Below are 58554 nucleotides of genomic sequence, written 5' to 3'. Positions count from 1 at the left end.
GGGAAAGTCTGCCTTTATCCAGGCTTCCTCTCTTACCTTCAGGGTCTGGGATTCCTGAGGGCCTGTCTTAGCTGTAAAGACTGAAGCAAAGAAGGCGTTCAGTAACTCCGCCTTCTCTGTATCCTCCGTCCCTAGGGTACCCACCTCATTCAACGGTGGGCCCACATTTTCCCTAGTCTTCCTTTTGCTGCTGATGTATTTGAAGAGCCCTTGTTGCTGTCCTTGACATCCCTTGCCAGATTTAATTCCGAGGGGACCTTAGCCTTCGTTGTCGCATCCGTGCATACCCTGACGACGTTCCTATATTCCTCCCAAGTGACCTGTCCCTTTTTCCACATTCCATAAACTTCCTTCTTCCGTTTGAGTTTTTCCAGAAACTCCTTGCTCGTCCGTGCAGGTCTCCTGCCCCCTTTGCTTACTCACAGGGATGCACTGATCCTGAGTTTGGAGGAAGTAGTGCTTGAATATTAACCAGCTCTCTTGGGCCCCTCTGCCTTCCAGAGCCCTAACCCATGGGTTCCCTTCGAGTAGGTCCCTGAAGGGGCCAAAGTTGGCTCTCCTGAAGTCCAGGGCAGTAATCCTGCTTATTGCCCTGCTTCCTCCACACAGGATTCTGAACTCCACCATCTCATGGTCACTGGAGCCAACGCTGCCCCCAGCCTTCCCATCCCCAACCAGTCCCTCTTGTAACTGGGTTAGACCTTGCTGCAGTTAAAGTATCACCATACAAACCAGAATACAAGATGTTTTGACAAATAGACTTACAAAACTATGCAGCTCAATCAGCTCAATCAACAATTGTTGTTTCAATGCGCTAGACAAAATTTAGGTTAAGGAATGCAGGTTTTCTTTTAAATGCTAGCATCCAAGAAGTTTCTTTTAAAAACATTAAGTTTACAGAAATTTTAATTTTTCCTTAAAATATCTTAGTGCTTATGAAAAACTGCTCCACTCAAGCAGAAGTGAACTAAAAAAGAAAGTCTAAGATGCATGTAAATAAATAAAAGGACTAAGGACTTTCTATCAAAACTGCCATTTTGATAGGTACAACCTGAGCCTTATGGCTGAGGGATTTCAACAGCATAGAGGTCAGTTGATTTTTCTGTGGTATTATTATTATTATTATTATTATTATTTTTCCCCCCAGTGGTGTTCCTGGAGGTTGGATGTTCTGTATTGATTTTGAGATGAGCTGAAAAGTTTATGAGAAATGTCTAAACCCCATTCTTCTTCTAATCTGTGTAAAAGATTAGAGGAAGAGAGAGCACAAGTCCGATCTTGCAATCAGCTTACGCCTGTGTTGGTCTCAACCAAACTATTTCATCCTCAGTTTTCCAGCAGATTACCCAGGAAGCTGCGTCAGCTCCTGTTCATGCAGACAGTCGTGTGCTTAAGAATTAAGTCACTCCATGTTTATTTTAGGTCTAAGTCACTACCTTTTGAGTACTCTGTTACTTAGCTCTCTTTTGTCATCTTCTAGTTATCTGATGTGTAAAAAATGGAGTGCAATAGATTGTGTGGTATTTCGAAGTTGAATGAACAGCTTTTTGAAGAGAGGTATTACAGTCCTGATTTCAGGGATAAAGTCACCCAAAAATCATAAAAATAGCGATGAGTCAATACAGAAGATATTTAGAGCCTTGTGTTAACTCTGATTTTAGCGGAGCAGAAGTAATTATACATTGGAATGTCATGGTAGCTCTGGCAATGAGGTAATATCAATTTTGTTTGAAATGGGTATGAATAGGAGGGTTTGTTCTCACTTGGTTGAAGTCTTCCCTTTCCTATTTGATGTGTTCACTTTGAAATTTTGTCACATTTTTTTATTACAGTTTTCTAGAAGTCTATTGAGTGTGTGCTGGAGTTGTGTTGTGGGTTTGTGTGTGTGTGTGACTGGAAAGTAAAGTGGGGGTTTTTTTATTCTTATCTTGCTGTCCTTTCCCAATAAACATTTTCCCACTAGGATCTGTTTTGTGAATTGAGAGAAGTTAGAATAGCAGATCCTGATTGCAAATGAGTGCCGTATTTTGGTGGTCCTGTTTTATATTGTTTATGACTTCCATGCCAGGATTTTTTTTTTTTCCAAAGGTCTTGACTGTGAGCATTGCAGCTGTCCCTGTGAGAGGAGAATTAATGATAGGGGAAGGCAAAAAGATGTAAATTCTGCAAAGACTTCTTTCTTTACCTACTGTGGGAGGCAGGTAATCCCTCACCGCTTTGGGTGGTGACAAGAAGTGATGCAGCAGCTCCTTCCCCTGTACAAGTCCCCAGGCAAGGGTTTAAATCCCTGCATTTTGCCGCGGTGTTTCATTTTCCAGTGCCAATGCTCGAGACCGTTCCCTTGTATCCTCTTGGATTATATTCTGCTACGTTGGCATCATCTCCTTTCGGCACTTTTGCTGGGGCCGCCCCAGCGGAGGTGAGGCGATGTGACCGTCTGTCCTTGTCACGACGGCAGCTGTCCCACGCTGCTCAGGAGCCAGCCTGGCCCACCGCTGGCAACAGTTTTCTCGAAGACTTTTTAAACTGAGACTTCTCTCTCTTTTTTTTTTTTTTTTTTTTTTTTTAAAATGTGCCTTTTCTATGGTGAGTGTGGAAACATCTGAAGCATGTGTGTGTGTTTATGTTGAACTTTCCAAGGAACTGAGGAATTGTCAACAAGCGGTCTCACTGAAGATGGCTCCTGTGAGCATGGGAGCTGCCTGCGGCGGGAGCTCGTGCTGTCCGATTGCGGCTAAATATGGAGATAATCTGAGAGGTGTTGGCACCTTTTTTTTTTAAACTGTGCTTGTTAAAATCGTGCAACAAAGTATGCACATGACTGTATTGATGATAGTGTGCCTGAAGCAGGGTGACTGACAGAATGGATTGCTTAAGGGGTACAAAATATATTAAGTGTGAAATGCATATGACAAATGCCGTGCTTATTTTTTTGCTTAGAATAAGAGTCAGAATTACTTTTTTCTTCTTGTTGAGGAAAGAAAGAGGTGCTGTCTTGGCCTGAGGATAACAAATGCTAAACTAAATGCTGCTGGCTGCAAACACTGGGATAACCTGGTTCCAGCAAGTCGGGTGTTGCCGTTCACAACGTGCTCGGCCAAGTATAGAAGGAGCTGCCCGTGGCCTGACCTGACAGGCTGAACGTGGTGGCAGCTCTCGGCAGTGTTTGTGATCCCCTCCTTGCCCAGAAAACCCAGGTGTGAGCAGGGAGCACCGGAGGTAAAGACCAGGACAACGAGGGTAGTTCTTGGCAAACTCCCGGCATTCCCACCGGGCCTCTCCTTGCAGCCAGCCCTTTGCCCGGGAGGCAGCAGACAGCTTTCGAAGTACAACCAAAATCTATTTCAAATAGCTTCTCTTGAGCTTCTCTTCTGACAGTGAGGGTATCACTGTCATCGAGGGTCCTGACTTCCTATAAAAAATGTAGATGCTTGTGCATGCATACAGTACATATGATATTGTTTAAAATACTTCTGTTTCAATTCTTGAAGTCTTTAAATTGCAATTTGAAAAAGTAACCTGACATGCCCAAAATATTTTCAATTGGAATTGCTCAGCTGGATGCAGGGTGCTTCTGTTTTCTAGCTGTGATTCTTGAGGAATGCTTATGTTTATAATTGTGTCCTTAAAGTTCCCCAACCAGCCCAGAGAAAGCATAGCACAACAGTTACAAGTAATGCGAGTAATCATGGATTCATTGGTCTAGTTTGTTTGCCTCTTGTTTTGTGGTGCTTTTATTTTTTGTAGAAGTCTGTTTCATTCCTCGGCCGTGTCACCCATGGAAGGATAGCTTGCAAAAGGATGAATCTCACTGGTGCGATCTGCTTAGGCCGTCTTAAAAAATATAAATGAAAGGGAGATCAAGATTAACTGGCTGTCATGTTCCTTAGCATCAGACCAATAAAACCTCCTGATCTGTTGCCTTTTTTGTTGTTATTAGTCCTAATAATACAAAGAACTTATTTAAATCGAGTTGTCACTGCAGAAGAACAAATGGCATAACTTTAATGCTATCGTGTAAAATCCCATTTGAGAGGACACCTTGCTATCTCTCTCTCTCGCTGTGAAAAAGCACCGGTTTTGGCAGAGAAGTTGAAGCCCAAGCAGCCTGGCTGCAAAAGGGCAACCAGTCCCCGGTGCTGGCGGCCAGGCCAGCGCTGCGAGAGCCGCAGCGATATCCATCAGCCTTTCTCACACTGTCCGCTACACATACAGAGGAGAGACGTGATCCTAACTTCAGCTCTTTCCGTCTGTGCGTCTGTTATTAAACTGGAGAGGTGACTGATGCTGCAGGAATAACTCGGATAAGTAAACCACCTGGTCCAAGCTGCATTTCATCCGCATTTGCTGCTTAATGGTCCGGTATGCCTGAAGGAGAAATGAAAAGCAGTGGGACGTGAAGAAGATGACAAGGGAGCGAATTTTTTAGCTATAATGGTAGACAGTCGCCGTTGTTCAGGGAATCTGAAGTTTAAAGGATGAGGTGAATATGATGGGTTAGGGTCCGGCTGCATCTGGAGTGATAGGAAGTTCATCTTTATGCTTTCCAGACTGGTTTGGGAAGGGAAACGTGTGCTGAAGTTGGCTTCTTCAGGGTTGTTGTGGAGCTGAGATATTGCAGCAAAATGTAACTCATTCAGAAAGTACATTAATTGATGTTTTTGTTAATCTTACTGATCACTAATCCTGTCATATATTTTCTTAAAACTTCCATAGGAGCTCACTAGTCATCTTAATTAGTATTCATTATTATCTCTGTGCTTTGCCAAGTATGTGTGCTTTCTTTTTTCTTTTTTCCAAAAACCTGCAGTAAATAAATATTAGATAAAGACTTTGAACTGTCTTAAAGAAAAAGTATTAAATTAAAGCAAAAGGAAGTTCACTAAACAAAATCAAGCAATTATTAACCAAGTAATAATTTCACTTTTGCTTTGGCTTTCCAAGAGCATCTTCTGTTGTTTTGAGCACCCAAAACAGATAATTGCTTCCTAAATTGTTTTGAGATCTTAACTTGATTCCTACATTTACAGCTCTTCTTTCTACCTGGAAAGAGAGATTCTGAATTTAGATAGGACCTAACAGAAAAGATGCCATAGAACATTTTCTTTTTCTTTTTTTTTTTCTTTATGTCTTTTATCCTCGGGATTTCCCAGAAGCTACAACTAGGATCCGTTGAGGGCAATCGCTCGGTGAAGCATGCTGCCTTCCCTACAGCTATTACAAGTATGAGGCACTATGAAAAAATAGAATAGCCTTATCAGCTATTGCCTCCACAGAGAGCCAGTGTGCTTTTAAGTCTTAAAGCAGCTGAACATGCCTTAATTATTGAAATTGATTGCAGGGATTGGTGGTACTAAAAACTGCAAACGGACAAAGAGCAATAGTAAATGTTGCCTCTCTGGGGGAAAGTGAGATGCAAGCAGCTGTGAAAGGATTGTGAAATGCTGTGACAATATAAAAAGGATTTGAGATGAAATATTACAGTAGGGTGTGCTTATTGGTGCTCTGATGTTTTGCTGTGTGTTTTTTAGTTGAGTAGGAACTTCAGTTTGTGTAATTTTGCCTGCATGTTGAAAGCTTTCTTTAAAAATAAACAAACAAACAAAAACACCCACAAAAAACCGCAGTGAAATACTGGAGGAAGAGAGAGAAGGATAAAGATGCTGGGACGCTCCTACAAAAAGCAGAGTAGAACGGATGCCCCTTTTAAAATAACAAAAGGATGAGAAAAGAAGAATTTAGCAGAATATTGTGTGCAAGGTTCTGTTCATTCAGCATTCCTACCTGGTTTTGGTTGCTTACTGGAAGTAGAAAAAACACCTAAAAATAATGAAGATCCCAAGGAAGTATGTGTAAAGCAGCAGCATGGATGAATCTATTTTAACAAGTACTTTGGAGCTGTGGAAACTTGCTTTTGAGTAGTTAGGGTGATGCTAACACTTGAAGTAATTCCAATATATTATAAAATACTTAATGTTGGGGCATTCCATGGCAGAGAATCTCTGTGAATCATCTCAGTCAGGCTTAAAATACTATTTGCCTTCTAAATGAATTGGGAACGGAGACTGGAATGTTAATTGTGACTTCAGGCTATCGTGTCCTATGCAGTGTCTAAATCAACAGTGCCTGAAAGTGAAGCCTCAGGTATATTTGAAGCTTCTATAATAATACAAATAAGCTAGCCTGTGGTCATCCTTTGAAGACAATAGGAGGTTTTTATGCCAATTAGGATTTACTTTTCTGGCTGTAATAGCTTGATGACAGTTCTTAAGTTTTGACAGTTTATCTTACTAGGACTGGCATGTTTTGCTTCATCAATATTTTACTATCGCGTTAGGAAAATATAGCACAATGTATATGCTTCATCCCATAAACTGCTCGTTCCGAGGCAAACTAGTGATCCCTTCATTTTATGTGTCAAATAAAAAAGCCCCACATCTATATTTAGATAACTTGCTCACAAGATATGGCAAGATATTCTTACTCAGTGGGCAGCACGGTGAGTTGGCAGTGATGGTGTTTCACATGACTGATAATGCAGAAGTTTCTCTTGGTAGTGCTGTGGGTAGGACAAAGAATCGTGATGAAGAGGGAACAAGATAGAGAGAGTTCACAGTATCCCCAAAATACAGATCAGAAGAGCTGCTTAAAAATAACCATTACTGCATGCTTGTGGTATTTTGGAAAAGGGGAATTGATATATGGTAGAAAAAAATCTGTGTTTTTTAAAGATTTACTACTATTTCCAAACTCATTTAAAGGCTACAAGGGATTTCACTTTGTCCAAAGATAATTTTAAGTGAACTGTATATACCCTTATGTTATAGATGACTTCAGAGGTAAAAGTACAGAAAGAGTAATCAGTAAATAAAACACTGCTGTTTTGACAGAAAAGCCAGGGTATTTATGGTGAAAGCTGAAGGCATAAGGTACAAGGAGAGCCACGTGTTCTCCAGCACGTGGCTGATAAAGGCAGATCAACACAGTGACTTTGTCACCATCTTCTCTAAGAAGAGGACACAACCGCAGATACCACCATCTGCTTACGGCTACAGTATTGCATCCTACCCCGGAACGGGCGCCTTGTTTGCTTCTGGAAAATGGCTGGGTGTGAACTGACTTTTGATCATTAATCATCTAATCAACCACTGTGCCTTTTCTTTAAAAAACAAAGAAGGAAGAACAAAAAAAAATAAATCTGAAAAACCCACCAAAAAAACCTCAACAAAACGTATCGGGTGGAAGAACCTGAGGGCTGTGGTAGGCTGTGAGCTGAGCAAATACAGGATAAAGATGTATAGGGATTACCCTGAGGTGCTTTGGCTGGTGGGGCAAGATTTAGTAGGTGCTTCTCTCAGCTGTCATAGTTACCTTTACACAAATAGTAGGTGCACATGCACCACAAAGGCAAGACAAGGAGCTTACTGCTTACTACAGCTAATAAGTTGTGATTCACAGGAAGGAAAAAAATGCATACGGTCAGTGGTTGTCATTTGTGGACACTTACTAAACATCAGTAGTTAATTATTAAAAGTTTTTAATATTTTTTTTACTGAAACTTTCTATTAGATAAGCGGATTAATCTTTCATTTAGAATATTCTTCACCCAACACAGGCCAGCTAATTTGATCTTCATCCTTCAGTGGTGACGGGGTTATATTTGTGCAAGCAGAATACAGCCTCACCTAGCAATATGCTTGGTTTTGACTTCCAAAAGGGCAGGATTTCTGAAACTTTTAAGTGTTGGCACAGCTGCTGTGTAAAGTTTAAATGGAAAATGATAGGAAAATCTAGGAATTGGCATCCTGTAGAATATGCTTAGGCAAAAGAACTGTGATTTCACAAGTGTGAAAATAATATATTCTTGATGGGAAGGAATCTTAGTTAAAGGAAATTAAAGCAGCAATTAAAACAAATATGAAGGATCAGGAAAAGGGCAATAAAATGTCCATTAACAAAAGTAAAATTTAATAAATAAGGGACTTAAAAAGTGAATTCCAGTGTGGTTAGAGATAAAGTGCTTAGTACATTTTGCAATAGGGAAAAAAATGTCCCAGATCAGATGTGGATGGTAAAACTGTGAATAATATAGTAAAGGAAGGAATGGCAGTGGTTATTTCTGTTGCAGGTTTTGACTTAAAGAGGAGGATATGTCTACCTCATGTAATGCTACAGATGTAATAAAGATGTTTGTCATCTGTAGAATAAAAGGTTATGAGATAACATCTGCTGAAATAAACGTTCTCAGGCCAAGAGGTCGTTTGACTGTGAATTAGATAGACTAGACAAGGAGTCTTCTGAATTGCTGACCTTAACAAATAACTGCCGAAGTCTCAGCGTCCTGCTAGCGTGGTTCCAGGGAAAGCTCCAGTGAAAAGCTGCTTTTTTTGCCTTCCTGAAGCTCGTGGAGGCTCCTTGGGAACCATCACCCATGCCCTGTTGTCATCAGCACCCATCTCTGGGGCCACCCTCTTCCCGCAGGGAGCTGGTCATTTCCAAACTGAAATAAATGGGTGCCTCTGCACCCTGGGTGCTGCAGTCTTGGCTCAGGGTCTCGTTTGAACTCGATGATGAGCTTGCAATCTCCTTCCTCCCTCCACCCCCTTCGGTTCTGGGAGACAGTAACTGCTTGGGTGTTTCCCGAGTCCTTCCTGTGTTGTCTTAATAGAACCAAGCTATTTTAATCTTTTCTATGTTGTCTTGGCTGACCAAGGTCTGTCCACAGGCCAACTTATCTTGTCTTCATCTCTAAATATATTTCTATTTGTGATCAGCATTTGTGCGTTGTTTTGTTTGGTGGGGTTTTTTTTTGTTTGTTTTAACTCTACCTTGAGCATTGAATAATCAACAGCTTGCTGTGCCTGCTGGAGCATCCTCACACAGCTGGTATTCCTTACTTCTGCTTATTCAGGTTACTGGCAGCCACCTCCCGTGGGATCCACGCTGACAGGTTTTCTTTCTGGTAACTATCACAATTGGGGGCGGTGAGTCTGAAGAGTTGCCCTCCATCCCTGCTTTCTTGTGATTCAGAGTTAGGAAAAGAAAAGCTCAGTTGTAACCACCTCTTGTGTAGGGAAGCAGAGGGCAGCCGTATGCAGACGTCTGTAGCCCCGACAGATGTTGGCTGCTCAAAATCAGGTGTTGATCAGCACAGTGAGATCTCTGCTGGCTGGGGACAAGGGTTTCTGGATTTGCTGTTTGTTTTGTAGGGTAGCTAATTGCTTTTGGCTCATATCACAGTAAGCCTGTGGCATCCCAGCATCTTTTTGCAGGCCTTGAACATAGATGATGTGAATTTAGACACAGCTTTAGCGTAACTGGCAATTATCAGATATTTTTAAGGATTAAAAGTGGGAGCCCAGGGATTTGCTGTGTTTCTGTGTAACTATACCAAACCTTCAGGCTCTGTCTCCTTTCGTCTCTGTTTTCTTCTTTATTTTTCCCTACCCCTTTTTTTATTTTCTTCTAGAATTGCATTTCAGATCTTTACTGAAGTTGTCAAAGCTAGTTAGAGAAGGAAGGTTGTGTGCCTGTCTCATGCAATTTCTGTATTGCAACTGCAGCTGAAGCTAATGAAAAGAGACCTGTATAATCATTGTACAGCAGCAGAACAAGGTTATATTTTATAGCTTTGACAGCTACCTGGAAGGTGTCTGTCTGGGGGGGATGGGAGTTTTTAATCACAAAAGATTCTGCTTTCTTGGTTTTAAGAAGAATTATTGGATCGAACTCTTATAATATTGCCATCCCTGATGCAGATGTTTAGCACATACATTGAGAAACAACCCTGTATGTATACATGCATCTAAAATTTCAGACAGAAAGCTCCAGTCTGAGTACCGTATCTGGAACAAGTCCTGATGCTGTGAAATAGAGGAGAGCAAAACAGCTATGATCTTTTTTTATGCTTCTGGCACAGAGTACAAATGTTGCACTATGCATGCACATAGCAGTAAGGGAACAGATTTATCAAACTTTGCTGTCAGGCAAACTCTGATGAACAAGAATAACATAAATACTCCAAAGGTACAGTGGCTTTTGCTCACTGTCAGCAAGCATTGTATCAGTACCACCATAGATAAAACATTGCAGAGTTAAGAGTCCACAGTGAAAAAGCCTACAACTGTCGTCACCTTCAGACTACCCGCTACGGTTTTCAGTGTTTCTGATACCAAGTAAACCGTTTATTTTGGGATAAAACAGAAAGCTTTTTACATAAATAGCATATGGTATGTTTATTGACTTATACATATTTTAATTTTAGGTCCTTAGAAGAACACCATGATCATCCTAACGTGGTAATTGGAGATCTTCAGTCAGATGAAGAAGATATCATGAACAGTTCTGATGAAGATGATGACACAAATTCTGATTCCAGCAAAGGGGAGCCTGATCCTCAAGAAGATAAACAGGTATCTTTCTTTTTATCTTCTGAAGCTGTTCCTCACTCTTGCAGTATTTTGTAAGTTGTAATCTGTTGGGATATTTTCAAATAAAAGGCATTGAGTCAACATAACTTTATATATTTCTTTTCATCATTCTTATTGCTTAGTGTTTGGGTTTTTTTTCTAAAATTTTAATTTAGTATGTGTACCTTAGCCTGATATTAAAAGGTCAAGTTTAGAAATATCCCACTACAAAGCGTGTGTTGCCTGGCATGTTTGTTCTTAACTTTCACTGAATTGTGGATCTGTAGACCTGCCTACAATGCCCCTCTAACAGAGCTACATGCACAGATGTATGTTCAGAGATCTTCAGTTTTGAGGCTTGTAAATGCCTTTTAACGAGGCTGTCTATGCCTCACAGATCCTAGAGTGCACAGTGTCTCTTGTGCACTGAACATTTAAAATCAACCTTTGATTTGTCAGCTTTGGTGAAGCCCAAGGAAAGGGGCCAGGTGAAGGTTGCGCGATCTGACAAGGTCCTTCTGAAAAATCTCTCGGAAGCTGTAGTTTTGCCTGGGTGTTCCTATTTCGAGGGTCTTGGCCATGCAGCAAAGGCCATGTCCCAGTAACCATTTCTGTGCAGACAGCTTTCTTGCGTTTGCAGGTTCTGCATGCTAACCTGCCAAATTGCTGCTTGGCACGCAGGGGACAGATAATTGAACCTGTTTTGAATTCTTCCTTTTCAATGGCATGAAACACAAAGGGCTCAACCTGCCTTTGGCATTTATAAGTTCCTTAATTCACTGTTTTGGTGCTGAGGAGAGACTGTTGGTGTACATGCGAGGGACCTGTCGTCGTAGGGTTGCAGAGCCACCTCTGTGGCCCTTGGAGAAGAGTGAGCCACGCTTGACTGTTGGGGTTGAGGTCTGACCTTCTGCTAGCTTCTGCAAGTGCCAGCGTGGAATGATTCACCTATTTTAATTTTATTTCTTCTTCAAATGAGGAGTGGGAAGACAGCGCTAACTACTCAGAATTAAATGAAATTCTCAGGGTCCTATCCCTCTCCTTGGGGATACCCACTTCCTCACTTCTCAGCCCTGGATGCCCTGACACCAGCTGGGCCGTAGGCCAGAGCCTCTCCTCAGCTCTGTTTCCTTCGATAATAGTTATATTTGCTTCCTTTCCTTAAAAATGAATAATAATTAAAAAAAAAAAAGGCAGTGAGACTTTTTAGTACTGGAAGAGAAGACTTGATGATGATGTGTCAGACCTGAATGTCATTTAACCAGATCTTCTGGGAGGAATAAATTGGGGGCGGGAAAGAGAGTGGAGGGAAAAGCTTGTTCCTGTGAAACTACGCAGGACTCTACCTGTGTAGAAGCTAATGTACCTTGAGTACCTCTGGAAATGCCCTCAACCTTCCAAAATGGGGTTTTACAGGAAAGCATCCCCATTATGAGGCTGCTTGGGCAGGTTTCAGGGAGTAATTTGGCGCTCGTTGTGAAGCATCTGCTCATCGCCTCGCTTCAGCCGCCTGCGGCACGTGGGGCCGGCAGCTGGGGATTAACAACCATCTTCCTCACAGGGAGGGCACCTGCGGGGGAGAATGAGGCTGTCTCTGCACCGGTCATCAGCTGGGCTTGGTCTTATTTTTCCTTATCGCAAGCATCTAGCTGTTTTCCTGCTTTTGATCCGTTAGAGGAGTTACGAGGTTCCTTCCCAACGCCATGCCCGAGAGCCCAATTTGTATCCCTTTGGTTCTCCCATTAGAGACTCTCTTAGGCCCGGAGTTGTCTTTGGCTGAGCAAAAGCAAAGTGGCCTTTTCAGTGCCAGCTGGGATGTGAAAAGTCTTTCAAATGGGGTTGAAAACAGACTGTGATATTTCATTTTGTTTAGCGGTAGCATCTTGTTCTCAAAATACTAATTTTCATCTCATTTGCAAGTGTCGCATCTACCGTGATGGCAGACATAATGGAGTTACTTGTGAGCTCAGGCTGGTAGGGAGCGTGTCAGCTGTGCTTTCTAAGAAGGCGTGGAGGCCTGAGGATGGGTGTTACAATCTCACCTGAATCCAATTGACCCTCACTGGGTAGATCTAAGTGTTTCTTGGAAATAAGTTTAATTTTAGAAGTAAAATCCCAGCTCTGTGTGAAGATGTCTATGTAGTATATAAAATAACGTATTTTGCATTTGCGATGTAACACCAAATTATGAAATGTAGAAATTAATTTTAATGTAGTAATTCAGCCCTGCGTCAATTAAATTCAAATGAAAAAAATAATTTAGATTTATTTTTTATTTTGAATATGACAATATCATTAAAACCAACCTATGAATATCATTGGTTCCTTGGTTTGGTTTCCAGCACTTCAGACTTGTTTATAGGTTCAGAGAAGAACTAAAACTCCAGACAAACCTTATAACATTAGCGCTTACGAACCAAAGGTTCGTGTATATATAATGCCACAGATATTTGCTTTTCTAGATAAAAACTGTTCAAAGCCTATATTATACTACCCTACCCAACACAGCCTCCCCAGGACTTCCATCACACTTGGGTTGTGTATCCTGGGATGTGTTAGTGCTCCTCATCCACGGTCTTTCTTTGCAGCCCATTAAAATGAAAACCTGAATATCTAATAGATGTGGTGACAGCTGGCAGCAGAGAAGCATATGGCAAACCACGAGAGCTGTTATGGAGAAAGGTGTTTTATCTGAGGGAAATTGTACGTGGGAGTTACACTGTGTAGAAAACATAGTTGCATCCTGACACCTACCCCCTGTTGCTTTGTTATACCTGTTCCTTCTATCTGATGTTGAACAGTAGCACTGATTTTTTTGGTAGCCAACATTGTCTCCACAGTGTTTGAGGTAGATGACAAGGGCTCACACTTGTACATCTTTGCAGTACAGCTGCTGGGTATTCCAGCAGCTCCTTTAGTAGATCATCAGAAGCTGACTTTCCAGTGTGGGGGTTGTTTTTTTCCTCATTTCATCATCTTTTTCAGTAAAGAAAATGTGTATGTCTTTTAAGATGTTCCTGAAACCTATTTGAGTTTACTGCAAATATTACTGTTGCTGTATTAATCAGGAAAAAAAAAAGAAAGAAATATTATCTGTACTTTACTACTTTTGCTAAACTATCATTGTCACTTGCTAGGACTACATTTATTATGGGCTTCAGTGCTTCCTGTAATAACTAAATAGAAAAGCTGACAGTGTTATAAAAACTACTCTTAGTTAATTTTGTTGTTTCCAGCTACAAGCTGAATTGATTTTCCCACAGATCCTGAAAAACCGGAAGATTTCAAAGCAGTATAAAATGTTTATATCAGAAATAACTACTGAATTGATTTTCCCACAGATCCTGAAAAGCCGGAAGATTTCAAAGCAGTATAAAACGTTTTTATCAGAAATAACTGTTGAATAATTACATTGGATTTGAGGAACTACTAGCTGGAAATGATCTTTACAACAGCTTTAGTAGGTGCATAGTATAACATATAATTTTATTTGCAGAGTAAGGCAGCTGGAAAGAAAACAAAGGTTTACCATATTGCCAAGGAGATCATGAGCTCAGAGAAAGTGTAAGTGTCAATGTTAAACTTAACAGCTACTCAATTTATTCTGGTTGGGCAATTAAGAAGTAACTATTTGCTTTTTCTTGTTTTTCTGATAGGTTTGTGGATGTGCTAAAGCTCTTACACATTGTAAGTACCCAAAAAGAAGAAGTTTCCTTTCTGTTTGTTTAATTTCTTAAACTTCTATGTTTAGGCTTTGTTGTAGTGAATGTGACTTTTTTTCTGCTGTGTCCTACATATTCAAAATATAAAAATTTATCTAACTAAGCAGAACTTAAAATTTTCAGATTTTATCTAATGGATGAATATTTTGGTGCTTCCTTCAGCACCTCCTTAATTAATGTATGCAGTCTTCCAGCCGAGTGGGGATATTGCTTGAATATTGAAAATGGAATATATATCCATTTATGTTAATCAGCATCATATTTATAAGCCAGTTTGTACCATAGCAACCAAAATAAAATCTTTGGTTAGAATAACTTTTAAAGAAGCAGGGGGAGGCAGGAACAATTTACCTTTTTATCTACCATTTCTAAATACATATTCTTTAGGTAATCTAACTAATTAGCTCTAATGGTGCCTCTGTCACCATGGCAGCATATTTTGGGGGCTGCAATTCTTTGACAGATGCTTGCCTTCTGATAACAGCTGTGATTGTGCTACGTGCAATGTGTTGTCCACAGCAAGAGTTAAGTATTTAATCCATGCTCGTGCAGACTAGTCATCTGTTAAACGTGCTGTGTTGAAGGTGATAATACTAAATTAATGAAGAGTTTAGCTTTCTCTAGCTCCGTTTTATGTGTTTTCTGTCGATTTCGAAGTGATGCGTGTTTGTACCATTTCGTCACTCTAAGTGCAAGCATAGTGATTTTTTTCCTTGGGCTAGAGAAGTGGTTATATTGCAAACAGATGCATTGGTCTATCTCTGTCTCTTAAGAAGCATGTTCTGTGAAACTGGGAACAAAGGCTCTTATAGATGAACGTATACAGTCCTGTAATACAGAGATCTTTCAGGAAACAAAAAGACATGGCACACCACGTGCTGATTCCTCTTTTGCCTTCCGTTTTAGTAACTGATTTTCATACTCTGTTCAAGCTTGGTTTTTTAAAAGCTGGGTCAGGCAGTTGCGGCCAATAAATAATTTATATTCGACATGGTTTTTAGTATAGAACTCAAGCTTAAATTCTGGTTAGAGGAAGAGAGTTGTCTTAGTGAGTATAGACAAGTTTTAAGCGATGTGATTTTTAATTATTGTATTTTTCAGGCATATAACTTGTATCTTAAAGGTGCCTTCACTTTTCAGCATGCTAGTTCTTCAGGTAATATGCACAGTACTGGAAGAAAAGGCTGTTGGTGAGGAGGATGCAGGCAAACAGAGGAAGAATGTGGGAGAGGAAACAGAGTAGGAAGTTTAGGAAGTTTCTGGGATAAACTTAAGGTTGGCCGCACAGTGTAGATGTGCAATGCTGTAAGATGTGTTTTCCTTTGTTATAACAGGTAACTCGCAACTCTACTAATGACAGTATGCTGGGTTCTAGCTGCCAAATAAAAACCATTAGAAATGTTTTTGTTGGCTAGCAGTAACAAGCGATGTATTCAGCCTGGTCTAACAGAGAGGATGCTAGGCTAGGAGTCGAGGAAATACTTTGTCCTTAACTTGTCCATTGGTCCGCAGCAGGAAGCTTGATGAGCGTCCTTGTCAGAGGGGGCACCAGTTTTGAGGCTCTGTGTGTGTGCGTTCTTCACTAAATAAAAATTGCCATAGCTGAGAAAAGTTGCAGAAACACATTTTTTTTATTTCCACAGAGCAGTATGTCTGAGGGTTTGTGTATGTTCATCACAGACATGGTTAAATCCGTTTATTTAATCATGTATTTCTTGATAAAACTATCCTTTTGATTTCACGTGCACTGAGCCACTTTGGCTTACTAGCTTCAGCCTCAGGATTACTAACTGCAAGTCCAGCTACCTCTGACAGATTTCTGGAATTAAAACTTAGATTCTCCCCTAGGCTGGGGTGTTTTACCCATAGCAAAGATTTGGCTGGTCATGGGAGGCTCTGTTACACCTTCTGAACCATCTATTAGTGGTTTTCCAAAGAGTAAATACTTGAAACTTCGTGACTAATTTCATTAGCGATGATGTGAAATTAATAGTATTCTCCCCAGTCTTACCAGTGCTGGCGAATGCAGCTCATGGCTCTTAGTACAACCAGGGAACAGGATTGTTGATGTAAGAAAAAGGTTTTTACATTGCTACTGCTTAGAGCATTTGAAGTGGAGTCTAAAGCAGTTGAGAAGGTGGGAATGTGATTGCAAACTGGTTACAAGTACCACTGAATTATTTTTTTTTTAGCATTTTTTCTTTTATATTGACAAAGTCAAGTTAGGCGTAGCAACCCTTCCAAGATACCAGGGTGCCAGCCTGTTTGGGCGCTGTCGCGCTTTGTAAGTACACCTGATTGCTTCTGTTGAAGACAGACTACAAAAGTTCTCTAGAAAATTATAAACACTTGGCGACACTTCTATAATACAAAATAAGCTGGTCGTAACAGAGATAAGGGACTTAACTGGCTTTGCACACTGATACCCTCTCAGAAGTACTCCGTGAATGGGGTTGCTTGAGGGAATAATCAAACATTAGATGTAGTCTTGAATTCTCTGTCTTTCTGTAACTATGGTGATGCTCTTTTAGAGGACAAGATTCCAGTACAAAGCTGTTAGAAACTCCTGAAAACAAAGGGGCTTAAACCAGCTCCTCTGTATGCATCTTGGTGAGATGGTTCATGCATGGCCTCCAGAGGGTAAACAAGGGTTGGGGAGATGCAAGAAGTGCTGTGTCTTCCCTAAGGGCCCCTACAGGAAAAAAAAGGAACAGTGAACTGGATGTAAAACATAAGTGACTTAAGAGAAACAAGCTTGTCACCGCTGTCTGAGATGCTCTGTGCTCAAAAAACACCTGGTGTTCTGGAAAAGGAGTGAGGCAGGATTGGTGCCATTTGTACTTCTTTGTTGCGGGATTCTTTGGAAATGGTTTGCTTGGCACAAGTGAGAGGACCTCCTCAGCAGCCCCCGGGTGCTGTAAGGGTAAGCTGCCTGGCTTATTTGCTGCATTTCTTTTGTCCATTTTTGTTCTGAATTTTGTTCTTTTGCCAAAACCCACCACTCTTTTTGTTCTCCCATCCTTTCTGATTTCATTTTCCCCCTGCTGCTACGGTATGGGCAGTGAGGCTTCTGGTCGAGCAGAGGAACATGCTTTTTGGGATGGCTGCTTCCACTGCAAGGCTTAGTGTATAACTTTGTGCTGTGTGAGCAAAGAAAAGCTTAGGCCTGTGGGCTTTTGCCTGAGCCTTTAGATCTGCGCTTCTGACTTAGACCCCTGTTCTGTCCTTATTAGGACTCTGAGAGCAAGTAGGAGGATGTCAGGAGGTACCTCTTAACTTTTCTGCAGCCACAAGATCAGCCTCTTATTGGAGAAGGCAGATAAGAGGTCAAACATCTTTCTCTCTTTCTATTGTGCGTCCTTCCAGAGACACTTACAAGAGTGAGAAATTCCACTTTAATGTTTCCATTTTCAGAAGACAATTGCAAAATTATATATATGTTTGTGTGTGTATATATATAAACACCATATATATATATATAGTGTTATATTTGTCTAAAAACATAGACCTTTTGTATATTGTAGCCAGATATTATGAAAAATAATTCATAGTAAATTTGAAAAAAGAATGTAATGTGCATATTGAGAAAAGGAGCGTTTGGAGTAAAGGAAGTCCTAACCTCTGATCCTGGCTCACAACTGTCACCTACTGTTTGGCTGGGAAAAATTCTCTTCATGTCCAATTCCTTTTTTCTCCAACTGTAAAACTTCAATATTTGACCAGTCTGAGGTGAATATGTTGATAAATTTTTAGTCTATGCAGTGCTTTAGAATTGCTGATTGAGGCATTTGACAATGAATTGCAGCTGTAGTCATCTTATGAAGAAGGCTCATGAAATAGTTTTGGTTTGGAAGGAAACGTTGTACTACTACCCGGCCTGTTCCTTGGAATAACATTCTGGGAATATGCCAGAGTCCAATCATTGATTATTGTGAAAGATTAACTATCTTATATTGTTAAAGACTTATAAATGATTTTACTACTTGAGAGAAAAGGTGTGGAACTACTTGGCAGCTTTCCAGAAGCAATCTCATATGTTTGAAAAATGTCATGATCCACACTTACTCATAGTCTTCGTTAACTATCATTGCTATAGTTTAACTTAACATTTTATGGTTAAGAGTCTAACTGTAGTTAAGACTGCCTATTTGTACTTTAAATAATGTAGTTGTGCAATCTTCTGTAGCCGTATTCCTGGCAGTCGTGTTTACAGTTTGTCACATACAGCAGCCTGGCTGTTCCCCAGAGCATGAAACTTCCTCCCCTTCCCTCCTCCCCCTCGTAGGATGTGTGTGTGTGTGTTCCTTGAAAAGCGTCCAAGCACAAACATATTTTTTTTCCTTAAATTAAGCTGATATTTGAGCTATCTGCAGGTGTATTTAGCTGGGAGTTGTACCTCAGCGGAAGGGATTACAGCTTATTTTTGCTTTGCTGATGGTATGTTCTAGGAGAACAGATCCAAGATGAATATTGGTTGAAGCCTTAGGAGTAAAATATGTGACCTCGTTTAGATCATGTCGTTCTTTCTCTTCCAGCTAAATTTACAAGAAGTTTTAATTTCACCCAATTGAAATTCTCTTCATTCAGCTATTCGATACCGGAAGGTGCACTTCACCCAGTCAGCAGCTGAGCAAGGGTTTAGTCTGGGCTTGGTGCCTATTTGGGTTTACAACTAAACTTGCTCCTTTGCTCCTTAGACTGACGCGGGCAGATCGCTTTGCTACGCGCTGGGAATCCTCCGGTGGAAAGAACTGAGAGGGATCGTGAGTCAGGGCCTTTGCAGAGGGGAAGCGCGTGGGCTGCTCGCAGATGATTCACAACGGGGTCAGAGTTATGTCAGGTGTCACGGCCCTTGCCTTATTTAAGGGAGCTGCATTGAAGGAGAGGTGGGAGGGAACAAAAGCAGCGATGGTGGTACCCTCCTCAAATATGGTCTGAAAACTGCACAGCTCTAGCGGGAGTGTATACTAATAGGATAAATAAAATTCCCTAAACATTTTCAAGTTGAGAATGTTTTATCAGGCACTACTTCACCAATAATATGTACTTGGAAGCCTTTAAAACTGCCTAAACTAGATTTTCATATGGACAGGTACCCAGTGGGATGCTGTCTTAGTCTAGAATAAACTAAGACTGTTTCTGGTTTGGGAAGAATACGCTTTCCAGGGACGGTGATGAGTGCTGTCCTCTTAAAGTAGCTGCATGAAGACAATTGCCTTTGCCTAAGCAGTAAAAAGTGGTATCAGAAGATTATTATTGGACTAGAATATAATGTAGAACTAGAAACTGTAAGCCAGCATTTTAGAAAGTGTACAATAACCTCCCCTCTTCTGAAAGGAAAAATTATCCTGGTAAGAAGCTGGGATGATTCAGTGTAACTAGTGTAATCTTTTCTGTCACGCAGCATGTGAAACTTTTGTCTAGAGTTGCAAATGGTGTTTTTCAGTGAAATAAGCACGTTAATTCCAAAGCATGGCAAGTTTGGTTTGTTGTTTTTTTTTTTTAATAAGATTGTAATATTTAAAAGGCTCATTTATAATTAGAAAATCTCTCTTTAAAACTCACTGTAATGGACTGCTGCATGTCTTCAAACAGAATAATTTCTAGGACAACCTAGGTGCCTGTCTTTGAACAGACTGATGAAAGCAGTTCTCTTCAGCAGTGTTATATAGTACTATATGCTAAATACGTTTGTAATATGAATCACTTCTGGCAGGTATATGTAGATATCAGAGCAATATGTGTAGTATTTGCAGCAGCAATTCTGGTTTTATTTAGCAGTGAACAGATTTAGTTTTAGAAGGAATTGGGTTCTGGTGTGTTAAATGACTATTACTGCAATTTCTAATTTCTGAGTCGTTCACCTACTTGTATAAAAAATTGTCCTTATCTGAATATGTTTGACCCTTTGGAGTGAAATTTCGGGGTTTACTTTTGAAGTTAACGTATTCTACATTTGGTGATGAAAGCAGACCTATTCTATGTTTTGTCCTTTTGGATAAGAGATCACTTTTTCAGAAGGGCAGTACCTTCAAGGGTAAACACTGTTAACTCCAACCTTGTTAGGTTTGTTTGACTTTTTCCTGCCCCAACTCCTCAGGCATGTGCTGTCTGCCTTCACCTCTGAAGTTTATCTCAAGATGAACTTGGCATAACAGTTACTTCACACCCACTGCCAGGTTAAAAATAAATCTTAATAGGATTACAGTGACAAATGCATTGTACTGCTTCTGTGGTGAAGACTTGATAATTTTTTTTTAAAAAAAAAAGGCGTTGGAGATTATAGCTCTTTTGTTGTTTAGCAGGCTGGCTTGCATCGTTCGAAAGCTTCACGTTATCTTTTTCCCCTGCGTTTCCTCTCTGCAGGGCTTCCTCCGTTTACTCAGTTGTGGAGAGGGAGATGGAGCGGGTGATGAAACAAAGTTTTGGTTGGCTGTTTTAATGATAGAACCTTGCCTGGTGTGATCCAGAGCCTGATGAAGCTGATGGACTTTGGATCAGGCTAGTTGAAAAACCAAATCTGTATTTGGAAAACATCCTGCAGACTCTTTGAATGCTATATCTAGAAGTTAAATAAATGCTCTTAACTACAGATGACATTCCTGTCTTATCTACTGGTGCTTAAACCTGCCTCCTGGCTCTCCTTTTATTGTTTGGTCAGGGAAAAGCCTGGGTTGTTGATTACGCCACAGACAACACTGCTTTTCTTTTCATCCTGCAAGTAGCCTTATAACATTCAGACAAAATTCTTGTTTCATCCCATGGCAAAGTACATACAGTATATTGTGCGTGCATGTGATTTGGGGGGTGGGGGCGAATATTATCATAATATGATGATGCATTTTGCATGAAGCTCTCCAGAATGCCTCATTTGAGCTTTTGCCATTGTAATTCCATGTATCATTTCAGTGTTAAGCAATGCCCTAGGGTCAGGGAAACCCATAAGATGCAGCTGGTAGTTAACCTATGTGTCACTAGTCTGCACAGAGGATGTAAAACAGAACATTTCCATATGAATAACGCCATCTGTTTTTTAACTCCCTTGCATTTAGTTCTCAGCCTTCCCCCGTCACAGCCATCGCCCTGTATCTCCTTTCAGTTTCTTGTCATAACTCTGCCGAGTCACAACCTTCATGACCCAGAGGGTCACAAACCAAGCAAGCGTGTCTGGAGCGCAGGCTGCCCAGAGCTGATGTCATGAGGAGAGAGGGCAGGGGAAAGTTGAGAGACCCTAAATGGTGCCAGATGCTGGACTGATGCCATAACTAGTAAGACCTGTAGTAATAGTCCTGGGGAGAGGGAAACAGGGGGCTTAATCTTTTTTTTTTTTCTCTCCCCCACCCCAACCTCGAGGACCCTACAAATTTTCAAAGGCAGGTGTGGACCCTATGCACATTTAAAATATAACTCATGGTTGTACTTAGGAACATGTTGTTGGTCACTTTTTTCAGGATATCTATAGATTGTGGACATGCTGTCAGGTTTCAGTAGACCACAAACTCAGAAAGAGCTATTACGGATTGTCTTTTTTCCACTGTTGCTTGAATTCAAGTGAGACGCGGTAATACAGCGCACCACTTAATTTGGATTTTCTTTTTTGTCAGTTTGGACAGTGTTGTTGTTCAAGTGAAATGCTGAATTGCTAACTTTTTTGAAAATTTTGTTTGCATGTGATCAGGGAAAATACCTCATGTAATGGATACTGAGTTTCAGCTGACTTGTGTGGGGCCAAGATTTTAATTCTGATTAGTTTAATGAGGATCGATAAGCCTCAGCTCTGTCCTATTGGGAGCTGCTTATAGCATAAAAATGCTATAAGAAGATCCTTCATGTGTAAGTGGGGTTTTCCTCCTCCCTGTAAATGTTTTGAAGGTACCAGTGTTGGTTTTGATCATTGTTAACATTTGGAAACTCATGTTTCCCATATGTTGTTACAATATCTTTTTGTTAGATGTTAATTTTCCTGTATATAGAAGGGCTGCTACATATAGTAATTTTTTATGACCCTACATTTTTTTTCCAAGAGGCACGTCTTCCAAAAGGGCATTAGCAGATGACTTAGGAAAATTACTAAAACTTAAAAATAAGATATTATGATAGTGTTAGCTGACTCAACATTTTTGCTTTTTGACCCAAATATTAGCAAGAAGATACCGAAGGCTGCCAACACCCTTGCTTTTTTATTCCCGCCCCTTAGTTTCCTCATATGTAGTACCAGCACATTTCTTAAGGGCATGTTATAAAAATAATGAACAACTTCTATATTATGCATACAGGAGCAAGAAAGTAAAGCTCCAGCATCAAACCAAAGGGATTAAGGCAGTCCCAGGGGAGTAAGTTGAAGCTGCAGAGAAACATAACCCAGATGGTACCCGCCTTGCCTTTGGTAATAGGGAACAGCGCCTGGAATGTCTGCAGAGAGAAGGCCCTTTTCTGTCTTGGTGCTTTGAAGGCTGTTCGCTCATGGGAAGGGGGGTTTCTGTCCTCTTTGTACTCCGGCAGGATTTCCGGGACGCTGTGGCACATGCCTCTAGGCAGCTTGGAAAGCCAGTGATTGAGGACAGAATCCTGAATCAGATCCTGTACTACCTACCTCAGCTGTACGAACTCAATCGGGACCTCCTGAGGGAACTGGAAGAGCGATTATCTCACTGGTGACTATCAATAAAGGGATACTGCTCCTTTGATGTTGTTGAAATTTATCTGTGGGGCTTACATGACTCCATGTGCCACGGTTTGACTCTTGCTTGTGTTTCACATGCCTTCTTAAATGACGGAATTGACTTTGAAAGTGCAGGAGACAATTTTCCATTTAGATGTACATTTTGCCATTTAGATGTATCCAGAAAGGTCCAGAAGGCATGTCAATACGTGTTTTTAGCAATCATACTTTTTTTTCTTTAAAATTTCATTTTTAATTGAAAGTTCTGGTCCCTGCATGGGCATGATAAGTGGACTGATTTCATTAGAGGAAAAGGAGGCTGTCCTGAAGACCCGTTTGAATTTTAAAGGTAGTTGAGGTCTACTAACCGGACACAGCACTGATTGACAGCCACAATCCCATTGAAGCCCATTCTCTGTTACACTGGTGGGTGGACCTAAATCAGCTATACAAAACCTAACGACAAATGCACTGAAATGGGTAAAACCTGTAATGCCATGCTTGCTATTAAGGGCTGGAGACTGCATCTTGAAGTTTGAAGACCTGTCTCCTCTCAAATCCAGTTTATACTAAAGCATGCAAACGGTTCAAGAGCATTTTAAACAGACTGTGTATTAAGTGGTTGTCATCTGATACTAAACTAGTGTGTCGAGGTGTACCTGGTAAGGTTCTTCAGAGTGGGTACTGAGATAGATACCTCTCTGCTGAACTGTAAGCTTTTTGTTCAGAACATAAACTAGCACATCTTACTGTGGAAAAAGAGAGATGTTTTGCTGTAGGGTTAAGATGTACACTCTTTTTAGCTCTTTCTAATTGCTCTCTTTTTTGTTTCTAGGCTCGAACATCAAAGAATTGCTGATATATTTGTTAAAAAGGGTCCCTACTTAAAGATGTATTCAACTTACATCAAAGAATTTGATAAAAATGTTGCACTATTAGATGAACAGTGTAAGAAGAATGCAGGTTTTGCTTCAGTAGTCAAAGATTTTGAGGTACTGTAGTCTTTTGTAAGATACATCCTATTCCGTGGCTTTTCAGCAGTTGTGATCCTCCATAAGGCTTTAGAGACTCTCCTCTGATTTTAGTTGGGTTTTTTTTGTTTGATTTGATTTTTTGTTTTGTTGTTGGGTTTTTTTGCTACAGTCTTGGCTTGAGACTTAGTTGAGTGGAAGTGAAAAGAAGTAAATTCAGATTTGGTGAAGTAACTAGTGATTTTGGCTACCACTGTGAGATATGATAAAGGACCTTGATTTTCAGAAAATGCAGCACTTGCTACAGATTATATCAAAGACACATTAACAAAACCTCTATCTGCTTTTTTTTAGTTTTGTCTCCTGGTCGTACTCTGCACTCATTAACTGTCCTATTTTAACCAGGTTGATTTCTCTACCACATCATAGGGCAGTAGCTTACTCATGGAAATGCTGTTTCCAGAGCTCCCTTCCAACCTCAACCCTTCTGTGATTCTGTGATTTCAGTTGGAAACATAAAAAAAATGAATTTTCTTATCTGCGTATTTCTAGCAGTTTCAAACCCAGCACATGCAGCAATCAAATGAAAGCTGATTCATGTCCCTAAGAGCATTGCCAGATTTTTGCATGACTCCCTTAAATCAGAGAAGAGATGCAAGCTCCCTAAGTGTGTGATCCACACAAACTGTGAATTGACCTCCTATTACGTGGGCTTTCCTTTGGGTAACCCCTGCTCTCTTTGTGGGCGAGTGGTTCGAAAAGCGACTTACAGTGGGCAAAGGGAGAGCTTGAGCCAGCAAAGACAGGCAGAAGATATAAGAGGCCTTTTTAAGGACTTGGTGTTTCAGATGCATGTTATTTTGCATGCAAACTCAAGAAAATGAACATTTTTGAAGCATAGATCTTTAATTCTCTGTTGTCTTTAGAAGTGTGGATTAATTAAAACTTGTGCAGTGAGCACTGCTGTCTTCTCTGCCTTTCTGCCTAATGGACGCTGACAGCGATTACAAAGGAGCGTGTCGCCCTTGCCACCGGTGTTTCCTTTATTTCTGGGAAGCTCCACCTCTCTTCCTCATAAGCAAAAGCACCTGTTTTGAATCCACAGAGTATGAGTGCTTACCACTGTCTTTTAAGGCACGATTAATTTTGCATGCAGCCTTCCGCACGGCAATGCTTGCTCCGTCTTGTGGTGTTGAATGCTGGTAGTCGCACCTTTTTAAGATAACGCTTATCCAACATAATTGGCAGTGGTTTGTAGGTATGTTTTCTTTTGCTGGAACCCTTGAGTACCACACAACCGTTACTTATTTTGGGTGTTTCTTTCAGATGAGCCCCCGCTGTGCTAGTCTGGCCCTCAAGCACTATCTGCTCAAGCCGGTTCAGAGGATTCCCCAGTACAGGCTCCTGCTGACAGGTACGGTCAAGCTCTTTTGCCGGCTTAAGAAGCCAGTCTTCACGCATCCCAGGAAACTTGTTTGCAGGCAGTTCTATTCACCTGTAGAATGTGTTGATCTGCCGTCAGATATGTTGAAGCTTTTTTAAAAACATGGCATGGGTTTAGAGGCTTTCCTTGTGAATATTGTTTGCAATAAGATACATGAGCGAGGTGCTAATATTCCCAACCCTGTTCTGTGTTCTCTGATGGCACGTTCAGCCGTACTTGGAAAATGTGAAACCTGTGGTGGATTTTGTTTCTGTGGTAATACAAGGCCATAATTTCCTTAGAGGGTTGGAATGCTCCTGTTTTGCTTTGGGGTTTGGTTTTTTTTTTTCTTTTTTTCCAGTTTTTTGGTTTGGTGGGGTTTTTTTTTAAACAAATGAAAAGGGTAGTGTGGAAAGTTGGAGCTGGGAGAAGGAAGTGAAAGATGTCTGTGCAACTGTGAAGTTCTGCAAGTAGCTTCTCCATTTCTCCCCCACCCAGGTATTTTGTCTGTAAAATCCATTCTCTTTTAAAGGCAAAACACGTTTTTAGTGTAAGTCTAGCAGTGAGCGCTTAAGACTTTGTTACAGGGGCATTGTGGGCTGAAGAGCTGGCTTGGGACTAGGAAATCTGGGCTCTAGACCCTGCTCTGGCACTGGCATGTCTGGGTGACCACGGGCAAGTCCTCTCCATGATGCAGTGCTTTTTTTTCTGTAGAAGGAGGGCAATGATAGAGGCCTCCTTTGTGAAGTATTTCGAGATGTGTTTGTTGTAAGAGGGGGATGGCTCCTGTAAGGATTTGGAAATACTTAAGGCATTGTTTTTGAAAGCCGTTGCTTCTTGATGAGCAATTTAAAAATAGCCTATGTTTATGTAGTAACTGCAAAATAAAATGCTCTGTGACCTTTTTTTTTGGCTCTGTAGCAGCTTGTTGGCATTTCCCCAGCAAGTACTTAGACTAGTGATGCTGTGGGAGATACGGATGTAAGTGTTATAGAGCAGTTACCAAGTTATTAACGTTGACTTTTCATTTTAATCATCTCATTAAAGTCACAGGTGTTGAAAAAAGGGTGAAAACCCCTTATTAAACAGAGTACTTTGTAGAGTAAATCTTAGCGACTCTTAATTGATAAAATCAAAGCATAAAACGGCATTTGGGGAGTTCCTTTATTTTAAAAGGATTCTGACTTAGGGCACAGTATAGGCTTGTTATACACTCCAAAATGAACAGAGCATTGGATAACTTCAAAGGTTTTAATTAACAAGGTTGAACAGCGGATCAGGATGGAGTAAATGCCAGTGTCAATATACCTAGCGAAGCAAGAGATGTCAGGGGTGAACGGCACTGAAACAAAACTCAGATGTTGAAGGGGAATTCCTTGTGATCATTAACTGTCCTTGTGGCTGGGACAGGCTGGTTTAGACCTGAAAAAAAAACTCTTCTCTGGTGACAGGGGTTGCTGTGGGTGTCCCCAGTCTGCAGACCTTACTGTGGCTGCCCAGCTTTAAATACACCTGCAAACGCTACCGACAGGAACGGAATTGCAAGGCTGGCCGCTGATTCAGAAAAGTAATTTTCTCTTGTTCTATGGGAGCAATAAAAGTGGTCGGACTAAGAATTTTATTATGCTGGGGAGGGTTATTGTGGATCTGCTTCATTTTCAGTCAGTTCAATCTATCGTGCATTTCTGTTGTCTTGAGAGTCTCCCTCGTCCGTATCTCTGTGGATGACCCATCTGCTCTGGTACCGTCCAGCAGCTCTGTGTCATGTTGAGCAATCTCTACATAAATTTGTGCTGCAAAACCTTTGGAGGACATGCAAAATATTTGGATCTATGTGTTGCAGGGGGTGAGATGCAGCAGCTGCCCAGGGTGAAGACGGGGGGGATCGGTGGGCAAGGGAGGAGGGGGCAGCGGATGAGAGCAGAGGAGCGAAAATAATCCAGGAAACGAAGCTGCTGGGCCCAAGTCAGCAGGGATTCCTTCCTATTTAGATGTTCTGTGTCAGTGGGACAGCTTTGTACTGGTAACCTGCTGCTACACGGTCACATCACAAGCTTGTTGCTGTGCTTTGAAGTGGGGTTACTTTTGCACTAACAAAAGTGGGGAGCAGGTGGACTCATAAATCAGCCAAGGAGAGGCACAGCTCAGCTGCGTTTCTGTTTAATTATACAGCTTCTCCAGTCCAGCAAGTGAACTTCCACTTCTTCACATACTGGCCTCAGGCTCTATACAGCAAATATTAGATGGGTTTTTGGGGAGGTTAATTAGAGGCTTCTGATTTCTAATGGAAATGAAAGAGAGGTGATTCTCTCCTCCCAAAAACCTCTGATTTGAGTAGATGACTTGAGACTGTACAATACGAACAGGCTATTTACTGTCAGAGGATAAGCCTTACTCCTCTTTTTCTCAACATAAGGTTTGCAGAGAGAGAAGATTTTATTATCCTTAACTGGGGTGTAGTGAGAAGAGGCTGAGTGGGATGAAGAATAAGCCTTTGAGCACGCTCCTCCTTTGCAGGTCGGAAATAGTTGTCGGACTTGAGGCCAATTATGTGTTGGGGAACGATTGCTTTGAGTTTAACTTAATTAGATTAGACAATCGGAGACAAAAAGTAGTTAATGAAGCAGAAGAGAATTTTTAGCAGGAGAAGAAGTGATAGTCGCTGCCCGCCAGCAAGAAGGAAGAGAGAATTGCTGCCTGCTGTCAGGTAGAAGCAGGGCATAAGGAAATTGTGTTTGTCACAGAAACAGTACTTGTGTGCTTTTGTGTTGATTTTTGTTGTGTTTTGGGGTATCCAGCAGAGTTATGACTTTTGATTTCTAAGTCTGCCATTCTGAAGGTATGCCTAAGGTCTTCGTAGTCTGAAGAACTAAAGTACATTTCAGAGGGGAAAAATTTTGGCAAAGACAGTAGATACCATTCCACCTTAACATTTGAGTTCTGTATTTATTTGATCTAGGAATATTTTTGCAAAATTTTTACTGTAATGTTATTCATGTCTGTGAAATCCGCTTGTTTGTGTAGTTTAAGCCAGTACCTCCAGAAAGTTGTTGCAAGCACAAAATTTCCAGTGTGCATTCACAGAAGAGACTAAAAATATCTGTTCTGATGCTTCTCTGAAGTGGAGTTTTTAGCTATGAACTGAGGTCCAGTAACCAGATAAACATAGAGAGTATTAAGATAAAAATTATGTATTTCTCGCTTTCAGGATTTTACAGTCGCAGGTTTTGTTGGCTGCTTCAGCCTTGTAATGCAAAAGCTGCCTTCCTTTTTAAATACAGAATTTTAAATGAATGCAGTTACGTTAAAATCTCTAATTTTCCCTCTTCTATTCACTGATGATATGATTTAAAATGCTAGAATATACCCATCCAAAAAATGTTTTTGGTGGGTAGTAAAGTGGTGTTGTTTTGGGGAACATGTCATAAAGCACGAATATGCCAAGAAACAGTTAGTTCCCACATTGGGTCTGTGGTTTTAAGTTTCCAGTGTAACTACTTTGGATGCCTCCATGTAGTAGGGACAGTTTCTTAGAGTGCCAGCAGTACGTTTGCAGATGAGTAAATTTATACCCCCCTCACCTCTCGTTCCCAGCCGGTGGAGGTGAGAGTGTGCTTGGCAGCTTTAAGAAGCTGGTATTTCTCTATAAGCTATAAGGACTCCTCCTTTATACTGGGAGGTTCCCACTGGACTCCTCTGTGCTGGCACTGACGAAGATCCAAGTTGTAATTGTAAAGCTTTAACTTGTTTGCTTTATGGCGGAGTCCCAGGAGCGCTTTGCCTGGGCAGTATGGCACAGCTCCGGCTGGAGAGAGCACCCGTCAGCAGGCAGGGCAGGGGCTGTATGTGGGATAGAGGTTCCTCTAGGTTAAACCTTTCAAAATGCCTCCTGCTGATTTATTATTTTTTTTCTCTCACACCAGCTTCTTAACAGCATAACCCAAGGTGTGAAGCAAGATGAACTTTGTTTTTAATGGAATATATGCCCACCTAAATGTTGCACTGGAATGTCTGGTAGCTACTACAGCGCAAGACCTTGAGGGATGTGAAGGATGCAATATTTATGGAGTGTAGCTGGAGAGGTTTTGGTGCTATGTCAGGCTTGTCTTAAAAGATCACACGTTGACCAGCGTCTGATAATGATCAGAGGAGACTTGGAGGAGAGCAGAAAGCTGTGGGTGTTCCCGTGGCCCGGCCAGCCAGACCTCCCAGCGCTCCCTCCCCGCTTCCCTGCAGGAGAGCCCAGCCAGTTCCTCTTCCTTCGCCCCCAACCTGCTCTTCATGCTTCTCGCTTGGGTCCTCCCTTAGGTCTTTGCCAGAAAATAAAACGTCAGTGCCAAATATTTTAATTCCTGTAGGTCTGTTTTTCTCAAAGCTTTCATTAACTGTAACAATAGTTCTCACTCTTCATAGCATTTCTACTGCAGAAACATGTTTCACAATTCCTTTTTTTTTCTTTTCTTTTTCTTTTCTTTTCTTTTTTTTTTTTTTGCATAAGGAACAGATTACAATACACTGAGCGGTCTCTGAGGGGCATGCATGAAGCAAGACATCTTGTGAAGGCAGGAACAATTGGCTCCTGATCCTTCTTGAGTAAAAGGATGAATTTGGGTAGGGCAAGCATATGGGAGTTGAATTATTTCACTCCTATGTGAAACTTGTACAACTGCGAAGCTAAAATTGAACGCTTGCTAGATCACATACGATCAGTTTTTAGCAGATCTACCGGAATCTTTAATACCTCATTTAAACAGCAAATCTAAATTAGTATTTGTTGATATTATCAATCTAACATGTCTATTTCTTTGAAAGTTTCTGACTTGGTTTCTTTCAATTTTAAGCAGTTTGAAGTTGTAGCTTGTAGAGAATAGACGGTTGACTTTTTGCTGAAGATATATATTAATCTTTGACAGGATATTGTACTTTTTGGTGAACTAGACACTCGACCAGGGACTGTAAACTCGAAGGGCATGTTTTCTTGTATAGTCATACATTTGGAGTTAATTTTAGCTGAGTAAAATAGATTTGAAAACTACCAAGACTTTAATGGATTGAGGGTGCCATCTCGTGGTTGAGGAACTAAAATTGTAATTGAAAACCAGAAATGCTTATTTGAACATTGGGGGGGGAAGGGGTACAATACTTTTATTGTTGAAAAATATTAATCATAATCAGATCTTCAGCAATGGGATACTTTTTTTTCTGAACTCCTATAGACAAGTTACGTGCTCAGGTAGATATCTATAATCTTCAAAATTTTTTGCATCAGCTTAAATGTAAGTGATTGCAAGTATGTACTTGTTTTTCACTTGCTTGTTTTGTTCTGGAATAATACAGACATCATGTCATTTGTCTTTGGCGAAGACCACTGCTTCAATAACCTTCTTGTCCCTGAGCAAGATGTCATGATATACTTTCATTATGGAAATGTTAGTTTTTCTTTTGTTACTACTTTCACAGATTTAAAAGATTAAGTAGTAAATTTTGTGGCAGAGGTCGACCTGAAAAGCAGATTTCCAAGAAAAAGGTGGGTTTTACTACTTTCTGGTGCTGTTCATTACTTTAACAAAACTATATATATTTTTTTCTTTATACAGATTATTTAAAGAATCTTTTAGAAGAATCTGCAGACTATAGGGATACTCAAGGTAAATATGTCTTTAGATTAAAGACATAACAGCTTAAGTACATATGATAAAGTTTCGAAATTTTAAATGTATGCAAAATGCTAAGCCAGTCATAGAAATGTTTTCTATTCAGTTCTAAGTTTCTCAGCGCAGACAGTTGAACGATTGCAAACTTGTGTTTCAGACCAGTTTGGAGCCAACAGTGGTATCAGCTCACCCTTGAGCTGAAACCAAGAGATAGAGAGTGACGTTCCACAGGCAGCTCAAGCAGATATTTTGGGCGCTGCCATTGAAAGAGACAGTCCTTGCATCTGTAGACCTTCCATGATAGGCAGTCTGGTCTTCCAGCTGCTCTCCCCCAGCGATGAGCCTTTCTGGCCTCCTCCTCCTCTCTCTCTTTGTGCCAGGACAAGTGGGAGTGAACAAGATCAAGGAGCTGCTCTGGGTTATAGTTAACCTGAGGAGTTCTCCACTTTGACTTGTCACAAGCTGCACAAACACAAGTGACTTCCACAAGTTTGCCTGCTTGGGGGGGGAAAGCAGGTAAGAAGAAATGAGACGGAATAGTTGGGGATGGAAGAGGACCGGACTACATATTTCATAGTAGTTTGGGATTAGGCTGGTTTAACTTGAGCGTAGCAATGCAATGCACATTCAGACTGTTTCCTTCTTCCATGCGTGTGCCTCGACAGTACTAAAAATGCTCCCAGTTGATGTTCCCATTTCATTTGCGTGAGCCCCTGTCATTTATTTCAGTCTCTTTAGTGACATTTGTGCAAGCCCGTTATCTTTAGGAAACATTTGTGCAGATGTAGTTGATTGGACTGCAATAAATGAGTGCCTTCAATGCACTGAGCAGAGTTTGCTTTCTTACAGCTTTGTCTGCTGGTACAGTACCATGAAATTTATGAGTAAATATCTTTCTTGGGACATTTAGACATATTTGAGTATATTGAAAATATAAGCCAAAAATATTTTCAATTGTGACTGCTTAAGAAATAGAATAAGTTTGTCTTGCACTTCTTACGGCTGTGAACAAACTAGTGCTTGCACTGCACATTAAATAATTGACCACTTGAAAAGTGAGCAACTTAATATCTCTATTTCACTTTACATTTTCTTGTGATTTCTCCAGCTTCTGTGTTTTCTGTAGTTGTACCTTCCACTATTTTTCTCTCCTTTCATACATCAAAGATAAAAGCAGAACCTTAGTTGTAACCGTAACAATGTTAACTTTATGCATTTGACATGTTTAATAGTCTCTCTTTGAAACTGGGTAAGAAAAGAAAATCTATTCTTTACTCACCAAGATCTTTCTTGTGATAATTAAGCTTAACTTAGAACTGACTTTGCTTAGTTGTTAAATTCTGTTGTGGGGGTGGGGGGAGACTAGGTTTGGTTATGGTTAGTATTCTTGGGGGAAAAAAACAAATAACACAATTCTTCCGGGTGACCTTCATTTGAATACATTACTCCAGCTAAGTGGTATAAGAATTGGAATGCTCTTCCCTGCCAAAACCCACTTTGTTTATGGACTTTGACCCTACAGATTATTTTATGTTGTTGTTTAGATTTGTTTAGTCTTGGCTCTATAAGTAGTCCTGAGATCCTGGAACTTTCCCTTTAATAACCAGCAATTTTTTTCTAACATTCTTCAGTCTTTCTTGAAGTCAACGAGTAAAATTTTATGTTTTTAATAGATATAATAGCTGATAGATGAAGGAAGGTATAACAAAAAATTCAGGTACTCATTCCTGTCTTGATGAATTTAGCCAAATTTCCCTTCACTTTCTTTCAAGCAAATGGGAGCTGGGGAGTGTTTTGGCTGGAGCAGCTCCAACATTTCCTAGTAGGAGACCACCAGCTATTTTTCAGCAGGCTCAGTTGACATCATGACATCTATATCTGAACTTAAATTTTGATCGAATGCTTGATATGTGCTATGCCTTTTAACTGTTTGACTCCTGTGCTTGCATTGCCTTGGTTCATGAAAATCTTGAACAAAAATTCTCCTTAGATTGACTTAGGAGGAGGTTTTTGTTTGCACCTCAGTTTGGGCTTCATGACCTTCTGAACCTTTCAGTTCAGATAGCTGTATCTTTTAACATGCTTGCTTTCTGAATGTGAACTGGACAATAAGGGAAGTATATGCATTCTGCAGTGCTGATACCCTAATGATTATCTGGAAAAAACCCCCAAGGCTTTGGTTTTACCTGGTTTGGTAGGCTTCTCTGTGGACTTTTAAGGAAATGGAGTTCCTTTATTTCAAGTGCCTGACTGCATTTCAGTTACTCAGAAGGTGCTAAATGCTTTAGAGACTACCATTTTATCAGAGCAATTGTTCTAGCTTTCAATTAAATGAGTCTGTCTTTTTTTTTTTTTCCCTACTTAAGTAAATTACAGTTTTTTGGATAAGATCCTTGGATGGGTTCTGTCTCATGTACATTCACTGTTCAGTAATTTACATAATCCTTTTATATAACCTCTTTTTGGAGTTACACTATTGCATATATTACAGCCAAGTTGCTAGTTATTAAATATCAGTACTTAGTAAAATCCCTCATCTTTGGTAACTCTTCTCTTTCAGAGATTTTGGGTTTTTTTTCTTCTAGTATTAGAAGTTTGAAATTTAGAAATTTGAACTTTATTCTATTATCTTGAGGTGTGCAGCAAAACTAAAGGCAGAATAAAGAAATCACAAAGATTTGGATAATTTTTCTATTTTCTAACAGACTGGCACTGGAGGCAGTTGTGTAAAATGGAAAAAACTTAATCTCTGCATAGTCTCAGTTAAAATGTTGTTCACTTTTCTGTTGTAAGTAGAGACACTGAAATTAAAGTAAATCTTTATGTGAGAAACTAGAATTTAATTTTGCTTGTGGACTGTTTTGATTAGCTGTAAGAACTGATTGACACTGTTGGTTGAAGCAATGACTTGCTAGGACATATTCATTAAACTGTGATCCAAAGCCTCTGGGATCTCCAGGAGGTGCTCCTGAATGCAGTGACCATACAGTCAGGGCCTTGAATCTTGGCACGATGTGGAAGGGCAATATTGTACCTGTGCTTTACATCATACCAATGCTAACTTGTCTGTATAACCAAAGCATCATTTCTTCATCCTTCAGATGCTCTAGCTGTTGTCATAGAAGTTGCAAACCATGCCAATGACATCATGAAGCAGGGAGTAAGTATTTTGACTTATGAAGCTAGTTGATTAAAGTTTTTGTGTCCTTTTTTTTAAAAAAAAAAAAATCATCATGGGTGCAAGGGCAATGACTTACCTTTTGCTTTTTCTCCTTGTAGGATAACTTTCAGAAACTCATGCAGATTCAGTACAGTTTAAACGGACACCATGAGATTGTACAGCCAGGACGGGTAGGTCCTCCAGGTGGCATTCAGCAGATTCCAGTAAAAGTGCAGCACAGGTGATACACAAGCAAAGTACTGAAGCTGAAGAAAAATGGTCCATTGCTTAATTATTCAGTTCTAACAGTCAAATGAATACTGCCTCTCCATATGTGTGGGGTTTTTTTAGACACTTATCTGACGAAAACTTACGATTTTTAGAATATGATTCCTTGCCAGATCTTGCAGGCAGGTTTTTTCCTCAAGTTTAACCTTGTATTTGTCATGGTTTCAAGCGCAGCTTGGAAAACTGTAATGCAGCCATTCACACTCACTTCTAGAGAAACCTAAGAACAAACAGCCTTTCTCAGAAAGGGAACCTTGAATCCCAAAACTTCTGCAGCATTTCAAGTGTAGTAGTAGTAGTAGTAATAATGATGATGATGATGATGAAGAAAAAGTCAGCTCATTTGTATAACTTGTGCCCTGAAAAGCTAGGCTTTGAATTGCTTGTTTTAATTTGCTAGGTCTTTCTGAAAGAGGGAACACTGATGAAACTGTCTCGGAAGGTCATGCAGCCACGAATGTTTTTTCTGGTAAGATGCTGGGTATGTTGCTGTGTGCCTAACACTCATGTAATTTTAAGTGGTTGAAACATTACACCACAAACATAAGTAACTAATAACTTCAGGTAGTGGAGAGAATGACCAGTTGTTGTGGCTCTAGTTGCTCAGTTCTAATTTAGAGAGATCGTCTGTTGCATATGCGCTAATTTTAATAGAAAACTGTTTCTCACTAAAATGTACTGTTTTGAACAATGCTCATCTAAATTTGAGCGCTTTTATGAGAAGACATTATCTGTGGTAGTGCGAAAACAAAAACAGTTACTCCATCCCACTTAACCATACCAGATCTTAAAACCTACAACTCCACCGCTGTCATTGCACCTTTCCCTCCTTCCATCCCTCCTCCTCCTCTCCCCTTCCCCTGCACGAAGCACTGGGCTGGAAGTGAAGTGCTGGGTTCTCTTCCTGTCTCTGCTACTGTTTTGTTGTGCAATTTCTGAGCATCTCTGAAGTTTCTGTTTCCACTTGAACCTTTTGTTTATCTTGTCTATTTAGATAGTAAATCAACTGTTGCTGTGTGTAATTTGTGGATTATTGGTCCACAGTCCTGGCTGAAATCTGTCTTTTAGTTACTGTAGTATGAATAAATATTTCCCTAGGCAGCCATGGAGTATGTATTCTAAGCTTGCAAGTGCCTGATGTATGCTCTGGAGGTGACTTTGTAGTGTATAAAGCACTGAGATAACTGCAAATGACATCAGTTCAGGTAATACTCTCAAAAATCTGGTGCTATCTTGAGCTGGACTTCCCAAATCAGATGTTGCTAATTTGAGCGTCTTGAATTTTTTTTGTTTTGTTTTTGGCTTTTTTAGATATAAAAGTGCAGATTCTAGTGTTTATACTTTTAGACACTTCAGCAGTGATTTTTCCACTGATCATGATGTGAAGATTTAGTAAGGCTCATGAAAAATTTAGTTATTTTGCAAAGAACCTCACAGCAAAAGCTTAGGAGACAGTTCAGTTTTCTGGTCTGTGTTTATGTGCAGTAAATGAAGTTTGGATCCATGTGTTGAACAACACAGGAAAAAAAAATAAAAATCCTAATAGCTGTTCAGTAAGTGCACTGAATGAAGCCAAGTCTGGTAGAACAGGAAATAAACAGTAGATGCACATTTAAACGGGTAAAATTCACATGGTACGTATGGTAAGTTTGTCCTTATAATCAAAAATTGCTTATCTTAATTCTGCTACCTCCGATTTTCTGGAATGTTTTGCTTTGAATGGGTAATTCTAATATCCTTTTAAAGTAGTTTGTTATACGGTATAGCTGTGCACAGGAGAAACATTTTTGTCCTTTTTGACAGCCTGTTCTTTGACATCCGTGCACTGTTTACTCATGTGCCAAATGTATATTTACACAAGGAGGATATAAATAGACACCTATTGTTATCTAAATTCATACTTGAAATTGTTTCTTGGGTTTTAAGTGGAATAATAGGAAGTAGAAGATGCCCTTCTGGACAGTTGATCTCAGTGCTGTATGAGTTCTATACTTCCAGTAAAATGCATCTGAAATTATCTGTCTCTAAACAGTCTTTAGTTATTAAAAAGCACCGCTTCTATATTGCAGTTCAATGATGCCCTGTTGTATACTACTCCGGTTCAGTCAGGGATGTATAAACTCAACAACATGCTGTCGTTGGCTGGAATGAAGGTGAGTCACGTGTTAAAATGAATCTTTCTCCAAATCTATTTAAACTCAGGCCTTCAAATTTTCAAAATGCAACTGTTTATTGTTGGAAAGACATAAACTATGTTTAAGTTGGAAAGATGCTTATGTCCCAGAGGAATCCTACAGGCTTAATGTTTCTTGCATAATACGGCCTGTGGGATTGCTCTCTAGGTTTCCCTAAAAAACTCTTTTGCCACTGGGTCACTTCACCTGCATTTCATCCAGTATTGTCGTGCTCTGAAATAGTCTCCCTACTTATTTTTTGTATTGTATTTTGTTTAGGCTGCCTCAGTTTTGCCTTGTAGCTGCTTTATATTTCCCACACCCAGAGATTAGGCATCTCTGCCTGATAAGCTTCTGGTGGATCAAATCTCTGTGGTTTATAGAGATCTGCTAACTGTGAGGGAAGATAGGGCTTTTGTTTCTGAGCTTTTGTGAAAGCCCTGAGCCCCTCTGGGTAGTGATAAGGGACATGCATGCCATATATTGACATAGCCTCTGACCTCTGATGTGACAGTGGGAACAAGGAACCCTCGCCTCGGGAATCAAGTGCTTATCTCTGGTCCATGTCAGAGACAAGCACCAAGCCCAGCTGCTGTGCAGATCTGGCACCCACGTCCAAGCTTTTGCAGGCAGACCTGCAAAATCTCCTCTGCCAGCTGATGTCTTGTGGTGGCTCAGAACCACTCTTAACATTTAAACCTCCTGATGCTCAAAACGTGGTAGCTCAGAAGGATCAGCAGGGCAGTCCAGCCCTTAGAGGTACGGGGCAGATGCCCACTCCAGGGTACACCAGTTGGCTCCATCTTGCCCTGCAGCAAGATGAAGCCTTTTTATGCCCAGTTGCAGGAGGTGCTTAGAGAGCCTAGGTGTGTTGAAGCACAGCGAGAGGTATCTGACAGCTCTTAAGCTTCATTCCCCAGTACGTCTCCAGTGTTTGTATGGGGCCACAGTGAAATAAAGCGGTGGGCTGCATGTAATCTTAGTGTAGCTGGGCCCTCTGGACTGGTGTATGATCTTCTGCTTTTGAGATTTTTCTCTCCAATGTACCTCCTCTGCAATGAAAATGTAAGGGATTTTACGGTAAGTAAAACTAAAGCAACTATAAAAGTACCATTTCAGTTTAATGTCAAGTTTTCTCTCTCAACTGAAGGTTAAGAAGCCAACCCAGGAAGCATATCAGAATGAACTGAACATTGAAAGCGTTGAGAGATCCTTCATTCTTTCAGCAAGGTCAGTCTCACAAATGAATACTGGTTTAAAAACCATGTGATTTCAAACAGCCCACGTAAGCTTTTTATAGCTTATTTTGCACTTATGTAATGAAAAGTTACCCTTGGCTAGAGTAATTACAGAATAGAGGGGATGGCAGATGGGTTTCGGGAAATAAGATAGGCTTTGTTCTAATTTACTTTTGTTCACATTCAAAATCTGATTTTGAAAATTGGAGTTTATTTTTAAATGGTCCAGCAGAAAGGAAGCCTGGTCACATGTAATAGGTTTCACAGATACCACATGAATTTGTAGTCTCTAACACAGCTCACCCTGGCTTGTAAGGAAGACTGCCCATTGTGAAGTGATGGATGGAAGCACAAAAGCTGTAGTAAATGTGGCTGGTATTTGAGCAATTTGGGCTCAAGGCTGCAGTTGGTAGGGATTGTGCTGTCCTCGAGACAGTTAACTGTTAATCAGAATGAATAAAACTCCTCCTTGGTTCTTCCTTTTCAGCTTAGCTACACCTTCAGAAACTTTAAATTGAAATACTATCCTCTCGCTGCCTTTCTTTGAGAGGAACAAGAATTAAAATTGTTTCAATTCCATTAATTTTAGGCTTTGCTTTTGAGTATTTTTTTTCTCTTCCAAAGTTACCAATATGCTCTGTCAGTGCATTAACAGGATGGGATAGGAAGCATGACAATAAATCTTGATATTGTTATTGGTAACTGATATCAATTGGAAGAAGTTATCCTGGTCTTCTAGCTCAAATAACAGTGTAATTGAAACAAGAAATGGATCTTGGTGAACCTGAAATTATGGAAACGGCAGCAATTACTGATGTGATGCTTGTCTTTACCAGAAAACCAGATTCTCCGTGTAGCAGCCAAAGGATAGATGGCCACTAAACCAGAGCAGCTCTGGTCTGCCTTCATCGAGATGCCTTTAGCAAAGACCTGGTTTTGTGGATTGTTGTTTTCACTCAGTTTGAGTTGAAATTTTATATGTTCTGACATTTGTGACAGCACTGAAACCAATGAAGACAGACATGTTTTCTCTTTTGTTTAGCTGAGCAAGGGCAGACTGCTTCTTTTTGTGTGACCTTGTAAATACCAACACGAGGATATCTGCACAAAGACAGCAGTGTCTCTAGCTGAGGGCTAGACCAAGGTTAACCTTGTCAAAGTAGCCAAGGGAAGTAGCTCAATTGTCTGAGCAGCAGTTATTTATAACAGACTTGAAAGGAATATTCTTGTATTTTTTTCCAACAACTTTAAATGTTTCTTATGGTTCTTTTGCACATTGGGGAAAAAAGATGCATTTCGCTGGTTAGGGTACGATTCTGCTCCAGTATAATATGAGCAAGTCCGTGCTGCTTAGGTGTCTTGGTGAGTGGGTGTTGTGCAGATACACGAAGACATTTATGGGATTGCAGTAGGCAATGTGGATTTATCTCTGCTTGACTTGAAGCAGCATTTCATTTTTAATTCAGTCGTTTTAAAGAATCATAACAATCATTGGAACTTGTGAAAAGATTATCATCTTGAAATACGGCCTACCTATTTTCCACAAAACACGATAGACTTGTCTTTTTGAGGAACTGATTAAGTGGTAGATTAAAAGCAACTCCTGTGAAATACATGCTGGTCCGTAGGGGAAAACTCCTATATATAACATTCTCATCAAATTGGGCACAGTTTGTGACGTGCTTTTGCCTTGACCTTGAAATTACTGGAATTAACCTCACATTGCCAACTAAAGCTGCTCTGATATGCTCTTTCTTTTTTAGTATTGTTGATCTTGCATCTTTGGAGAGCATTCAGCTCTGTTATTTTTATACTTGCTGGAAGCTATGTGTGTGCAGGAGCCGCAAGTTACACAACAGTGACAGAGAGAGGTTGCATTTGCTTGTGATGAGGGAGGTGCTGGGGGCCCCAGGTGTAAATGACTGTTTTCAGGCTGTTATCTGTCTGTCAGCGAGACCTGGGCCTGTTGTGGTATAGGAGGGAAATAGGTGACAAACTACCAGCAACAGGTGCTTGCATATATTTTTTCCCCAATTAATTGTATTGTTCCTATTGATAAATATCCTAGATGCAAAGAGAATCAGTTATCTTGTCAATACAGACTTGATCTTCTTTTTGATGATACCTCGTTTTAACAGCTGCTTGACTCCTATGTGGTAAAAATCTCAATTACAAAACTGTTCAAATTAATCTTACAGACATTGGAGACAAATTTAGTTTCTGTGTTTTTTCAAATAATAAGCATTATGTGGAGTGTACACCAAAGAAGAGATTCTGAAATGATCCTGGGGGCAGAGATGGAGAGGGGAACAATGAAGCTGGTGAAAAATTGCTAGTAATAAAAAGTGAGCCAGTTAACAGAAGTATAGATTAATGCCCAGACAAGAGTCTCTGTCACTTCAGGTTTAGTTTCATTGACTGCATTAGCTTTCTGCTTTATCTAGTCTGGGTTGAGGTTTCAGTTTCCCTGGGATATCTGTCGGAATGTGTATTGTTTTACACGGTACAATGCAGCATTGTCCTAGAAACCTTGTAGTCAGAGAAACAAGTTAGCGCATCTGCACCATACAGCGCTGTACAGAAGTAAAGCTTTGGTCCTGAAAACAATAGTCATGCCAGCCTGACGTGGTCTGAGGCCAGCTGGCCTCCTCAGTGAGGCTAGCGAAGGGCTACCCCTACCCCAGGCAGACATAGCTGCATCGCCTCCCCTAAGGTAAGGATAGCTCATGCAAGGCTTAGCTTAGCTAGGAGAGGTGCCCTAAGGCTCTGATCCTGGAACCAAGAGAGGTTTACTTCTCTTGGGACCACCCGGCTGCTGAGCTCCTTTGGGCAGCTTGCGACGGCTGCCCCTAGGACAGACACATTTGCCAGGAATAACAATTGCTGCGGCTCTCTGCAGCCCATTTCAAGTTTTCTACTGTTTTGTTAAACCTTAAATAAATAAAAAAATTAATAATTTTAGAAAACCCTGCAATGTTAGTAAACAAAATTACTTTTGGAAGGATGCAACAAACCCTGGACCTGCGGCGAGGGCTGTGCAGCTGTCGGGGAGGGCTGGGAGTGACAGCAGAAGAAACACTGCCTATTTTGCTGCAGCAAACCATTACATCAATTCAGTTGCCGATGACACCGCCTTTGCTCTTAACTTCTGCGGGATCGTAAACAACCCGAAAAGGCAGCGCTAGCAAACTGACCAAATGCGAGCTCCCTAGTGAAATATTAGGGCGTACGCCCTGGAGATCATTGTGCAAGCAGCCTCATACGTAGCAATCCCCACATGATCGGGGGATGCTTCATCTCCAAAAACTGGGCCAACTCTAAATTTTATTATTTAATACAGTTATAGGAACCTAATTAAATGTAACCAGATTTTGAAAAAGCCGAAGGAGTTGATTAGAGTTATGACTGTTATGTAGCTAATGCAGACCAGTTGTTCTTTCTGGATGTGGAAGCAAAGGTAAATAAACTGAACAAAATGTTCCACTCAGAGTGTGAGATATTGGGACAGACAATAATACATTGCTTTGTCCTTGCTTCTACCTTATTTCCTCTCCTTTTGTTCTGATTTTGTTGCTGTGTGCACTAGATCGGTTTTTTTCCCCTCGTGCCTCACAGGCTTCCCCCATGTTTACCTTCCCAGATTTGTCCTCTCTGATTCTGTATAGTACTCGGTTTCATCCAGTTCAAAGCCCTGGCTCAAAGTATTTTCCTTAAAGGTTCAAAGATGATCAAAGCTTCCAAATTCACCTACAAAAGCCATTAAACAATAACTGGTGTTGCACACATAATTTGTGTAAATCATTTGCTTTCCTCTTCCCTAACTTTCCTTTTTATATATTCATCATGTTCAATCCCTTGGTTTAAACAAATTAATTTATTTGATAGTATTTAAGAAGTGGGAAATAAAAAAAAAAAGTGTTGGTAGTAGATACAGGTTTAAATTTTAGATGCCCTTTTTAAGCTGGCATGGCATCTTAAACAAGTGGTCTAGCAATTCCTCTGTCACAAAACCGCTTCTTCCTCCCTCAGAGCACCCTCCATGGTGCTGGCACAAGTCGTCGTTCAGCTGCGTGATGAACCCTGCCGGTAAATGGATCCCGAGGAAGGGCAGGTCGATGGCTTGCTTTAATACGGATTTGTTTCCCAGTCCAGCTCGCTGCACTTAAAACCCACCGTGTAGCCGTGCGTGTCCTGGCACAAGGGTGAAAATAAGAGTTAGTGGCTGAGAAGGAGGTCGGTAGGCTGCCCTTTGCGGCCGCAGCAGCATGGATTTATATTATATGAAAGCAGTGGTGTGCCCGCGGCCAGAGGACGGACGTGCTTTGGCATTGCACGTAATCCAGTATAGCTGCAGGCTCCGGCTGTGCCAGGAGCTCCGTGTTCTCCCTGCTCCCAGCGCCACTTCAGCCTGATGCTTTCCTTGCACTTGAGTAGTGATCCACCAGCTGTGGGATAAAGAGATACAGTAAGCTTATCTGTTTATCTCTTTGGGTTAGCTAAAATTGAGGGGAAAAAAGAGTTATTTCAAAGCAACGTGACCTGCTAGGAACAAACAGTCAGGAGCACGAGGCTGGGGAAGAGCCAGCCCTTTTTTTTTTTTTTTTTACAGAAGCTCAAGATATAACAAACTGCACCCTGAGACACAAGGAAGGGAGGTATAAAAAAAAAAAAAAGGCTTGCTGAAATTTCAGAGTCCCTCTCAAGAGGCAGGGCCCATGCCTTTGTTGTGGGAACACCATTTACACCAGTGTTACTCAAGCTGTTCCAGGGGGAAGGGGGAAGCAATGATGTACAAGTCTTGAAATGATCATAGGCTGCTTTGGAAGGAGGAAAGGGAGGGAGGGAATCAACATTATAACAACAGACACACAAATCATCTTTAGTATTAATCAACACAAATAACTGACACAATGCAGACAGTTAAAAAGAAATAATGCCAGTTTCAGTAGGAACTGGAGATAGTCTATAAAACTGAAATTGCAAGAGAGTTAAGTCAATGTGTAATAAAGCTAATGGAATTCTAATCAACACTTGCTTCTTAGCTTTAAATGTTAATAATAATAAATTGATTTTTGTTTTACTCCCAACAGTTCTGCTACAGAAAGAGATGAGTGGTTAGAAGCTATCTCCAAGTCAATTGAAGAATATACAAAAAAGAGAATCACATTTAATCCTAGCAAAAGTCTTGAAGAGGTATATCACACCATTGTTGTTGGTTTGTTCCCTTTTTGAATATAAAGTTTCTTTGCAGGTGTTTAGAGAAACAAGAGACATTCCGTGATGAATGATAGAACAGGATGGTAAATAAGTGAAGAGATGATAGAACAGAATGATATTTCATACTGTTATCTACTTCATAAATTTAAAATTCTTTCCTTCCAAAAAACCCAAACCAGCTTTCTCAGTTCTCTCCATAATCTTGCGAACAGAAAGATGAAATGAAAAGATTTTAAAATATAGCAGCTATTGATATAAATAGGCTGGTAAAGCTTGAAAGTCACACAGCCTTTTTGAACTAATTAAATGCAGCTCTATCTTCAGACTTGCATTATAACGGTCACTGATGAAATAGTAGATAACATTTAAGACCTTGACAATTTATCGGAGAAGGCTTTCCAACATAATTAGAGTTAACCTATAATCACTGATAAATATTAATCTTATTTCTCATCACTGAGTGTAATGGTATTCTGCCTCTGTTCTCTCAGGCAGATCCAGAGAAGGAGGAGGAAGATAGTCCGCTGGGATCAAAGGCTCCGATCTGGATCCCTGATACAAGAGCCACGATGTGTATGATCTGTACGAGTGAATTCACCTTGACGTGGAGAAGGCATCACTGCAGGGCATGCGGAAAGGTTGGGCAATTTTGTGATTACCTTTTCAGTTAGTCATTCCGGTTCCTTGTGTGACAAATACAGATGGAGCCTGATTGCACCGAAACAACCCTTTTAAGGGAACACTGTACTATGACACAGTTATATGGATTAAAAAACAATGGGTTGGCTTGGGTTTTTTTGAGTAAGGTGTTATGACAGACCAGTATTCAACCTTTTAACCTGTTACATGTTTCTTATTTTGCATTTTGGAGTACTATTTATGGTTGTCTTCTGCTTCTGCAATTACTTAGTACAAAGAAGAATGTTAGCTGAAATGAGAAAAATATCTTCCTTACTAATTTTTGTAAGATAAATGATTTTGGTTTTAATTGAGTACCAAACTTACTTTATATGTAACACTTATGAACGGTATATCTAATAAACCTTTATTTTTCTTGGTTTAGTCAAGTGAGGATACAGAATTCAATGAAGTTGAGACATCTGTGTTGTGGAGAAATTGTCAAGAGAGCAATGACTATTTTTAGTTATTTCTTTAAAAGCTTATGATTTAAACAACTCGGTAACACAGTAGGCTTATTCTGCTTTTCATGGATTGTTAACATTGGCTTAATGACTTGTGTAATTCAGTGATTTTCTTCTCTTTAAAATTTTATCCTGTAGAGGAGGAAAGAGCAGCATGTTGAACACAAGGACATGGTTTAAGATCTTGGCTTTTCCCTATATTCAGTGTACAATAGTGCCAATTTTGGGTTCTGTTATGGGATTAACAGTACTGAAGTGAACATTTGTGAGCATTTGGTGATTTACAGGTGCACATCCTGTACAATAGTGCTTTTATTTGTTTCCAGATTGTCTGTCAAGCTTGTTCATCAAATAAACATGGTTTAGACTATATGAAAAACCAGCCAGCAAGAGTATGTGATCATTGCTTCAGGGAGCTACAGAAACAAGGTAAAGAAAATCTGCACAGACTGTCTGTCCTGGTTTTGTGGCCCTTATTACCATGGTATGTCTGTGCCTCATCTTTACTGCTGGGTCAAGTTACTGCTTAATTCTGCTAGTGCTTGAAAAGCCATAGGCATTGAATCATTTAGGTTGGAAACGACCTTTAAGATCATCGAGTCCAACCGTTAATCAAGCACTGCCAAGCCCACGACTAAACCATGTCCCTAAGCACCACATCTACACGTCTTTTAAATAACTCCAGGGATGAGGACTCCACCACTTCCCTGGGCAGCCTGTGCCAGTGCCTGACAACCCTTTCAGTTAATAAGTTTTTGCCTCACATCCAATCAAAAGGCATCTGAGGTTAAAAAAGCCCAAACAAGTTTCTGTGGAGAAAGTTAGGAGGTGAATTTGGAATACATTGGCTCTTCTTCCAGAAACATGCATGCATTTGCCCTACGATAATGACACATAGCTTATGCTGCTTTCTTTTTGAGATAACTAGTGCTACATTGCTTTTCATTAATCACAGGGTACAAGTGTACATTAAAGTTCTTGCAGCTTATATCATGACTTCCCAGTGGGCTCGCGTGTACTTTTACTCCCTGTAACTTGTATGCCTGTAAACTCCATTTTTGCCAGCTAAGCTGCTGAGATAGCTGAAGTTCTGGGGCTCTATAAAGAGACAGGCCTTCATCTCACTGAAGCTGAGTCTCTTCAGCCTCAAGCCTCGGTTCATCTGGAATTCAAGAAGTTGGCATATCTGCACCTCAGTTCTGAGGGCAAACTCTTAACGGTTGCCTACCATACCCTGGCAACATGGATTTCAATGTAAAGCACTATCGCTACAGCTATTTTCATTGAAACAGTTTCAGAGAACGTCATACTACTGATGCGTGGTGGTGATAACATTTGCTTAGAGAGGAGGTCCAGGGTCAGTTTCCTTCTCATCCGGAGAGAACTCAAATCCATCTTTTTGAAGGAGCTTCATAGCATTATGCAGAAATAGATGTAAAATCAATGAGGGCACCTCCCAGTGAGGTGGGAATCCAGTCCCATCTCACAAGACTTGCTCTAAATTTTGTCCAAAGACTAGTATAAAATACACAAATGAGCCATAAGTGGGGACTGAAACAGTTTGCTGCCCTTCTTGCTGGCAGAGGTTCCAGTTCGACACAAGCTCTCTAGGGTATCAGGAAATCACTGATGCCCCAGTGAAACAACCAAGCTATGGCTTCCAGCATGCTGGGAGTGGCATTTGCCATGGGGATGTAGAAAGCAGCATCCACAACCCTGGAAGTGGTGGTGGGAGCCTGGGATGATGGGGAAGGCGGTTTGCCTGGACCACCTGCAGGTCTCTGCCTTGGGCACCAGAGGCTGCTACGCTGCAGGCAATTGTGGGTGCTTTTAGCTGGGCAAAGAGCTGCAGAGCAGGGGGAGAGCTGGCAATCCAATTACTCTTCTGCTCTGCTCATTATTTCAGAGCCTCACCATGGTCAGGGACAACTCTAGAAAAGGAGTTAATGAAGCTTAGGGCAGCCCTGGGCTGGAAAATAGTGGTGGGTGTTGCTAGAAAAGAGGGTTTGAAAGGAGTGAAGTCTTGCAGAAGTCTTCCGAAAGAGATGAAGGAACTGCCTGCGGCAGTGGAGGAAGACAGCACGTGCTCTGGAGATGGGAATCTCCAGAAGTGCATGTGTGACGGGATGATGCTGGAAGAGGAGCCCTACAGCATCCATACTGACAAAAGCTGAGAAGATAACAGATGTATAGAATTCAAGGACAGAGTTGAGGAACAGGGGTAAAGCACAGACTGAACTGCAGAGGACGAGTCTAAAAATTTGGTGTGGTTTTTAAGACTTAAGTTTCACCCTGCTTATGGGCAAAGGTAGTTCAACATCAAGAAAACAGACTTTGAAAACGAACAAGACCAGTGAGTTTAGTTTTAAATTTCTTCCCGTTTTTTTTAGTCTGATTGTGATTTGGGGGATTCTAACTCATGATGTTGATGATAATACTGACAAGTTAATTCAACACTGAATTTAATGTGATTAGGTGTTACTATTGGAACACTGTAATCAGAATAAAAATGTCAGCTGCTTTTAAGAAAAAAACTCCAAGAATCATTGCCTGTCTTAGTCCTCTGTGACATGTAAGCAATATATTCATCCTATGCATTTTAGATAACCTGTGCACTCCTAAGAGCGGATCTCCAGTCAACCATAAATCCCCATCAAGTGCCTTGTCTACAGTATTACATAGTATTCCCTCTGGAAGAAAGCAGAAAAAAATTCCTGCAGCCCTCAAAGAAGTAAGTGCTTTATTGGTCAAAAGCAATGCCTTGTTGGTATTATATCATCAATATTAACAGTGGAAAAAAAAAAAAATCTGTATTTTAGCCATCTCCTCTGAAACCAAAAGTTGAAATTTGCCTGTAACAGTGGTTTGGGCCTCAGTTTTATATAGGCAGGGACCTGAATTATGAAGCTGTGTGTAAACTGCATAGACACCTGAAACTGTGACTCAGAGAGTCGGAATTGTAATTTCTTTCTTGCTTCCCTGCGTTTCAATGAATTGTGATTGACCTCTGCACCAGCAGTCAATGAGAAGACTCCTACGCTAACTCAGCTCTTGGCTTATGATTAGAAAAGGTAGAGCTAAACTCTGCCTACCTACACTGGAGGTCTTGGGAATGAGAGGAAGTCACTTTTCTTGTTACATAGGAATGTGTGTTCTCCAGCTGTACGTGGTCCTCTGCGTTTCAGCTCTCTCTCGTCCTGTTGCATCCAATTTAAGTTCCAACCCTTAGTGACCACAGAAACCTCTCTTCCAGACCAGATAGATGGTGGCAGGCAAAATCGTTTTTCTTTCAGCCATCTGAGTTAATTAGCAACATTAACTTGAGAACAGGTAAAACTTCAAGTCTTTGACAGGACAGGAGTCCGGAGATCTGTTTTAAAAAAGAGCTGTACTGCAAAAACCTGGACAGATGCATACATACTCTTGGGGTCAGTTGGTTGTTTTGGTGTGTTTTTTTTTCTCTTCAGGTTTCAGCAAATACAGAAGACTCTACAATGAGTGGCTATCTACACAGATCGAAGGGCAGTAAGAAGCCATGGAAACACCTATGGTTTGTTATAAAAAATAAGGTGCTATACACATATGCTGCTAGTGAGGTAAGAGACTACATATTAGAAATCAAATATCCATTGATGATACTGCCTTTGTAACAAAGTTGTTTATTTTTATGATCTAGAAACGAGCTATAAAATTAGATCACCTTACATTAATTGATCTGATTGCGATGTAGTGTTTTGAAAAGACCCAGTGAGCTTGGTACCATAATACGCTGATAGAGCTACGCTGTTTCTGATTCCAGACCTAGCTTTGAGTACCTCTGCACTGCACACCCTTGCACAGTTGTAGGTATGTTCTGAGTCAGTTGAATACATGGGGGTCTCTTTGAATGCATCACACTGGACTAGTGGCATAGCCCACTTATAAAAGCATCTTGAAGTATCTTGTTCTGCAGCTCCATAAGGTATTTTGAATGCTTGGAAAATGAGCAAACTAAATCTCTTTACTTCTCCTCAAACTGTCGTCTTCAGCCTGGAGTTGTTACTTAGTACACAGTGCTCCGGTAGAAAAAAAGAAATGCATCTTATCTAATGGCATTTGCTTTTTTATTTAGAATGTGTAGTCCTATTGCAGTGTGGAATAATCTCTAACCAATATATATAAACTCTGCACATCCCAGCATGTGCCAAGGATGTAGTTTTATTGCATCTTACAATGTTTTGCAACATATATGGAGGTATTGTAGCACTGGAAGATCTTGGGTTTTGCCTTTTTTTATTGTATGTTTTAGTTTGCTAATAGCTTTCAAGAGCAAAATATCCAAAGCATCTGCTTCAAGGTATTGCTATGCCTCACTTTCTTTCAAAACGCAAGGCCCAGCCTATCCTGATGGTGTAAAGAATTCCACTTCTTCACCCCCCCGCCAGCCCCACTCTAGTTATTTCCTGGTTTGTGCTCAGATTTGTTCCTGGGTTGTTCCAGCTGTAGTGCCAACCTTTATTTTACAGCTTCTGAATTATGATCAGAACCTGTGATGTTATTTCCACCACAACATTGGCAATAATAAAAAACAAAAACAAAAAAACCAAGTAGTTCTAAAAGTATCTTCAATAATGATGTACAAAACAATTACTATTGCAAAGATTTGAAAAATATTTTGGAGCATTGTGTCTCTTCTGGCAGTTGCAAAGGAGACTTCAGCAACTGTAAAGAAAGGCATATATTAGTCTATGACAGTCACCTTAAATTTTCTTTTGTTTGGCTTTCTCAGAGATATCAGCCTTCCAGAGTAGCTTCAGTTTGCAACTTGCAATCACAAAATTAACTCTTTCCTATTTTCTTTAAACGAAGGAATATCTCTCCTTATTTTTCATCTTGATGAGCCATTGCAGGAGAGGGAGTCTCAAGGGAAGGTCCAGTGTGGCCTTAGCCAGGAAACCCCACATTAGTTCCAAGTGATACAAAGATTAGTGGTAAAAAGACCATTTCTTAGTGGTACAGAGACCTAAGATAGTAAACCAGATTGCTAAGCCTTACTTGACTGTTTTCCAATGCCAAGAAATGCTGCTTTCACAGGATGCTCTTGTTTCAATGTAGAGGCAATTACCAAAGTCTTCACCTGACCTGTCAGCGTTTATGTACGTTCTTTGTTTATTTGTTCTATCCAGAAGCATTGCAGGACCCTGCCTAGTTACAAAACGCTCTTTTGGAATTTGCACAGGATGAAAATACTTTTTTTTTTCTTTCCCTTTCGAAAATGCTGTGCGTTGTATTTATTAATTAAAAGACAAGAGTATAAAAAAAGGAAGTAATTGAGATGAATGAGGAAGAGAAAAGGTTGCCCTTTTAGCCAGGTTTTGAAATGAAATGAAGAGAAAGTAAAAAGGTACCGCTTCTCTTGCTGCTCTTTCCTAGCCAACCACTTGTGAACACTCAGCAACTTTTTTCCCTATCCTGGTAATTTTCAGCAACAGAAAGCAAAATAAGTTGAGCCATCAAAAGGATCTGGAGCGTGACTCCAGTGCTGGAGAACATAAGTTACATCCATCGCTTCTCCTTTTAGCATACTCAGTGCAGCTAATAGCATCTCATATCCCTTTTAAGTGGGAACTCCCTACTGAGGTGGTTGGAGAGAGCGCTGGGCCAGGTGGACCTTTGGTCTGCTGCCAGGTGCTGGTCAACCTTTTGATATAAGGAGTCCTTACCAGGCAGAACGATGAGATTTATACAGTGAAAGACAAGGCAGATGTTATCAGGGAATTAAAAAGAGGAACAGCAATGTTGAAGTCGACAAGGTTTTGTTATTTCCTGTCCTGAGTCACGCATGGAGGTTATAAAAAGCGGCGTTTTGTGCATGACTATTTGTAACAACTCATTTGTTGTATAATCAGTTGCAATGGTGTGGTGCATGACTAAAGTCTAAATGCATTCCTTAGTAGGTCTTACAAGCTCTAATTTTGTCTTGTGTGCTTTTTTTCCCTGTAAAATAGGATGTGGCAGCGTTAGAGAGCCAGCCTTTACTTGGATTCACAGTCAGTGAAGTAAAAGATGAAAACTCAGAGTCTCGAGTGTTCCATCTATTGCACAAAAACACTTTATTTTACATATTCAAAGCAGATGATCCCCATTCAGCTCAAAAGTAAGAAACTAATTCATTTCTATTACCTTTTTTTCTAGAAAATGTTTCAGAAGTCATGAATGTTAATATTCACAGATTAAGCATATGTAGAAAAGATGTGTATTATATAATATGTAAATAAAGCTTTTAAATTACTTAAACACAAGGTCCTGGTTTCATTAGGACTTCTGAAATGCTTTAAATGAAGAAGCAGACTGTCCTCTGCAAAAGAGTGAATGTATGAGAATGGAAAAGTCTAAGATAAAATAAGGAATCTTTCTTTTTCCTGGCCCGTTCCTCTATCGCTGGTCTCAAGTGAAAAATCGAATGTTACCTTTGGAGAAATCCAGAAAATGTGTTTGAAGAATTAACTGATGTGTCCCTTTTTTTATTTCTAACTGTAAATTTTAGTTATATTTAATGAATATATGGCAGCGACAAATAAAGCAAACCCTAAAAAGTAAGGGACAGAAGTTTGAAGTGTGTGTGCAGATGTGCAAGAGCACCTAGGCACGCTTAATATGTTCAGACTAAAAGCCTGAATTCAAACGACACTCACACAAGCTGTTTCATTTCAAGTCCTGCAGACGTGTCCGAGTTTGGAGTCATCTTTATCAATTTCTGTATTGTGTGTGTTTTATATAAAATAACCTAGAAGCTTGGTCATTAATCAGTAGAAAACATTTGCTATATGAATCACGGAGTAAACTAGAAATGCACGTGGAAGCAATACATTTAAGTTATATTGCCTATAAGCCTAGCTTATCTGACTTGGTTCACTGCAGTTTTCCCAAAAGAATTTTACATTAATCAAATAGATTTCATGCGCTAGCTAGTCCATTATTAATACTTAAGCATTCAAATGGCTGCAGGTATAGTTTTGTGCAGATAGAGAGAGTCTAAAAAACAAGGTACCCAGGACAACTGAAAATTTTGAACAGTTGAGAACATGCTTAATGACACTTCTCTACACAAAAATCTGGAAGTCTTTATTTGATTTGGGGGAGTATTTTGTCTTGCAGATGCACACAAATGTTGCCTTGTTAATTAAGATACTATTCTCTTGTTTCCACCGTGTCCTCATTTGTACTACATAAAACGAAACTAAAAAAATCCAAGGCATTCAGTAGCTTTGTTTTCCTGTTTAGACAATGGCTTTTGTCATCACTAGGAAGACTTGAAATTGGACATACTCTGTTTTATTGAGGCTAGGAATAGCATTAAGTACCTTAAAGTGCAAGCTTTCTCTGGGTATTTAGTATCGTTAGGGGATTTATGCTGAACTTCCAGAATAAATGCTGCTTTGATAACATTAAAAGAAAAAACAAAGAACACGCTGTTGGCCTGCTTGCATCAGTGGACACTATTTTGTCCTGTTAGGGCCAAAGAAATATCTGATGTATTTGTGTAAGTGCAGTAACAAATTTTAACAGATGTTTACTTTCTGATGAGCTTTTAAATTTCTTAGTCCCGTACTATGTTGAATTCTTAAACTGTTTATGAATTTATTGGATTTGTATTCCCTTTTTTTTTTTTTAATTAATATATGGCAGGGGAAAATACAGCAAGGGATAGAGTTTGAGTTGTGTGTGCAGACAGGCATAAGCACTTAGACCTGCTTAGTAAGTTCATACCAAAAGCTTAAATTCAAAGAACATGCAGAGAGTTACAAAGTTAAACACTCAGGGCAAGGAAGAGCCAACATCTATGACTAACGTTTAGACACCCTGTGAATACTAAGACAGGTTTGAATTTCCATGATAAAGATAATTTTACAGTCTTTTGTCTCATTCAGTTCTTGCAAGATTTTCACTTGGGGGGAGAAGAATCATCAGTATGTGGGCCCCTTAACTTTACAAGCACAAAGTTCAGCCCTCACTCGGAAGACAGAATTATTCCATTTTTTACTGTATTTGTCCATGTAGCATCGGAGTGCTTCAGAAACATTAATTTTTGCAGCATCCTTGAGAAGGTGGGGATGGTTATCACCCTCATCATCAAGTAGGAACAGAAACCACAGCTACAGGGGGTAAAAGTATCTGAATATTAACTGTGAGCTTCCAGTTTGAGACACCTTGGATCAGCTGTTTGGGACCCCACCCCCAGCCCCCCTTCACATATATTTGTATTTTCAGGGATATAATGTGCAGGGTATCCGTGAATATGTGATGCAGTAGTAGCACATACCGTGTGTGTCGATACGGGGAAGTTCTGCCATCCTGCAAAGGCACCGTTCTTCAGCCCAGCCCGTGTGCCCCACGGCTTCCTCCCTCAGCCCTGCTACTCCTCCGCGAACACCCTGCTGGGCTGCCTCCGTTACAGTAGTGTCCCCATTCTTCCCAGGTCACGTTTGCAGTGAAGTAAGAGAAGGGAATATTGTTTTGTTTTGTTTTTTTTAAAAGGTATGCAATCATGTTATTAAAGTGGGCAGAACCTTGGCATTTCCTGCGTTTTGAGCATTTGATTCCCCAGCTTCGATGCGTCGCTGGTACGTAACTTCAGTAAGGGAGAGGTAGGGAGAAAAGTTTCTACCATCTGGCTTTGTACGGATACCTCTAGCAAGCTCTGCGTGTTTGGAGTCATTGGATAGATTTCTGGCATTTGTGCTAACAAACCCAAGTGGTAATGGAAGTATGGTGTTACCTCTTGTGTGAATCTGTAGCTAGTGAGCAGTGCGATTTGTACCTTTACCAGCAACTTCCTAACAGTGTTTAAATTTCTAATAGGTGGATAGAAGCTTTTCAAGAAGGCACCGTACTATAGCAGTGTCAGCATCGTGTCTGCAAGTCTAAAGGAAAATGTCCAACGATGGTGGTAAAACAGAGTACAGCAGCTGTTGGAAGAAATGGAATCCTGCCGTCTCAACCTACACAACATTGTGTATTTGTCAGGATTAGGAGTTGTTGCATTTTTAGTGTAAGGTAATATTTTTTTAAAGAATTGTGTGTATTTCTGTGTTGATACAAAATGTGTTATTTATTAAATTTCAATGTTTACTTTAATGGTCAGAATTATTATTAAGGTCCAAAGTGCCCACGTCTTCAGAATGGCAGATTGTTGGTCAACATATTTGTAAAGCTTATGCTTTTTTAAAAAAAAAACAAAACAAAAACCACGAAAACCACAAAACAAATCTGTTGCAATTGTACAGTTCCTTGTGATTTGTGTGTATGTCTTGAGTTGCTGATGCTCACTTTGCGATTTAGCAAGATCAGAATAGGAATTTCAAAGATTTTGGATCTTTGTTGGCTATGTAAACTCCTTCCTGAGAAGTTGTATGGTATTGCTGCTCCTTTCCTTGAATGGCAGTTGAAATCTTGCATACCAGTACATTAAAACAGTACAACAAATTCTGTCGCACAGAAGCAATTGCAAAGTACAGCTCAATTATTAGAAAAGGGAAAAAATACTTTAAAACAGACTTTGCAATTACAGAGATAAGGCACTAGAGCTTTTACAATACTACAAATGCCAAAGAGACTAAATGAGTTATCTTATAACAATTGCAGGATATATTTTCTTTTATGTTTCCAGTAGTAATTTAAAGCGGAGTAAAAAATACATTTTTGATATACAGGAAAAAGACAAAATACCTTATTTGTTTCAAAACTTTGTGTCAAATGAATTCTGTGTGCAGTATGAAACACTGTCTAAACTATTGTTCAAAGAACATTAAACAAATTTATGCAGCGCCCAGAATTTTAAACTATTGTATATTTAAATATTACGTTTAAACTGGAATTGCTGTACCAAGAAAACCCAACTTTTTTAATGCGGATGGCATCGAAATGTGTACCATTCTTTGAAATACCTTTTGTTTACACTATGATTCATCTGTTCAACACTTTAAAACACAATTCAGTTTCAGGTGTTTGGGTTTTATTTTTTTCTTCAAGAAAATTGTCAGTATACCTCATTAGGAAATACTTGCTGATGATTTTGGTGCATTTATTCTATTTAACTTTTGGAATTTTTTTAACACTATAATAGCATAAATGGAACTAGAACTACGAAAAACACATGAAAGGAAGCCATTTTTATGTCAAATGTGATGCACATGTAGCCAGTTAGTTTTACTGTACGAAACACTTCCCAGTAGTCTTCTGAATCGAGCTAGTTGTGGTAACAGAATTAAGAGCAATTCACTTTTAATTAATAGTTTTTGAATCAATGTTAATAGCTATTCTGTGGCCTCAGAAAGGAAAGAGAATAGACGGTAGAATAGTTAGCAGTCATCACAGAAAGGCCAAGAATGAAGAGGCAACCCAAAATTCTCTTATTCCCTCAAATACCTCAAGATCCAGCCTAAGATACTAACATAGCTCTGAAGAAGCTTGATTTTCCAGAGCTCCTGTTAAGTTAGTAGCGGGCTTGGAAGCCTGATGGTTAAACATACAAGTAATTGCATTGACTTCAAGTGTTTCAGTAGAGTACCATTCTGAACCAGGGACTTAAGGCTGTAGATCGGATCTCCCTCGTGAATGCTAGAGATTTGACCAGATAGTGTTGGAAATTCAGTGGGAGTCTGATCAAAGCCTTTATTCTCTTTTGTTTTAATACAAAGGTGATAAATGCATGTTTTTCTCTTGTTATATATAAAGGGCTTTTACTTACTTTTCAAAACCAGCTGCTGACTGAAGCCACGTAAGCTATTAGCATGTCTCTTCAGGGTGATTTCTGACATGGTTTTTGCTGTATCCAAAACAAAATTGATACCAGTGTTAACATAGGTGTGATGAGGCTCTTCCAGTTGATATTATCAAAGGGAAGAGCTTCTAAATATTTTTATAGGGACTGCACACTAACTAAAGTGGAAAGCCATGAAACCAGCAAATGAATCAGAAATCTGGCTAGGAGTAAGCTATTTTAATTCCAATTTATATTGGTTTGATATTGATCTCCCTGCTGCACAATAGAAGTCAAAAGAGCTACTGAATAAGGTGCCCAGGTTCTGCCTCATGTGTGGCATCAAACTACCTCTCAAGGATTTGGTGTGGAGTGAGAAAGTAGTTTAAAGCGTACTGTAAAAGTCAGAGGACTTCTTCCAGAAGCAGTTGATCAATCAAAAAATCTTTCTGACAAATAGATTGGAACAGAGCCCTAAAAACAGTAGTACACATCTTGCAGTCTAATTCTGTGTGAAATAAGTTGTCCTTGTAAACATGTTTGAATATTTCTTTTCCTCTTTCTCCAGCACTAGTGCTTTGTGTCATACGAAGAACCCACAACATAGGCATTTTCATAACATTTTCAGAGGGTTGCTTTTCAAACTTACCCTATTTCTCCAGCTCGCCTCTCATTTTGATTCATTACCGTCAGAAGTAAAGTATTCACTTCTTGATTTGACTAAACACTAAAACAAGACCAGAAGTTTTTAAGCACCTGGCTACCTCTTCTTATAAGAATCTGTAGTTAATAATTAATTTAAGATTGGTTAGTAGAGTATGAAACAAACACTAGCATTGAATATTAGTTCTAGTATCTTTATTCTTGGATAAATGAAACGTTCTAGGATCCTGAATTCTCTTTAACTTAAAACGATTTTTGTGCCCAAAGGACTTAAAACAAATGGATAGCTGAGCAGCTATGGAACACATTTTACTAAATATATTTTGTGCGTGGAAACTTGATTACTCAATTATGTATATTACATCATAATGTAAAGAGATGTTTGGAAAGACACGTTCAGTGTATTTGTTTGCCATAACTGCTGTCCCCTGTATTTACCATCCAAATAGGCTTTTATTTGGAGCAGCCCTAAATTGTACTGTCTAAATGAAAGAACAGAATCTTTATTTTGTAAATGAAAACAGTTTAAAGTTGTTGTAAATATTCCTGTGGATATGTATCATTTTTGTATAAATAAATTCACATTAGTTGAGTCTGCATCCTTTTTTTAATATTTTCAGTTTTTTACGTATTACATAATTTGTGTATTCATTGATTTTTCAAATGGCAGAATTTGCTGTCGTTATTCTGCATATCAGTCTCGCTTTAAAATTCCTACTATGTTTTGCCCTTACAAACAGAAAATGGCCTGAAAAGGTAGGCTGTATGCACCGACTGACGCTGCTGCTGGATCTGAGCACCCGAAACATTAGTTCTAAGTGAATTGTCTTCCTCCTGTCAGCCCAGACACTACACGCTCTCACTACCAAAACTGGGATCTTTGCCACGAAAATTATTTCCATCTTCCTGCCCTCCTCTTTTTCCTCAGCTGCCTCTTGCTGTCCAGTTCTTCACTCTGTAAAACTAAAAGCCCACACCTTCATGAGTTCATGATGTTTGTTTTCGATAAAGCCCTTCCACATCTAGGCGCAGAGCCTGTGCTGAAATGCAGCTTGCAGACAAAGCGCAACAATAAAAAAAAATATTGCTCTGGAGTAAGTCCCACCTGTAGGACACCAAGCAGTGGGGTTTTATCTCCTGAAGCCACCTCCTGGTCCTTCTCAGCTTCATCAGCCCAGGAATGAACTCAGCTTCCTGCGCGGATGTGCTATAATGCAGGGTGACTTACAGGTCTGTGAGAAGAAACGGTAGCTGCAGCAAGAGCTGACTGGGATGTGTTAACTCAAAGAGAAAGCCCTTCAGTGAGGCAATGTTCTTGAAGGTTTATCAGTGGAGATAAGACAGGAACATAGGATGCAGGATGAGAGGGCTATTCTCTCAGTCTCCTGGTGAATAGACATACCCATTGCAAAGCAAGCATCCCAAGAAACGATCATCCTAAAGGATTAAAGGAGTGATGTCTCTGTGTAGGTCAAATGAAGGGCGTTACATTAATAAATCCTTTTGCAAAATCCAGTTCTGCTGTATCTATTAAAGTATGCCTGAATCCCACTGTTCCTGTTGGCATAAGTATTTTAGCAGAGCCTGTAAGGGAGAGATTTTTCTGTCGGGTTAGTTACGCTGCCTTCTTCTGCTTCTCTGACAGATGTTTGAAAGCAGTTTTTTGATAACTTGCAGTAACAGCATAAAGGGGTTTTGCTTCTCTGCATGTTTTTGATAGGGATGTGTCTCTTGTAATCCTGGCTGACACAGCTACGTGGACGTGCCTTTGTAACACAGATGAAGCGTGAATTGGGTCACTTCCTAAGAAAAGAAATCACAACATGTTTTACTGGTTACAGTGACATTTCCGCTCTATTGAGGATATCAGAGTACTTGTCTGAAATAAGCTTTGGTGCAAATTCCTTGATATTTGTTAAATTAAACTGCAATAAGCTCCTTCATTTAGAAAGTAGATGTGCAGCTCGGGCTAGCTTGGGAAGTGACGAGTACTGTAAATTGAGAGTGCTGTAACGTTTGATGCTTTCAGGAAATGCTTAGCAAGTTAATTGCTCCAATTTAAAAATTCTTTATAAGGCTCATTTGCATTTGGCTTTTGGGAACATATTTGATCAAAAAGCAAAATACGATGCTTGCAAGTACTGACTGAACTAGCGATCCTGAGCTAAGGTGGCTGGATGCAATGCAGCTGTGGGACCGGGAGTGGGAAGAAAAGCACTAAGGGAACCGGCAAGAGCATGAAGGACTTTATTAATGTTAACACATCAATTGCTTGTATTCTTTGGGGTTTTTTCATAGCTCTGCTTCGCAGATGTTGATGCTCATGTCATCTGATTCAGTAGAGATTGCATAAAATGGTCTAAGCGAATTTCAGATAATGAAACGGTGCATATAGCCCGGGTGGCCTAAACGATCTTCAAGTTCCTGCCGATCTCCAACCACAGCGATACAATCCTTGTTGAACGCATGGAAGAGGAGGGGAAAGAAAGGGACACACTTGAAGTATAACACTCTTACTTAAAATCGAGGTTACTAAAATAATTAGCATAAACTAAGTAAGTAGCTAACACAACTTCGGTCCGAACACACAGCAGTGGGTTGTTCCCTGGGCACTTTCCCCCCCAAGTCCTACTCCGGCGGGGCCTGCGCTCATTAGCAGCCCGGCTCCCCGCTGCCTTTCCAAACCCCGTTCAGGGCAGCGCTGACATTTAACGAAGTAATTTGCCGCTGCCATGCTGGTGGAGAAAGACAGCTCTTCCCACCACGGCTGGCTGAGCTGCCACAGTCCCTGCCAGGGGAACTCGGGGCGTCACGAAGCGGTTTATGTCTCCATCCCCTTGCGTGTTTCAAACCAATGCACGGCTCGTTTATGTGCCTCAGGGGGAAGACCCCACCAAGCAAAAGCTTTGTGCCTGCGATGCTGAAAGCTGACACGTTCCCCTTTCCTCGCAGAGAACCACCGTGGGGACGTAGAGACTGGAGCTCTCCGGCCGGGCACGACAACGCCCGCAGCTCTGTCAGAACCGTGGGGGCAGGGCCCTGCTTCCCCGGCTGGGAGGGAGCTTCGCCTCAGGCACCCCCTCCCGAGGA

General features: G+C 40.3%; 1 protein-coding gene across 1 annotated transcript; it reads left to right on the top strand.

Moving 5' to 3' along the window:
* Positions 1-10264: 10264 nt before the first annotated feature.
* On the top strand, positions 10265-52938 carry LOC104163803 (FYVE, RhoGEF and PH domain-containing protein 6-like; the record flags this gene model as incomplete). Its single annotated transcript, XM_009702920.1, has 19 exons — positions 10265-10412; positions 13906-13973; positions 14066-14096; positions 22634-22785; positions 23629-23785; positions 25091-25178; positions 30785-30835; positions 33943-34001; positions 34121-34192; positions 34690-34758; positions 36359-36442; positions 37614-37693; positions 42792-42894; positions 43410-43556; positions 44387-44489; positions 46664-46791; positions 47528-47656; positions 50048-50196; positions 52902-52938. Coding segments are annotated over 19 exons (1855 nt in total), but the record flags the coding sequence as incomplete, so codon positions are not given.
* Between the last annotated feature and the right edge of the window lie 5616 nt (positions 52939-58554).

This window comes from Cariama cristata, unplaced genomic scaffold, assembly GCF_000690535.1.
Source record: "Cariama cristata isolate BGI_N322 unplaced genomic scaffold, ASM69053v1 scaffold10516, whole genome shotgun sequence".
NCBI classification, from domain to species: Eukaryota; Metazoa; Chordata; class Aves; order Cariamiformes; family Cariamidae; genus Cariama; species Cariama cristata.
Note: the sequence above shows the minus strand (reverse complement) of the source record. Positions and strands in the feature narration are given on the sequence as shown.